We start from the raw sequence: 72,089 nt of genomic DNA, 5'->3' as shown, positions 1-72,089 counted from the left end.
CTCCCAGCCAAAGACAACAGAAGAACCGAGTGGCTCCACTTCATTTTCGATGGCCATGTCCCAACAGTCGGCAAAAATCTTGTGGTGTGTGCGAACCACTTCAAGGCAGACTGCTTTGAACTTAGGACAGTACACTGCGGGATTAGCCATCAAACTTCGTTTGACAGAGGGATCTGTACCTACTGTCCGTGGCAAGTCACAAGATGAGAGACATGTAAGTACTTTCAAATAATGACTTTTGTGTTTCTATCGCAGTTAAGCATGAACTAACGTTAGGCTGTTCGTGTTTTGCCATTTAGCACAAGCTAACGCAAACATTACGGCTAACGTTAGCCCTGCATCTGCTTGGAGTGAGCATTTTCTCCATTCCAAATTGCAAATGCAGCACAGAGCCGATCGAGTCATATTTGACAATCCCAGTCAATAATATCTGAAAGTAATGATTGTTAAAATGTTGTCTAGAGGGTAGACCTCCATTAAATATTGTCATGTAATCCACAATGGAGGCGACCGACAGCTAAAAGCCCTTAGTATAAGCTAATGTTAGCGATTGTAGCCTCACTTTATAACGTTATTCAGTGTTTGCACATTTCCCCTATAGCTCTATTTAATTTAAGATGCAGGGTTTGTCACAATTTGTAGTCGTTTTGTCCTTGATGATGAGCTAGATATGGTCATGTTATCTACAATGAAAGTGGCCAGTAAAAGCTCTTAGTCTAGGCTAATGTTTGCTGTTGTAAATAAAGAGAGATATATTACCGACATAGTGCAAGAAGTTGTAGCCTCAGTTTTTAGCTCAAAGTAAACGTGCATTTCCTGTACTCTACAATTCATGTACAAGGGTTTGTCACAATTGGTACTCATGGTGAAACAATATGACTGATGAGTGTATGCTCTGATAAGATGAAATTCAAGACCTCAAGAAGCTATACTTTTTATCAGTCTTTAGGCTTTGTATCTGCTGAATGCAAGCTTTTTGTCAGAATTTGTTGTATTGTACCCATGCAATGTATCAAAATGTTACTCATCTCTCTGCTCTCATCCCTCTTCTCTTTCCTCCTACAGGCTTGCACTTCACAGTTTCCGGCAACAAGAGAAATTGGTTGTCAAACAGATCACCCAGAGATTCTGAAATGTACTGTTGGTACACAGCTCTCTCTGCGGACTCTTCAGCCTCACTTCAGAAGTGAAGGTACAAAGTATGATCTCTCACAAATGTTTCTGATAAGGTTAAGCCTCTAGCTGTTACCTCAGTAACTTATTGTCATTTGTTTGTACCCAATAAAACATATCTGTTCAAGGTATCCAGGCTACTGTGTCTAGCAAAGACTGTGGTGTTGGCACGTCCACTGTTCCCCTCACTGCCCCGCTGCCTTTTTTAACGTCAACACCTATGAAGGGACCTCGTCTGGAGGAGGAGGGAGAACTAGATCTTGAGGGCAGCACTTCAATGGTGGCTTCTCAAGGGCTGAATGCCACTTATGATCCGGCTGACTCTGTCACCGCAGATATTTCAGATATTTCTGAAACGGATATTTCGTGAGTAACTCAGATGTCATCATGTGTGAGTTTTCATGTGTTATGTACCATCACCAATGTACCATTCATTTACAGAGATATGCCATCTACTCCAATCCATGAAGTGAGTAAATATATAGTTTACGAGACCTACATCATGGAGCTGTTCAAGGTGTGTCCTGTGTGCAAGCATCCGTGCACCATTCAAACGAGACGGCTCGGGACATTCATCTCTGTGGTGCAGCAGTGCCCCCATTGTGAGTACCGCCGAACTTGGGACAGCCAACCCCTACTCAACAACACGCCAGCTGGCAATGTTCAGCTCTGTGGCAGTCTATGTGAGTGGAGCCTCATTCTTTAAAATTCAAAGGGTAAGTGAATTTGGTCATAGTTGTTGAACAAAGCATGAAATGATAAATAATACAGAGGTAGTGCCAGCTTTAGGTGCAATTACTTGAATGTTTTCAACAACCCTTTTTTTCCAATCTCTGTTTACTATTAGGTCTTTAGGGCTATGCACCTACAAGTGTTCCTTTACGACACCTTTCGTCGGCATGCGCGCACCTATATTGAACCAAATGGAAGGCCTCTCAGGATGACATGCTGCTCCGTCTTAGTAGGGAAAATGCCATAATTGGTGGCGACATGAGGGCTGACTCTCCAGGTATTTGAATACAAGGATACAAGGATACAAGGACGTTTATTGTCACATGCATATAGTTACTGGAAGTAAGAAATGCAGTGAAATTATGTCTGGTGTCAGCCTATTTGTGCAATAATGGGGGGGGGGGGTAAAAAGTGCAGTAGAAGAGGGGTTTAGTAGATTAAGTGGCAAGGGCTGCATAAAAAAAGGTGGGGGAGGATTGGGATTGGGTGGGGGGCACCAACAAGGAGCACCCAAGAGCAACAGGGGCAAGGAAAAACTCCCTTACCAAGGAAGAAACCTTGGGCAGATCCACGGCTCAAGGGGCTAACCCAACTGCCAAGGGTCTTGGTGTGTGTGTTGGGGGGATGACAGGGGAGATGGGATAGTGTGCTGTGTATGTGGGGAGAGGGCAGTGTGCAATATGTGTGTTGGAGAAGCTTCCTCATGAGACAATGTGCTGTGTATTGGGGGGGGGGGGGCAGTGTGCTGTAAGTGTGTTAGAGAAGCTTCCTGATGAAATAATGTGCTGTGTATGTAGGGGGGGGGCAGGGACTTACTATTGCAAGCAGAGTACTGTATGTATGATGTATGTGAGTGATGACAGTGAAGATGTGTGTGTGGGCGGGAGGGGAGTGGAGCAGTGACTGTGTGTGTGTGTAGTGTGTGTGTGGGTAGGTGGGGGCAGTGTGCTGGAAGTATGTAGAGGATGTGTGTTGGAGAAGATCCTGAAGACAATGTGCTGTGTATGTAGGGGGGGGGGGCAGTGTGCAGCAAGTATGTAGAGGAGGCTTACTGTAGCAAGCAGTGTGCTGTATGTATGTGAGGTGATGACAGTGATGATGTAAGTGTGTGTGTTGGGGATGGGGGTGGGGGGGCAGAAGGCTAGGCAATCAAGGACATGGGTAGATGGAGGAGAAATCAAAAATAATAAATAAAAAGTTCTATGGAGATGTGCAAAAGTTGGAGAAAGTCAGATGTGTGTGTGTGTGTGTGTGTGTTTGTTTGTGTGTTTTGACGTGTGATGAAATAAGAAAATAAATAAAAGGTCTGTAGCATAGGGAGAGGGATGTAAAAGTGCTAAAAGTCTTGTAGGTGTGTGTGTGTGGGGGGGGGCAGTGTGCAGCAAGTATGTAGAGGAAGCTTACTGTAGCAAGCAGTGTGCTGTATGTATGTGAAGTGATGACAGTGATGATGTAAGTGTGTGTGTTGGGGATGGGGGTGGGGTGGGAGGTGGGGGGGGCAGAAGGCTAGGCAATCAAGGACATGGGTAGATGGAGGAGAAATCAAAAATAATAAATAAAAAGTTCTATGGAGATGTGCAAAAGTTGGAGAAAGTCAGATGTGTGTGTGTGTGTGTGTGTGTTTGTGTGTTTTGACGTGTGATGAGAAAATAAATAAAAGGTCTGTAGCATAGGGAGAGGGATGTAAAAGTGCTAAAAGTCTTGTAGGTGTGTGTGTGGGTGGGGGGGGGGTCATGAGTGCTGAGGAGTGAATGTGTGCAAAGTCAGTATAGTGTGAGGTCAGAGTTCGGATGGCCTGGGGATAAAAACTTCTCCTAAGTCTCTCAGTTCTGGCTTTGTGACTACATAGGCGTCTTCTTGATTTCAGTGGTAGGAATAATCCATTGTTAGGATGAGGAGTCCTTCAGAATCTTTTGGGCTCTTAGGAGTACTCTTCTGGAATAGATATCTTGTAGAGCAGGGAGTTGAGTTCTTATAGTACGTTCAGCTGAGCGCACTACTCTCTGCAGAGTACTACAATCCCTAACTGTGGAGTTCCCATACCAGGTGATGATGCTACCAGTTAGAACACTCTCAACCGCTGAAGTGTAGAAGGCCTTCATGATGGATGTAGAAACTTTGAATTTCCTTAGCTGACGAAGGAAGTAGAGTCGTTGTCTGGACTTCTTCAGAACATATTGAGTGTTAACAGTCCATGTTAAGTCTTCAGTAATGTGGACACCAAGGTATTTAAAACTTGTGACTCTCTCTACAGGTTGCCCGCTGATCATTAGTGGGGTGTAACTGCAGTTCTGCTGCTGCCTTCTGTAATCCACTACCATTTCCTTGGTTTTATTGATATTCAGTGTCAAGCTGTTAGATTGACACCACTGTGCCACCTCATCAACCTGATCCAAGTAGAGCTGTTCATTGCGGTTACTAATCAGGCCGAAGATCACTGTGTCATCTGCAAACTTGATGATGGAGGTATGACTACTGTTGGCTTTGCAGTCATGTGTGTAGATGTTGTACAGCAGTGGACTCAAAACACAGCCTTGGGGAGCACCAGTGCTGATGTTTAATGAGTCAGATGTCAGACCCCCCACTCTAACCACTTGTGAACGGTTGGTGAGGAAGTCAAATATCCAGTGACACAGGGTGGTGTTCAGTCCTAAGGCCTTCATCTTTGTGACCAAGGTGAGAGGTACTATCGTGTTCAATGCTGAACTAAAGTCAATGAACAGCATCCTCACATAATTCCCATTCCCCTCCTCCAGGTGAGTTAAGGTGGTGTGCATGAGGTTTGAGATGGCATCCTCTGTAGACCTGTTGGCTCTGTAAGCAAATTGGAGGGGGTCGAAGGAGGCAGGGAGGGATGAGCAGATAATGTTTTTCACAAGCTTCTCAAAACACTTCATCACTGTAGACGTCAGGGCTACTGGGCGGTAGTCATTCAGACATGATGGACTTTTGTTTTTCGGTACTGGAACAATAACAGACTGCTTGAGGCAAGTAGGAACTGTCTCTTGAGCCAATGATGTGTTAAAGATATAAGTGAACACAGGAGCTAACTGAGCAGCGCAGGATTTCAAAACCCTGTTAGAAATTCCATCCGGTCCAGTAGCTTTTCTATAATTTACCCTCCTAAAGGCATTGCTCACATCGACCTCAGAGACACAGAAAGGTGCATCCTCATTTGCTTCACATGCTGCAGCTAGTCCAATATAGTCTGTGTTTTTCATGTCAAAGCGAGCATAAAAAGCATTAAGTTCATCAGGGAGGGCTTTACTCACATTCATCATAGGAGGGGACTTTCTTTCAAAGCCAGTGATGGTTCGGAGTCCTTTCCACACTCGTGCTGGATCACCCTCCAAGAAATCAGCTTCAACTCTGTCTCTGTAGCGCCGTTTAGCATCTTTAATAGCTCTACGTAAACTATAAGATGCTGCTTTGTAATCCGTCATATCCCCTGAAATAAGCCCAGCATTATAAGTCATGGTGCGTGTCTTTAATGCCGTTCTCACTTCTCTATCCACCCATGGCTTCTGGTTAGGGAAGCTTCGGATCTTTACAGTTGGGATGATAGAATCAGTTAGCATATTGATGTAACTCATTGAATATGTGAAGCACAACAATTACTATGTAATGACATGCCTTGGGTTACTTTTTACTATACAAACTATATTACTTTATAAAATGTTTTCAAAGGCCACTCTGCAAAATTTGGTAGCTACACTGTGATGGACCTGAAAACCAACACCGTGATTGATGTTCAGTTGGTCCAGGTGAGTGGGAATGAATTATACTGTAAGAAGCTTTTATTTGCCCATGTGGCACCTGCTACGTATGGACACATGCATCTGATTTGTTTTCATAGAGCAACGAGGTAGGCGGTAGCTACCACATGGAGAAGGAGGGCCTGAAGAGAAGCCTTGCATTGTTGAACGAGCGCAAGGTGACCCTTGACTGTATAGTGACAGACCGACACCCGCAGATACAAAAGTTCCTGAGGGAAGCTGGCATCAACCAGTACTATGACGTCTGGCACATGGAAAAAGGTGTTTTATTATTATTATTATTATTATTTGTAATTAACATATATGAATGTGTTGGTCCCTCCATCCTCCCTGTATTCTCAGCTCATCTCTTATCTCTGGCCAAGAACCAAGTCATTTTAAACATGCAATAGTCCACCCCCTCCTAAAAAAGACAAAACTTGACAACACTGGCCTGAAAAATTGCTAAATAGCATTTTCTTTCTTGAATTATAGAAAAAGCTGCCTTTCAACTACTTTAGATATTAGACCTGCGGCATGTTATAGTTATGATCTGAAAGAGTTGAGATTCAAAAGTGAAAATGTTTTTTGAATTTCAGGAATTTCAAAACAGCTGGAGAAGATCAGCAAAAGAAAAGATTGCCAGGAGCTGAAGAAGTGGATGCGGGCCATAAGAAATCACATATACTGGACTGCGGCAACATCTGCGTCAGGATCAGAGAGGGTGGCAAAATGGACCTCCATCCTCAACCATGTCCGGGACGTCCACACCCACGAGGACTCCAATTTCCCAGCCTGTCTGCATCCAGTTTGCAAAACCCGCGACAAGAACAAATGGCTGACAACAGGTATCTTTTGTTACGTATAGGAAATAACATCAAACACATTGTACAAGTCCTTTATAGTTGACAATCAGAACTAGTGTATTGGAAGTCAGTCATATGGATTCAACTAATTTGGTTATATTGGCCCATTGCAACTGTTGGCATATCATGGTTTTGTGATAGAACAATGTTTTTTGTCTGTTGTAGGAACTCCAGCGTTCTACCAGCTGGAGAAGGTGCTGAGTGCCAAAAGAGTCCTCAAGGACATTGCTAGCCCCCACCACCAGACCTCATCATTAGAGTCATTTCACAGTGTGATCTTGAAATTTGCTCCAACAAATGTGGTGTTTCCTTTCCTTGGAATGCTTTGCAGGTAACGGGAACTTAGATTGCACAGATGGTAATGATACATATTATGTGCATTCCATTATTTTCATATTTGGTTTTCTCTTTACTGCGCAAGACTCTACCTGGCTGCTCTGCATTACAATGGAGAATGCTGCACGAGACCAGGCCACCTCATCCTCTGGGGACCCGCTCTACAGGATGCATTTCCCAAAGTACAGGAAGGGAGAGTGCAGGGTGAAACCCATCAAAACTGAGACAACATTCCGTAAGTTACATAATTTTTTATTTATCAACAATAAAAGATCTGTTCATTATGTATGCTATTGCACTATAGTGGCTTTACAATGAACAAAACAATAAATAAATGTACAATTAAATGCTTTACAAACTATGTACATAGTTACAGAAGTGTTTGTGAAATATTGCACAGGGTATGTGGAACACTTGATGGGCTTCATCATGGGCGAGGTCTTTATGGACCCAGAAGCATACAGGGAGGAACCTGACCTGTCCTCAGAGTTTGAGCACCCAGAGAAGGAGGAGGTGATCGCCAACTACGTTTCTCGCTTCAATCCAGGGGGGGCAGTTTGAAGCCCACGTATTGTCCTTGGTTGTCAGGAAACTCCCGACGAACACCCAGGACCACACATGACGGATTGACGACCCTTATTCTGCGTCCAAGGAAAACCCCAACACCAACTGACAAAAAGCTCCTGTAGGCAAGATACCTGTAACGACTAAAAAAAACATTGCATTAGTTAGCAGGTTACATAATCTGTCAGTTCTGTCAAAAATGCAAAGTGCAATTGTCATATTTCAAGGAAATATGATGTTTTATTTCTGTTTTGTATATATTTTGTAATGTCTTATGTGTGTATGTTTGATACCTGCTGAATTTGCAGACAATAGCCATACATAAAAAGAAAGAAAACAACAAATTGGGGCATGTGTTACAGGTGTGTAAGGCCATTAGTGACCTATGAACATAGACTAACATCTGCTTTTGCTGATAAAAACGGTAGCCTGTCACTTCTCATAAACACTAATAAAAAAAAAACTAATAAGTAGCTTAATAAATAACACGTACTGCTCTATTCCCCGGAGCCGTAAGGCCCCATGGTCAGCTCTGTAGATGTTCAGTGCGTTCTGAAGAGAATAAACATTCAGGCACACCGGGTATAAACCTGGATCAATTATGCATTGAGGGATCTCCTCCAGCTGCTGCAGACGTTGTGTGATCTATAATGGTAAGGTGAGTGCTATGCTAGCACAGTCGCTAGCATTATTCGTAAATGACTGAGTAATATGGGGGTTACTGGTTGCGTTCCTAGTTGCATTCCTAGAGTTTAGCGGAGTTGGTGGGATTTTTGTTCCTTTCCATTTCCCCTTCAAACGATGGAGGACCTTGACAGGCTTGAGGACAACCTCTGAAACCCTGACAATAAAAAGAAATTACACTAAGGAGACCTAGAAAATAGTTAACGTGTAAGTATCTATCTCTCCCAGGTTGACGGAAGATGGTGTTTGTCATCCCATCTTCAGTGGATTCTGATTAATGCCAACCTGGCAATCTGGAGCAGATAGCTACTGGCGCAGTCATGCAGAACAGCGAAACACTTCAGAACATAATATTCCCTCGGTTGTATTAAAACTGCTTTTAAGGTTCTGTTCAGATCAATTTCCTGTCCCAGAGTGGAGGTCATATGCTTAAAAAAAGTGTGGTGCTTGTGGCTAAAAGAGTCTTGGCAAATGACTTGGTCAAGCAGCTGAACTGATGCTGCAGAGTGGTCAAGAGGGGTCTGAAATTCTCTCGTCCCCTAGATTGTGTTCCTGATTAGCTAACTTGTGGAAGTTAATTTGTCCAGTTGTGGAAATGACGATATTGTTTGTTCTCACGCTGATTCTGTTGCTATCTCGTCCAGGCGTTGCTGTGAGAAATCTAATGGTCCAATCAACTGATGCGGAGGCAGAGAAGCACCTGCAGGATTTTTTGAGATTGGCCCTCCCTCTAATTTTTAATAAATATTTTATATGTTAAATAGCTCCCATTTGTCGTATTTCTGGTCCAGTCGACTCAATTTCTTAACTTTATATACCTGGAAAACTGCAAGGAAATCTTAAGGAAAAGTGGCCAAAATAGTGTTCAGTAATCTCAGCCAAGCAGCTGAGCGTTATCCAGTGACTTTCCAGAGAGACCAGAGGTTTTTTTTTTTTACATAGTCCGCTCCTGTGATTTTGCTTTGGTCCAGTTCTCTGCATGTTGTCAGGAGGATTGTGCTTTTTAGGGACTTCAACTCGAGCCAAAGCTGTTCTCTTTAGTGTGCAATTTCCCTGCACAAGCCTTTGTCAAGTCTGTGATAGGACTGAATTTAGACATGCCTCGATTAGGGTTTTAGTCTGTCTCATTTCAATGAGTTATATGGAGCAAAGTTTGTAAGATACAGTGTCCACAATGTCACCCACCAGATGTGAAGAGGCATGGCACCCTGGACAGCTTCAGTGCCTTTAAATATGAGAACCATTTGGGCAAGATCAAGAGGTTGATCAGGAAACCTGGCCCAAATGTTTTATTCAATGCCCATTTATTTATCTCCCGCTCTAAAAAAGTAAAAGATTCTTGAACGCTACGCGGCTGCTCTGAATTTGTCAGTATATTCTACCATTCATTATATAGTAAGTCATGGAAATTCAGGTTTTTTGTCAGGGAAAAGTAATAGAATTTTACATTTGATTTAGAGTGGGGACCCTGTAGACAGAAAGTGCTTTGTAGAAGGCTCCCAAGATACATACTTGGAATAATAATTTTATGTTATGCCCATCAGACAATGCATCTTAAATGTGGTAGTACTCTATCCACCCTTTGTAGGTACCTAGATGGTGTAGTGCCAGTCCTCTATTTGTGTTCTCTACATGTGTGGCAATCCTCAGAAACCTTATATGTGAGTTTGTGTTGCCTGGACAAACCTGAAAAGTGTCTTAGAGGCCTTAACCAGCCCTAAAAAGAGCTGTGTGTGGTAATCATCCAGGCTTAGAAAACACTGGCTAGAGAAACTGTAGATTGATTTACTGATTATGTGTTTGTTTGATACATTGATCATGTATGCCCCCCCCCCTTTACTACTGCTATGAGAATGTTCAGATGGCCATGCTGATCAAAATCATTTGTCATTTTACAAACTCGTAAGAATTTGTCCTGATTGATTGATTGATTGGTTTATTGACAACACATCAGTTTTTTCCTTTACAGGAACACTGTTCTTCCTGTGGCCAAACAAATCATATATTCTTTCTTACATTCTTTCTTTTTTCTCTTTTTACAAATCATACACACACAACAGGACAAAAACACAAGACTTACACACAAAACAAAAACAAACACAAAAGAGGAATTGAAGGCTTGTCACTCATAAAGGTTATACGTTGGTCCCATTACTGCCTTTTACCATATACCGAGGGCGAAAAAGATAAAAAGATAAACACAAATGAATAGGGCAGTAAAGTACATCCAAGAAGTAAAATAATCATGTATTTTGTATGAACAAATACAGTTTTCATTTTGTTTTAAAGCCTTTGTCACTGTTTTCCTTAGTCAAAAAACTAGGTAGAGAATTCCATGCAACCATTCCTCTATAATGCAGTGTTCTTTGTCCAGCCCCTGTTCTGTACGCAGGTAACAAAAATCTTTTCTCAACTGAGTGTCTTGTCGAGTATGTGTGTGTACTGCAGGAACAAAAGGAGAGAAGTGCCGCACACTCCCGAGTTACACATATAAGTCTTTAATGTGACTAAAGTGACAACGTTTCGGCCTGTCAGCCTTCCTCAGGTCACGTGTAAAATAACAGGTAGTACCTTGCCTTTTAAAGGGGAAGCTTAATTGCTCCCACCTGACACATAATTAGGTTACAAAACAGGTGTCAATTCAATTAGTGTTCAATTGGTTACAATGAAGGGTTGGACACAAGGTTTTCATATAACAATCAACATAAGTTTTTTCATCATAGTCCACATCCTTAGTACTACATTCTGTTATTTTAAGAGGAAAAAAAACAAAAGAAAAAGACAATATTACAGTATCAGTCCAAATGGATCATCATAAATAATATCATCCGTTAATCATAGTAAGTCTATATGTTAAGTATCAATCACAAGAAACATTTTAAATCAAAATCTACATTCAAATCGTGAGGTGCTAGAGTTCTAAGATGGTGAATCCAAAAATGTTCCCTTCTTGATAACAACAGATCTAGGTTACCACCCCTAGGAGGCAGAGTCACCTTCTCAATTCCAATGTATTTTAATGAAGAAATGGGGTGATTAAACTCCACAAAATGAGCTGCTACAGGATAATTTAAGTTCTTACATCTAATAGTACTTCTGTGCTCTGCAATCCGCGTTTTTAGAGCTCTAGATGTTTTGCCCACATATGATTTACCACAAGGGCAAGTAAGTAAATAAATTACAGATGTGGTGTTGCATGAAATTATCCCTTTAATTTGGATATCTTTTCCTGTGTGTGGATGTTTAAATTTACTGCATTTGTAGGTGTAGTTACATTGGGTACAAGATCCACATCGTCTATTCCCATCTGGGATAGGAGTTAACACCGGTTGGGAACTAGAAGTGTTAGGAGGAAGATAGGAATGCACCAACTGATCTCTTAAGTTTTTACCTCTCTTGTACACTATTAGAGGATGTTCTTGAAATGTGCTTTTGAGTTGGGTGTCTGATTTTAAAATATGCCAATGTTTATTTATGATGGTGCGTAAAGTCACTGATTGCCTATGGTATTCAGTTGAAAATATTATCCTTTTATTTGATTTAACCTTATTTTTTGTTAAAAGTAAGTTGGACCTTGGAATGGTTTCTACTTTTTCTATGCCATTGTTCAACACCGTTCTATGGTAACCCCTTCTTGAGAAGTTGGTGATCATTTCGTCGCTATTTCTCCTAAAATCTTCAGGTGTTTTACAAATACGCTTCACTCTACATAATTGACTAAATGGGAGACTGTCCTTTAGATGGTGTGGGTGTTCAGAGTCAGCCCGAAGTAGGGTATTGCGTGCCGTAGGTTTACGATATAGATCAGTATATAGGTGAGCCCCGTTACGAATGATCCATAAGTCCAGGAAACTAATTTTGTGTTTATCGTATTCCATTGTAAAAGATAAATATTCACAACATGTATTCAGATATGTGAAAAACATTTGCAACTCAACTAGCGAACCCTTAAATATACATAGCACATCATCCAAATAGCGTTTCCATAATATTAAGTTATTTTTAAAACTGTGGTTTGAATAAATATGATGTTCTTCAAACAGACCCATATATAAATTTGCAAATAAAGGCGAAAATGCACTTCCCATAGGGACTCCCTGTTTTTGTATATAAAATGTATCCTGAAATATCCAATAATTATATTCCAAAATCAGTTTGGTAAGAGTCAGAATGGACTCTTTTGAGGGACACATTGAAGGGTCATTTAAGTAATGATCTAATGCAATTAACCCGCCATCATGGGGTATAACGGTATACATGGCATTTATATCAAAAGAGGCCAGAAACACTTCTTCTTCCCCAAGAGTCACTGATTCCACAATGTTGATAACATGACCCGTATCTTTTGTGAATGAGGGTAAACCCTCAGCTAATGGCCTAATAAAATGGTCTACAAAAGTGGAAAGATTTGAGGTCACAGATCCTATATTGGCCACAATAGGTCTACCAGGTGGAGATTCCAACCTTTTATGGATTTTTGGTAGGGTATAAAATGTAGGAACAATAGGGTGTTCAATTTTTAAAAAGTTAAATTCATCTCTTGATATCTCCCCTTGATGTAGTAACTCATTTAAAGTATCTAAAATCCTGCATTTAAATACCTGTGTGGGATTATCAGGCAGTACCTCATAAAAGTTCCTATCAGACAATTGTCTTACACATTCTTCAACATAGTCAATTTTATTCATCACAATTGTTGCTCCTCCCTTGTCGGCAGGTTTTATTACAATAGAATCGTCACTCTTCAAGTCTTCTAAGGCCTTCTTCTCTTCTTTCGACAAATTGTTGTAGGCAGACCTCTGATTTTCATTTAGAAACGCATCGACTTCTTGTTCTACTAATCTGCAGTAAGTCTCTATGGAGTTATTCCGGTTTACAGGGGGCATGAAAAGACTTTTCCCCCTAAAGACTTTCCTTGATTCTTCTGTGTTACTTGCTGTCTGAGAGTTCAAATCCACAACAACAACAACGTGTTTTAATACTTCAAAATAACATTTGATAAATTAACCTTACATTTTTCAGTAGCCATAGGTGTGTAGATTTCAACTAAATCTGGTTTGGTTCTTACCGGGCCTTTTACTGCCTGAAATAGCCGATTTTGTTTACCACACTTTAGTGCTGGGCTGGTTGGTGCCTATTTCCGCCTTTTCATACGGCACATCAACAGTTAGACCGAGCTTGAGCTCCCAGTGGATTTGTACACCCAGCCTTACAACACTGTTTACAGCTCTTCTAGTCATGGTAAAATGTAAATTTTGGTACATAGCTTGCTTGTGTTTCTTTAGGAATCTGCCATCTTAGTTTGTATAGAAATGTCATGCATACACTGTACATTTTCATTAAAAATATTGTAACAAACCTTCTGGGTAGGAAAAGATCACCCTCTAGCGACCCCCTTTGTCCCTTCCCACAGGTAAACAACTCAGAGAATTGGCAGACGGCACACCACCATGAATAGTCTATTCATTTGCATAGCCAGGCGGCTCCGGACATTATTACCCAGGGGTTGGCAATCTGCAGCCCTTTGGCATAGAAAACATTATAAAATGGAAATAACTCGAAATGAATATTTATGGGATTCATTTCCCAATGATTGTTGTAGCCCAAGTCAACCATACATTATCATTTTGTGAAAATATATTGCTTGTATATAGCATGAAACATTCTTTTTCAACAAAAAATGTGCATCAGAAGACCTGGCGCCTATTTTCTTAACCTTAATGCGTGTTCCACAACTATTGCTGGTTTACCCGAATGTTTAATATGCGGCGAGAAGTTAGCGATCAACAACAGTGTACTATGAGCAGAGTTATGCTTTAAACATGATTGTACTAGAAACATTTCCACCTTCACAGCATGAACACCTCCATACAAAAACATTTTCATATCAAGAAGCATTTTTATTGTGCAAAGTAAAGTGCAAAAATAAAACCAGCAAGACATAGCAAAGCATAGCATAGCAAAAGTATTCAAGCAAGATGCACTTTTAGTCAGAGCATGAATTTTTTGATGTTTGGTTGAACTCCTCCACCATCGCTTGTTATCCTTTATTTCAAACACTTATTTATTCAATCAAAGTATGGTATACAAAACATATTTCAATACTTTTTCCAAGGCCTCCTGGAAGCGATTCCAATTCCACTTCAAAATCATTTAACAGTGAAGATTATAACACTAGCCTATCAAAATGCAAGTCAGCACTCAAATTAACTTAAGTAGCAAGAATGAGCCAATAGGGGAGGCAGTCTTTTAATTAATATGAAGCCAATCATTGAGTCACAAGAAAAATAACAACTTTTGTGATTTTTGGTTAGGCGCTTCTGACATTTGACGACATCACCAACCCAAACTACAAAGGAACGACACAAGTGCGACAGCCCAGGGGCAGTAGTTCAAACCACCAAATTGTGCATCCTTGTTTGCGATTGAGAGTTCAAACTATCCTTTCTAGAAACACCAAATCCAAGAACGATGGATCGAACTACAAAAGTTGCAACGGATGTTAGCCAACTACTTTTTCTAGAAATGCACCCCAGGTTGACGCGGTTGCTATGCTGCTTCACACCGTCACACTTTGGGCTCTGTGCCAGAAAAGGACTAATTGAAGAAGTCCCTTGCCGAATTCCTTTTGTAATATGTCTGTACTGTGGACACTCAAAGCCATCAGATGCAAATGAGTACCTCTCTAACTTTGTCACAGAGATGGGAAAGCTTGCTTCTGATGGCTTAGAGTATAAGTCCTATTTCTATAGGATTGAAATTTCAGAATTTGTGTGTGAGGCACCGGCAAGAGCTTTTCATAAAAACATAAAAGCCCTACAACAGATGTGATCGATGTGTTCAAGAGAATGCTTGGTTAAACCCATGCCTCAACTACCCATAATTCTGTACTGAGGACAGATGAGGACTTCAGAGAGCTAAAGCATACTGACCATAACAAAGAGGGTGAGAGTGCTCTGCTCCAAATTAATATAGGTATGGTCTTTCAATTTGTCCTGGATTGTATGTACCTTGTCTACCTGGGAGTGGTGAGAAAGCTCATATGGCTATGGATGAAATGCCCACTCCCAACTAGAATTGGAAACCGCTCAATAATGGTCATATCAGGTAGGCTGATAAGACTGGGGAAGAATTTGGAAAAAGCTTTCCAAATCCTGCCACCGAAGAGCTGCTGTCATCAGGGCTTGGCTCAGAGCGTCGAGGGAGTTCCCGGGTGACGACGGCACCCCGTCGGAGGTTGGCGAGGAGGTGGCTGGCCCTGAGGACGGCTTGTCAGAAGTCGACGTGGAGGAGGCCGACCCTGGAGACGGCCAGGCTGCTGCTCCGGTGCAGGGAGATCCCGGAATCCCTACACCCGCCGGGGGAGCACACGCGGCAGCTGGAAGAAAACCTCCGGGCTTCCCTGTACGGCTGGTCGGTGCAGCTGGCCGGCGCAAGAGTGGTGTGCTGGCTGACGGAGCAGTGGGGTCTGGGCGAAGGCGCGGCCAGTGCCGACCGAGACGGGGCCCCTTCGTCGCGGCGGGTCTGCAGGCGGCACGGCGGATTGGCAGCTCAGGCGGGAGGGCCTGGTTCGGCCCTCTCTAGGACCCGGAAAGATGCGGTGACTTTTGACATCGCCTAGCAACGGGGACGCAGGCTGCTCAAGCCGCTCCGTCTGACTCGCTTTTGTTCGGATTGTTTATTTGCTATTTTATTCTTCGTTATTTATCCTTAATTCTTGTACACTCATTTAGTTTAGCTGCACAGTTACCGATAGCCTTTATTTAAATTGTTTATTTTGTTTTTTTCACACTTTTACTGCGTTTTCACCTGAAGTCTGGCTCTGCGATCAGCTATTTTTTGTTTTTCTGCCAATTGCCATCAGGGAGACATCTGTTGACTGGTGTACACTGTTGACGCTAGGCTACTAGGCCTAATAGACAGTGGAAGAACTTACTGCACTGCTATTGAAGACTTGATGCCTGCTAGTGTCTCTCTCCCTTTCCATCTTGTCGGCGCTGGGTTCCTAGTCGGTTGACTGTGCAGCTGGGAGATTGAGGCTTTGTACTAGCTAGGTTATTAGGCTTGGTTGTGTTTGAACATGAAGGCCTTATGATACACTGCCGCTGAACTCTTGCAATTTTGCTCCTGTAACGCCAGCATCTGTGCAGAGGCTCGCAATGTTTGTCAAGCAGTGGGGCTTTCTTATCGGAAGCCTTTTTTACATCGCGGCTCTGATCGCATCTCCTGGAGGGCTACAGACACTAGCTCTGCCCTGCTTGCTGCCTACCAACAGCCTTCTACACAGCACCTTCCAGCAGCCTGCTCAAACATCGCTCTCAACTCCAGTAGGAGTGTTACTTGGTGTCTCCCGCTTCATCACACACCAACTCCAATCCCGACACCTTGAATTAAACTCCAAATAAAGCTTATTTAACATCTCTAATATTGTTCATCAAGAGTCAATCCAATAACATCTCACTGCATTCGGATCGCTTACATGGTTTGACCTGAACAAATTGAACCGAGATATTCTTTGAATCACATTGGATATTGACTGAGCTTTTGAACAAATCTAATTGGACAGATCCTCCGAACTGAAGTTATTATTAAAGTATTGCAACATAGTAGCCTGAAAAATCCAGACCCTGGTAATCTAGAAAGATTAAGGGTCTGGCCACGCATAATGAAAATGGCCCAACTCAAGGGGTGGCACCAAGCATACATTTGAAAATCTCACTGCACACAATTGGATCACACTACAACCAATGTTTACTGACTAATTCCGGACTTTGAAGGAATTGGATAACACTATGACCAATGTTTACTGACTGATTCGACGCTGAGATGTTGTCGAGAGACCTAAACTGTCTATATTCATTGGTTAGATGGACTACCTGATGAACTGAAATGATGCAACTCTTCAAAATGTTTAACGAAACCTAGTTGGACCTCTTGTGCAAATTGAAGTCTCTCCTCTGGCAAACATGGGGTCAGCAACTAGGAAAACAGGCCATGGGTGTAATTCCACTGAAAAACCTGGCAATGGCACTAGTAGCACTGTCGTGCAAGTTTGTTTATTTTCAATGCACCCAGAAGTCAATACTGCCAGAAATTAGCTTAGCTTAGCCTAAACTTGTCAATACACATGCCTACGAAAAATAACACGAAGTTATTATAAACGCCATCTGGCATACAATTTCTCACCAGAGGACCGTATAAATCATAAATTGCCTTAATTCTGTCGCCTTCCAGAAGTCTATGTCAAATAACTCCCGTGGTTTGTGCAAGAATTCAGTGGGAGTTCAGGACCTCAAATAACAATTTCCTTTGGGCTGGATCCGCATGAAAGCCTTTAGATCCGTCTGTAGCGGACATACAGTATCTGACTGTGGGACAGATCTACACCATGCTGTTTTTTGACCGGTTTACAGATTTGTCCCAGGTTCATTTTCCACAACTCAACCGGCAGACAGTAGATGCATTTAAAATACAAAACACCTATTTGGCCCAAACCTGTGATACGGATATGAGCCGAAGGCCCATTTTTTCACAGTAGGCCCAGGTGGTAATAATGACATTAATTAAGGTGCTGCTTCTGCTAAATTGAATTGAATTAAGGTGTTTACTAACACCTGTGCTTTCCCTAACTTACTTCATTGTCAATTGGCTGCTGTAGAAAAAAAGGTACTTCGTTTACATGCAAACAGAGAATTCGCCTCTGAAAATGATTCTTTCTAAAAACTAAAAATAGCAATCGCTTTTCGAATAAAAGCAACAATGTTGATTTGAGTGCATTATCTCTTACACTTGACTACTTTTTATTCATGGCCTTACACGAGCCGGATGATGATGCCGCCCTCTATCCTATAATGATCTCATGATCCGATTTCCTTCATTAGCCCACTTTTCGATATCCATTATTGTGAACGTTAATGGTAAAGACTCAAGTTTTTGTCTGCCACCAAACCAAATGTTCAAAATGGAGCTAACTAAGCTTTCTGTAGCAGCAGGCAGTCCAGATGGCCTTGACAAGCTGTTCTCTCATGGCTTGTCGCAGTATTTGTACACTTACTCATTTTTTTTTTTTTGCAATAAAGTCAGTTCAAAACTCGACCGTCCTCATGCATTTAACATATGCTGCAGCACTCAGTATATTGCAAACACAGGAAAAGAAACACAAATATAACCAGGTTTCTAGCACACTTTTTGGGCCAATAGGCTATTAGATGTACTCCAAATTGTGAAACTAAACTTCGGAAAAATATATATTTCGTCTTTAGCTCCAAGTAACGTGTCTATTAACTTCGTAGATAAAACTTGTTCTGTTATTAACATCTGCATATTAGGTGTAATTTAGCCAAGAAGTCCCACCTCACAAAGTCAGGCAGATCTAGAGTTGAAGCACTCATATGCACAGCCCGTCCCTGAAGGTGTAAGTAAGAAGTTATAGAACCTCGTAAGTGACATGAAGCAAGATAGGGAAGTAACACAGGCAGTTAAAAGTGATGTATGTATCATCAGATTTGAAGAACATTTATGCAACAAAATGGGCTGTGACAAAACTAAGCATGAATATATTACAACTAAAATGCGTAAGGCAATGTGCCCAGAAAACGGGAACGTTTCATGCACTGTAAAATGTAACACTTGTGTAAACTTGCATTAACCTTGTTTACTTTACTTTCAGCAACAAATGTGTGCATCTTGATGATTTGAGGTAAGTAACAGTTCCTTCCATGTTGAAAAAAGCATGTTACTTCATAATAAGACTGAGGTCAACTTGTCTTAGATAAGTAACCTCAACAGTGACAAATTTCTACCATTAGGAGGCGCCCTTGCGCGTATTTCTGCAGGGAAGAAGAAGAAGAGGTGGGAGCATGCAAGGAAGACGTTAACGTTACTGTGCTGGAGGGGTGTGATTTGAATTTTCGCCCTCTCAGTTTGCTCTTCCGAAGAATCGTTGTTGAAAGCATTCAGAAGATAAAAAAATAAACATCAGACCTTTTCCTTTCGGAAGAGTTTGTGGTAAGCTGTAAGGATATACATGTTGGTGAACTGTTTTTATTTTGCCCAGGCATGTTTTTGGTTCGAATGAGCTAACGTTAGATCGATGGCCCCCCTTCCCCCCACCACACCACAGATGTTTTGCATTAACAGTTGGATAAATGAATGTGTAACTTTAACTACTAGTAAATTACTGTCCAATTCAAAGTTGGCAGCTAATTTAGGATTTTAAAGCAGGAGGTAGTGAATACAGAATCAAAGTTAAGTTTAGCTGCGAATTTAGAAGATGGTAGTGTAAGCATGCAGTGGAAATGTACGCATTGCATTTTTTCGGCAGACAAAAGAGGTCAGTTATTTAAGTATTATCGTCTAAGACATGGCGGGTTTATTCGGCAACAACCAATACCTTGTCTTCATATGGTTATGCACTTTTCAGTCATATGGGGAGCCCTGCACTGAAGCAGATTTTTTCACACATGTGTGTAGTCATTTGAAATTAAAATTCCATGCCCATATGAAGGCTGTGATTTTCATACTAGTGTGTATTCAACATTTAAAGGAGAAGTTCGGTATGATATTGACCTAAAGTGTGTTGAAACATGATACCTTGAACTTTTGTCTCATAGCTCATCTCGGCTTGTCCCCTGCACTCCGAAATTTGGCGCTATTAGCCGATGCTACCAACAGGTTTCCGATGGGGGTGCCTCGGGCATCGGCCTAGCCATGCAAATAAATCACTGTTTTACACCATTTACGGTAAGTGGTAAGTTTCCATGGATGTAATACAATGCTGAAAATTGCTTGTATGTTTCTAAATCTTTTGTATCATTTCATGCTGATGACATCCTCAAGAGATCAACACAAAGCTTGGATTACTTGCAGCAGCATTACCGTTAATTTATTTTATATTTCAGCAAGGTACAGTTTGGACGCTAATAACTAATCAGTCATATATTTAACTGTTGTCTTTGTGTTTCTATTTGTTTTACAGGTTACTGATGGTGAGGACGTGTGGGCACAAGTCTCCTTTGGGCTGCTGACGGTCATTGATGATGACACACCGGTTGATCCAACTCTTATCCACCTGGAGCCAGTGTCTACAGCCATCATCATTGAGGGGAGGCTGGTAATGGATGGTCTCAAAAGTTTGCCTGAGGCACTCTGCTTCTTGTTTGGGTTATCATATGCCTTACACCTTGATTACCCCAAGTCAATGAAAAATACATTGGATTTCATTCAAAAGGTGATGCTTGGTTTGGGTCAGAACAAGCTACCACCAAAATGGCAAAGTCTTCTGCTGAGATGTTTTCTATTTTTTGAGCTTATATGGTTCTAAACTGAAAGGAGAATTCTGGTGTGATATTGACCTAAAGTGTGTTGAAACATGATGCCGAGTGTGAACATATGTGTCATAGCTCATCTCGGCTTGTCCCCTGCACTCCGAAATCTGGCGCTAGCTAGCCGATGCTACCAACAGCTTTTTCAATGGGGGTGCCTCGGCATCGGTCTAGCCATGCAAATAAATCACTGTTTTACACCATTTACGAGGCTCAAAGTATTTCCACACTTCATTGGTAAACTTAATTCCGTGGAAATGCATGGATTCCAGTTGCTGCTACTGGAAGCAACTGGAATACATGCATTTCCACGGAATTATTTTTGGAATCTGATCCCTTATCATACCTGTTCATTCGTACTCGTCGCTCGACTTATCGTGACTAAATTCAAGATGGCTGCGAACGGTAAACTTCCTTAAGGTACTGTCTGTATAAATCGTCTTGTAAATAAACTACCAGTGCTTTTTCCAAGTTCTCAATGTCTCGTTTTAAATGTCAGGGCCCTTGGAAGTCTACCAATGAAGTGTGGAGATATTTTGAGCCTCGTAAATGCTGTGAAACAGTGATTTATTTGCATGGCTAGGCCGATGCCGAGGCAACTCCATTGAAAAAGCTAATGGTAGCATCGGCTAACTAGTGCCAGATTTCGGAGTGCAGGGGACAAGCCGAGATGAGCTATGAGACATACGTTCACATTCTGCATCATGTTTCAACACACTTTAGGTCAATATCATACCGGAATTCCCCTTTAAGTCTGTGGTGGTAAGTCATTTAGAATTTGGCCCTATAAATTGGTGGCCCGATTAAGTTTTAAGAGATGTTTAAAGGGATATTCCACCATTTGAGGAATTACACTCCCCTTTTCCACCTCCCCTTGAGTTAAACAATTGATTTTTACCTTTCTCCAGTTCATCCAGCCGTTCTCCGAGTCTGGCGATACCAGTTTTAGCTCCATCCTAGCATAGATCATTGAATCTGACTAGACCATTAGCTTATCACGTTTAAAAGTGACTAAGATTTCCAGGAATTTTCCTATTTAAAACTTGTCTCCTTTGAAGTTAGAAAGTGTAATAAGACCAACGGAAAATTAAACATGGCGATTTTCTAGGCCTATTTGACATGGAACTATACTCTCATTCCAGCGTAAAAATCAAGGAACACCATGGGCACTAGCCTGGCGAGCCAGACCCACATTAAAATGTAGGGTCTGGGCACTCACCGTTCGCAGTGCTCAGTCCGAGGGGCAGGATAATCAGTTGTCTTTCAAATTCCCTCTGCACGCAATAGGATATTTGTTTTCAAGCAGCAGGGAATTCAAGCCAAACCGTTGCAACTCTGCCATCAATCATTATGTTAAGCCCACCAAACGACTCTATACACGATTTCAATTGCCTGATTAAGTTTCGATTTCTGGAGCTCACAAGCCAACGGAGAGTTGCTAGACTAGCCCTGGCAGCAAATGTAATTTGCTGCCGCTAGGGGCGCGTCTAGATTTCTAGGCTACATGGGCACAGCAGCACAATGATATCATGCAGCACCTGAAAATAGTCCCTGTAGGCTAACTTCCAGCAAAAAAGTTGAGCTGCAGCAGACGAATCGGTTAGTGACTGAATTATTACGCCTGAATGAGAGTATAGTTCCATGTCAAATCAGCCTAGAAAATCTCTACATTTGATTTTCCATTGGTCTTATTACACTTTCTTACTTGAAAGGAGACAAGTTTTAAATAGGAAAATTACCGGGAATCTTTTAAACGTGATGCTAGCAGGCGAGATGCTAATGGACTAATTCGATTCAATGATCTATGCTAGGCTGGAGCTAAAAGTGGTATCGCCAGTCTCAGAGAACGGCTGGATGAACTGGAGAAAGGTAAAAATCAATTGTTTAACTCAAGGAGAGGTGGAAAATGGGTGTAATTCTCCAAATGGTGGAATATCCCTTTAAGAAGACAGTATTTTTCATTTATTGTGTTAATTTACGTTAGACTACTGTGTTGATTTTTATTTGGTACAGGCTACTGAGATACTTAAAGTGTGTATATTTTAGTTTCAGGCCTTTAAAAAAGATTTTTATAAAATGTTCAAGGAGAAAAAAGGAAGATGTAGGTTGTTGCTACAGCTAAATTGTGCCATTTAAGACATTTTAAGATGTTTTTTTTAATTAAAACTGAACACAATTTTGTTGTTTTTACAAGAATAATAATAAATAATTCAAAGCCGTATTTGTACCTGATGCAGTTGTAAATGTCATTATTTTAGAATAGAGCCTATTTTTATTCAAACTTGTGTATATGAGTAATATTTACTTGCTAAATTGAAGGCAATCGGTTTCCATGGTTTCACCAATTAAGATTAACTTGCTGTTCAAGTAACTGTTACTACATATTCCAGATATGAGGAATTGGTTGATTAGTTACCTCAACTTCAGAACATGAGTTTTATGAATGAAAACTAAAGTACACTTCACTTGCAATACCTAGGTAGGTTAAAGAGGAATTTGCTGTAGTGTTAATACACTACACTAAGGAATTGCTTGTAAGCTCAGTTTTAGAATCCCAGTCCACTTTAGTCTGATTTTTCAAGGCAATCGGTTTCCATGTTTTTTTTAATTAAGGTTTACTTATTGGATTTTACAGTGTGGTATCAGACTTTTTCACGCCCTCAAACTTCTATCGTGTCATTCCGTCTGTTAAAGATACAACAGGATTCCAAGATGTTGAAGAGGTCTTCACAGTCCCCACTTTGGGATTGAAACTGGGCCACACCCTCAAGAAAATGGCTAATATTGCCAAATGTGAGGCAATGACGGCAGGAGAGGAAAACGTGAAAAATGTGAAGCCGTTCAAGGAAATGTGTCAGGATCAGCCCTGAAAACACTTAGGGAAGCAAAATGGAACAGCCCAGAACTTCTCCCTTTCACAGAGGATGTAAAAAAAATGCATATGCATCTCAACAAGAAAATTAAACGGTATCAAGAAAAAATCAAAATGGCATGTGCTCCAGCACGCACAAAACTCAGGAACGGCCTCATCGATAATGTTTGCCATAGACTTGGGAGAACTGTGGCTATCATCTTTAGATGCATGTGACATCCATTGCAAAGTGTTTAGGCTTCATTGACTGAAGACAGTGTTGCAGGTATAGGGGGGAAGCATATTTCTTCTCTATACATGTAGAGAAGGCGACCATGCCTACATTCTGCAACTTCAAGGCCCTCTTCATCTATATTAGGCTATTTTTTTGGATGTAGCCCTGGCTAAAGTCCACTGTGTGCCTCCAGCCCTCCACATATCCCTCCTCTCTGTCTGCATTTAAGTAAGGGATAATGGCCGACGAGGTGACCTGTTTGATGGAAATAATGGCGAGGTGGAGGCTTAGAACTCCGTTCTTGGCCTCCGCCGAGACATTATTTCCATCGAACAGGTCACCTGGAAGGCCATTATCCCGCTTATCTCCCGTTTGTATTTATCTCCCGTATATTTAGAATATACTTTAATCATGACTTTCTTTAAATTCAGGACAGAATATTTTTTTGTATCTGATTTTATTAAGAGGTTAGATCAGGGGTGTCAAACATACAGCCCGCGGGCCGGATGCGGCCCGCTAGATGGTTTCATCCGGCCCAGACTTGTAATACATTTCTGAGGATGTCAAAAAAAAAAGTAAATTTCTAGCCCATTCCTGTGAGGAGTTATGAATTTTCAAAGAAATAAGAGAAATGCTCAATTCAGCCGCTAGGGACAGCCAAAAAACAAAAAAAGTTCGGAGTTGAGTGGTCCTTTGCTGTCAGTTTGGCTACATGGTCGGGAGAAAACAGGCGTTGCGACAAAATTCAGAGACAAAGTGCAGCCTGCAAACGGAGGACAAGATGTTTGGGCATTTTATTGTATTTTGCACCAGGAAGTGTTGTGTTGTAAAACACTAAACTATAAGTGTGGTTGTGCAAACTGTAAATTTAATCAGGTCGCGAGGTCTGACTCACCGTCAGTTTGACTGTTTTCTCAGTGATAATGGCATTCTGTCTGGCTTACCATACCACGCTGTAGTACGGTGGTTAAGCCGAGGTGCCGTACTCGAGCGTTTCTTTGAACTACGAAAGGAAATTGGACAGTTCTTGGAGAAAAAAGGCAGACCAGTAGGAATTTAAATGCCCGGAATGGGTGCGGGATCTGGCCTTTATATTACACAGCACCGCCACCTAGCCTACAAAATTATTTGATCTGATGTAACCTAATCGTATCCGTTGATCGTATTGCTCATGCACTGCTAACTTAAGTTTGTTAAATTTATTTTTATTTTTCACACATTTGCACATTTACATTTTTAAGGCAGGATGTTTACTTTCTTCATAGCTCCCACTTGAGTTAAGTGTGGTGAGTTGGTTCAGGTGCTCAGATGTAAAAATGTAGGCCTATCCACTCAACTATAAAAAATAAACCAGTTGTTTATGAGAGTGAAATGCATTTTATTTCAATTCCATTGGCCTCTAAATGTGTAATAATCTAATATATCCCTTGTGATCAGTGATTATGTAGGCTACAAATGCAGGCTGAAGGGTAAAGCGATAGCCTACTGAAAAAAACTAAACTGGAGATTTGGAGTTGTCAAAGGATATTTTGCAATTATTTCACTGGTCCGGCCCACTTGAGATCAGATGGGCTGTATGTGGCCCCTGAACCAAAATGAGTTTGACACCCCTGGGTTAGATTATTTGAAGTTGAACTTCACGTTCCAGATGCGTGGCTATTTAAAGTTGATCTCCACGTTTCCGTTGATGGTAAAATTCGATAAAGTCATGGGGAGTCACTGCTGACAACGTGGCTTGGTTGTTCAACAAGCTGTTGCAATGCTGTTGATCAACGTTCGCTGGGACACTGCCTGCCAATTTTGTATTGCTTAATCGTCTCCTCTCCTCAAAACTCGGGGCCCAGTAATTTGAGGCTGGTCTCGCACCGATGCCCAGTCACAGACATTATCTGACGACTTTCAAGGCCAGCCTCAGAAAGGCACTGTACAGCCGTGTTCCTCAGAAGAGTGGTTGGTGTACTTGGGAAGTCCAACCAAATAAATAAACCATTTTTAAAAAATAATTTAGGGGGCTGGTAAACAGGCTTCGTTTTAATTTACCCTAATTGTGCATTGTTTTTTTTTCTTTTCTTTACCTCTTCGCAGATCCTTTATATCTTATCACCGAGGTTGCGGGCTCTCTGGAGTACTATATGTCGCTTGTGTCCAGTTTAATCTGCGGAACTTGCTTGGAGTGGAGGTAAAAGGCCTTTGCATCCGCAGGGCACTTTACTTTGCCAGGTACTTTTTGAAACTTTTCACTGGACACAGCGGATCGACAGGGATTGCATACGCAGCTGCTCCCTCTGTGGATTTGATGGATTCTTAAGGTTTTTTGAACTGTGGGTTAAAAGAAAAGCTCACAAACTCATGCCCATTTTCGTCGGTTTTGATAACCCTCCCTGCCGCGTCGTGCCATGGATAACTGGATGTCAAACCAGACTTTGTTGACAAGTCCTTTGGCAGTCTCTGGCGAGAGGGCTTCGGACCTGTACAGCACCTCAAGGTGATGATCGGGGATGTGAGGGTGATGGACACTGACATCCTTGCCCTCTTTTCTATATTTTTAAAGGTCCCATGTGTAAGAACTTCTCCTATCTAGTAGAGCCCGACCGATTTATCGGCGGGCCGATATTATCGGCCGATATTAGGCATTTCCCAAACTATCGGTATCGGCATTTATAATGGCCGATAAATGAATATTTTAAAAATAAAATAAAAACGGACGAAACACCCTTCAACCATGTCATGAGTGTTGGCGTTGTATAGTTTGTCCACCAGAGGGCACTCTACACCGTCCCTGCTGGCAACACTCGTGTATAACGCGCCACACATCCTGCAACCTGCTGATCTAGCCAGAGTGTGTGAAATCCAATGACGCCAAGTGTCTGTAAGACACTGTCGTTCAGCCACAGCATTAACGGGTTACATAATGGATTTAGATCACTAAATAGTAGGTTTTAGAAGGCAGGCAGCAACTGATGATTGAAAATGGTTTGATGTATCTTGATGGAAATAATTTTAAAAATGCAGGTAAAGGGATAAGCAAGCTGACATTGTAATTATAAGGTAGCTTATAAGGCAATAGGGACTAATTATTACACACGCACACTCAAACATTTAGGAGTGACTTTTATCTTGTACAAATGATGATAGTAATAATGTCATCATTATTTTTTGTAATTTATTTATCAGAACTTTAATATATTTCGATGTTCCTCTGTTCCACTGTGACAATATTATTTAAAAATGCATTATCATATTATTTTAGTCAATACTCATAAATAACTAATGTTAGGGAAATGTATTAATGTTTTGTTGCACGTTTCTGAAAAAAAAAAAAATATATCGGCCGATATATCGGATTTTTAAATCAACAAATATTTGTATCGGTATCGGCCTTCAAAATCCTTTATCGGTCGGGCTCTACTATCTAGTGTTTAGGGATTATATTGCAACCTAATAGAATTACGGTAGCCGTCGCACATCAAAAACATAACGTTCGTAAATTAAATGGTGCACGTCGTTGCCAGCTGTTGCAAAGCATTTAACATTTAAGCAATATAGCACGAGTGAGAGTGGGGTTGGTCATGGATATTCCCACGGGTGTTGTTCGGCCGTAGCCACGAGGCCGGAGGCCAATTAGCATCCTCGTTTATCTTACTTACATTGAGTTGACTGTGTGGCTTAATCCACAGATGTGGTGAAGCACTGTTTCGTTATGGTTTGCTAAGGAGTAACCCATTGCTTAAAATAGTGGAGGGCTGGCTTCGCATTGTATCGCGGAGTGATTTATTATTAGCTGTGCAAAGTCTGAGTTGAAATGTCCAGGGATATTCCAACTCATGGAACGTCTCTCGGCCAATCAGAAACAAATAAATAGTTCCATAGAACCCAATTGTTGTATAATAGTAAGTAAAAGAGAGTGATCCGCACACCATAGCTCCCATGGAAGGTTATTTATTATGCATGCAACGTGCCCCTGGCGACGATAGAAGGACGACGGTATCCCTTACATGATTTGATGACGAAATGCCATGATTTTACAGATGTTCTTGAAATTGCATGTGATATGGCTGAGGCTGAGCCTTTTATTGAAGCCATGTTTGGCCTCAAATCACATAGCCCAAAACTGTCTTAATGGTCCCAGTTAGTGCCCTGCACGGGCCTATTATCTGGGCCCGAGCCCGGCCCTGGCCCGAGGGGGTGGAGCGCCAGCCCGGCCCGGTCCGACAGGTTTTCAGAATTCTCAGGCCCGAACCCGTATCAAGCCCGACTTTTTTTTTTTTTTTTAACCTCCCATAACAATGTTTTAGCGTGATAGAACGCTATATTCGTAAATGTAATCTGCCGCTCTGAAAATGGGATAACGCTCTGCAGTTAGAAAAAAACAGTATTCCATTTTTTCTGTGAATAAACGAACGTTTCTGACAGATCAAAGTGGACATAAAAGAGCATGTTAAAATATGGGCTCATGTTTCGATCAGCAGCTTGATAACTAGTAGTGGAATTCTTTAAATGATTATTTCGTTTTTTTTAAATGAGCGCACAGCAAATCCAAACATAAGGTAGTTATAAGTCCAACAAAACGCTTAGACATTATTAGTGTTTATTAGTAGGCTAAACGTAGCAAAAGCATATCAATATTTTTCTTCTTAATAAAGACAACAACTCTTGCCTGGGCGTAGGCCTAGAAACAAGTCTTCACCTGAACATGGTGATACAATTCTACAACTATAGCCTTAGCCTATAAGAACAGCCTTTACGTCCAATTTAACAACAGTGAGCCGCTTAACATGGCAAATGTCCTCCGTTGTTTGAACACCACAAGAGGAACAGTCTATTTGGCATCATGCAGAAAAAGGACAGCATCCACCGTTTCAGGGGCAAGTCCAGTCCTCCTTTCCTCTATCACTCTTCCAGCTGCGCTAAAAAACGCGCTCGCTGCTGCTGCTGCTGGCCGGGACACTGAAGACCATGCGGGCCAGACGTGCCAGTAATGGCAATGTGGTCTCGTGTTGCTTCCACCAGCTCAGCAGATCCCTTCCATCAGCTCAGTAGATCCCTTCCATCAGCTTCCATGGTGGGGTTGAGGCTGAGGTAGACCTGGATTTCATCAGTATCCTCGTTCTCCAGTCTGACATTTTCCCATGCGTCCTCAAACTCCGCCAGTGCTCTCCTCTTTGGTGCGGGACCAGCAGCTGCCACTGCGCCCGACCCTGCGTAAATCATAACACAATTAGGCTATTTATAAGGCCACGGCCTATAGCTACATTAATAGGCTACGGGGAAAGTAGTTTGGTGGTTACGCCGGTGCGTAAAGTAAAAAGACAAATAGGCCAAATGTAATAGGCAATAATAGGCTAATAAAACACAAATACCTGATTGTGTAGACTGCTCCTGCCGACGTGCATCCTCTCCCTCCCTGAAGCGGTTTATCTGGATTCTGACCTGTTGCTGGATGTCGGTCCTCTCAGCGAGAGTAAACATTCGTAGTTGGTTGAACTTTGGCCATAAGAAGATGGCAATTTTATGAAGTGGCTGGATTTGGATTTTTTTCATTAACCAGTCAAGGTGTCGTTGGCGGATGACAGCCTGGGAAGGAGTATCAGCCACGTCTGGTTGGCAGTGGCTTTTCAGCTTGTTGGCCCAGAGAACGACAAGGTGCAGTGTTGGGTATTTGTCCCCTTCTAGCTCCTTTTGCGCGTCGCTAAATGGGCGCAGAAATTCCACCAGGAAGGCTAGAACATCTGGGGAGACATCGCGCAATCGCGCGCTCTCACCACGGCTCTGAAGAAGCTCCTGCAGCTCTGCATGGACTGACTGAATTGACTCCAGTGTGAGGAAGACTGTGCTATACCTGGTCTCTGCCATTTGTTTAACAGTTCTTGGCAGCTGACTGACCAGGCCAGACTGTTTTAGGTAGCGGACTAAAGCCTTGGCCGCCAACAGGGTCTCTGCTACTTCTGGGACTACTTCAGCCAGCTCATCTGTGTTTAAGGCATGTCGGAGGACTGTGTTATACAGGTGATCAAGACAAGCCAGGTGCCTGAATGGACGGAGAGCGGCCACCACGTTTGCCCCCTGGTCGGTTACCCAGACAACATTGTTCATAACTGATGCATCAAAGCCGAGGACTGTGACTAACTGCTGTTGAAGCTCTTTTCGGATATTATCTCCTGTTTTAGCATGGTTTGGGAAGCATGTTGTGGTGAGTAGCTTGCTCTTTAGTTCAAATGTTGGTGTTACATACCCAGATAGCAAGCATACGTTGGCACAACGGCATATCATCCGTTGGCATGACGTTGTTTACTGACGTTGTGCCAACTTCATTTTGTCCGGTGGGGTAACGTTGTTTTGACGTTGGCACGGAGAAAATCGTCGTGCGTCACAATAGGCCTACAAAAATCCGTTTATTGCAAAACGTTGGCTTATAACCAATTGCCAACATTTTGTTTTTATTTTCCATTGCTAGTCCATACCGTGAAAATGAATGAACATTATACTTTTATTATCATGAGCAATGACTTGTTCTCCAGTAGCCTACAAGCCTATATGGAAATGATTGCTTCCGCAATTGCGCATCATGCCTAACAGCTGTTCTAAAACCAGTGGCCTCTCGGGGCTTGTTGCTTAATTCAAGACAGGCAGGCAATATGTTATAAATGTTAATATTATTTATAATATTTATTGACAATAACAAAAATAACAAAGAAATAAATTAATAAAAAATGTTTAAAAAAAACACCAACAAGGAATTGGGGGGTGGGCTGCTCCGGTTCCTCCAGATCATGGAACTATTCTGGAAAAACAAAAGAGTTTGCTCATCGATCCATTTATCAAAACAATGCAAAGTATGTGGGGTTTGCCATATGTGCTACTTACTCGGAGTCAGAATCGCTGGAATCCGAATCACTGAATTCCAATTGACGCAGACGCTGGCGCTGAGTAGCTGTGGAGAAAAGGAGACAACCATCAGTGACAGATTGCCCATTTAGGAGGTTATCACTGAAACTAGGCCTAGGAGGTAAGAATGTTTTTTTTTAATTATTTTTTAAAAAATGTTTACTGTCCCCATCTATTATATGAAAATGCGCTTAACGTTGTAACGATCTGAATTGCGTTGTATTGAGGCATGCTAGGCTATATTTTTAGTTGAAAATGCATCTCCATTTGCAAATAGCATTTTCATATTGCAATCAATCGTGAAATGCACAGCATGCACAGGCCTACTAAAGCCACGCGACAAAATGTTACCTGAGAATGAATGCACGTGATGTTTGCATGAACCACGCGACATTAGGTCAGTTTGGCCTAGGATTAGCCATAGCTAGGGCACTGGACACTTGGTGACTGTTTGACATGTGATAAGGTAAGATTTTTAATTATTGTCTTAAAATAAGGTTAGAAGACTAAGCTAAACTTGGTTACTTTTGTGTGAAGAAATGAAGAGTTTGGTTCCAAAACGCTATCTCCTTTTTTTAAAACATTCAGGTTATTTAATGTGTATTGTGTTGTTTTGATTGAGTAAAGATATATAAAATAACAACACCCAGTTACAGTTCAACTGAAATTATTTGGAAAACAAAATGTAAAAAAAAATATTTATGAAAATTCATTAAAATGGTGGCGTTTTGAAACTCTTCAAATGTAGCACATAGCTCGACATATTTTGTAGCCTATGCTACTTTGGAATAATTAAAATACATAGATATTTATGTTTTTGGTATAATACAGAAATATAAGCAACTGTTGTTGAAAGTCCCGAGTACCGCCATGTATAGGCTAATAGAAAATCGGAGAGATTTCTATTTTGGGTAGGACTTTTTGCCTCAGTATTTTCTGTCAGTCTAAAGCACAACTGATATTGCCATCTATGTACTGTAGGTAGCCTGCTTTGTTTAAAGATCGTTGTCTTTCAAAGAAATGTAGCTGGGCTTTGGATGATATAAAATCACGGTGTCTCTGCAACAAATGCGCATTAAGATTAAACGAGGTTGCATTTTTTGGTAATTGGTGGAGTAGCCTAGGCTAGGAACACGAAAATCAGTGGGGCTGTTAAAGCGTAACTGGCCAGAATGCATCCTAGGGTGTTTTTGTGAATGTACCCTAGTCAAACTTTAGTTTAAAAGCATAATTATAGCCTACGTCCGAAGCGCCACTTTTAGCTTGTCGTCGTTTTCGGGTCAAATGGCTTTTTTAATGGAAATCGTAGGGGCACTACTATTTTGATACATGATGGCATCAAAATAGCTATTTTTAAAACACCAAGAAGGCTCGACACAACATGAAACTTTGATCGAAGTCATCTGTGTCTCTACACATGAACTTGAGCATTGTTTGTGTACACAGAGTTTACTAAAAGAAAGGTTTTTAAAAACTTAGTTTTTCTGCTCGCCGCCATCATGCCAGCCAAGGAGTGAGTTGTCCAAAACCTTTCTTTTTAGTAAACTGTGTACACGAACAATGTTCTCAATGCTTCAGTTCATGTGTAGAGACACTGATGATTCTAAATAGCTATTTTGACGCCATCATATATCGAAATAGTAGTGCCCATGAATAATACTTATCATAAATGCTCAAACATTGCTTCCTAGATAATGTGAATTCCAAGCTACAAAACTGAAGTAATTCTAAGGACTGACAATTATATGAATGTGATAAAGACAGGATTTGAACAGAAATATTTTACAGGCTTTTGGTTTTGGGACCCATTCTTGATTAAGACAATGTTTTAACAAAATATGAGATGGTGCAGCAAGAACCTTAGATGATTTAACCTGGAATGACCCATTGCATATACTTAAATGTCTGCCACTATGTCTTTGGATTTCCCTCTTCTTATTCAGGTCTGTAACATACCGATTACAGGGCTCTGCGGTTCTTCAGCTCTCCTCTTCCTTCCTCCACTGCGGTCACTGCTATACTTAAGCCAGTTCTTAATGTGGCTGTCGCACTCGCTGGCAGTGATATTTTGCGCTGCCGCAGCACCTGAACAGGTAACAGTTCTTGATCATTGAAAATACAATGCACTATTTCCAGGAGAATCAAAAAGTGTCTATTAAGCACACTGTATTTAATTTTTCTTTTACAATGACAGCAATGCAGTGGCATTCAGACACCTCTTATAGCTGCAGTGATTTTTAAAGCTGCAAAAGCCTTCTTTTGGCCTCCTCGGCCAAGCCAATTGTATTGGGTTGCCAGTGTGTCTGTGATGAGGTGACGCATTATTCTCCTGACCGCGTCCCCAGCATTCATCCCACCAAGTGCTGTAAGGTGTGTTGTCTACAGATAAGAACAGAAATGTACAGATGTATATAGATTTTATACAGTTAAGAACAAAATTATTCATACCCCTGGCAAATATTAATTTAATGTTGATTTTCTCTCGACCAATATGTTTGTTCTGACTGAAAATGAAACTGCCACATGTCAAAAGGTTGCTTGACAATGTGGTAGAAACATGGAAATAGAAGCATTTTCATCTTTTTTTTTACATATGTATGAATTTTGTGTCCAAAATTATTCATACCTTTTTTTTTTTTTTTTTTTTTTTTTAAATATTTTTTTGGGCTTTTTTATGCCTTTAATTGGATAGGACAGTGGAGATTGACAGGAAGTGAGTGGGAGAGAGAGTCAGGGTGGGATCCGGAAAGGACCACGGGGCGGGAATCGAACCCGGGTCGCCGGCGTACGGTGCAGGTGCCCCAGCCAGTTGCGCCACGGCTGGGGCCTTCATACCTTTTTTTAGATAATGACTGGAAAGCCTTGTTTGGCTGTATGTTTTGGATCATTGTGTGGTTTAATGGCCCGATGCCGCCTATTGGGACGGGTTTCTCGGCAGACTGCCTGATTTTTTTTCCTCCAAAAATCTTACTGTAGCCCCTTGTTTTAGTGTTACCATTTACTTTGAGAAGGTCACCAGGTCCCATTGTCTGGAAAAAAAACACCCCAAGCTAATACATTTCTATAATAGCTATTCTGCACTGTGGATATGGTGTTTTGATGGTTGACATTTGCAGCACATCCCAAAATGGACCACTTGGTCATCATGGATGCTGATCATGGATCACTCTTCTTAAAATGCACAACTCTGCTTAACCTTTTATAAGGACACACCTGAACAAAGAATATAGCTTTTGCTTGATTTTTAAATGGTTATGAACTAGGTTTCCAGACTAGATCTCCCTGAAATAAGATCGATCTAGGTGGGCGGGGCTAGGCTAGCTGTCTAGAATCATTGTGAAGACATTGAGAGGCTTGGTATGTATTATGAGAACCATTTTGAGAGCTGTGATGACAAATAAACATGCTTCCAGTGATTATTTAAAAAGGGTATGAATAATTTTGGACATGCCATTTTTCATAAAAATGTTCAAAAAATATGAAAACTGATTCTACCACATTATCTTACAACATTTAGCCATGTAGAAGTGTCATTTTCAAACATATTGGTCAAGAGAAAATTAACATTAAATCAATATTTGCCAGGGGTATGAATACTTTTGTTCTTAACTGTATAGAATGTGTACTGTTGACAAAACATAATGCAGTTGGTTCCAAAGTATTCAACCAACGTGAAATTTTTCACCATGTTGTGGTCATCAATGTAGTCAAATACATACCATAGCTTTCTCCTGTGCTTTCTCTAATAACACATTCTCCACTCTCCTCAGATGTTCTTGTGTCTGAATTGGGAATGTGAATTCCTCTGGTAGAGAGGGCGCTGCTTGTGCTGGCTGCTTCTTAGCCAGGGCCTGGAGAAGGAGGGTGTTCTGGCGCACTTGCGCCTTTATCTCCTCCAAGGCCCTGAAAATTAGCTGGTCACGCTCTATAGGTAAGAAAGGTTTAATAGAAAAACAGAAACATTTCACATTGCTTTAGAAAGTGTTGTGACTTAAATGATTATGTTACACAAATGATATCATCAGTCATGTTGCAGACCAGCAAAATGTTTTGTACCGAATGTGTTTGTCACAGGCTGTGAGTAGGAGGTAGTGGGAGCACTCAAGACCGATGAAAACACCGGTGGTGGCTGGAGTACAGGCTGGAGTACAGGTAGCTGTTTGGAGGAGCCTGGTTTCGCAGGTGGTTTCACTGGTTGTTTCGCTGGTTGTTTTGCTGGTTGCTGGTTGGCGATGGAATGGCGTGGCTGAGGTAGAGCTTCAAACTGCTCCACCACTTTGGCAGAGGGCCTGCAGTATGACAACAGGACAACACCACAGGTATTAAAACATCAGTGAATCTTAGACTTTTGTTAATTTGTGTACTGTACGGTTCTTACATTCTAGGCCTTCTGAAACTTTCATCCTCAGAAGTGAGGGAGTCTTTCTTGGTGGCCCTCACCAGTTTCTTCCTGGCCGCTTCATAAGAATCTGTATTTGAGGGAAACATTTGTTAAACAAGGAACCATATTGCAGCATGTATAGAAATGAAATGAAGTTGCATTATGATGAATCATGTTATCTCTCTCTCTCTCTCTCTCTCTTTCTTTCTCTCTGTGTTTGTTTACAGGAGGGTCTCACCATATTTCTTCAGTACCCTGACAAAGAACTCCCCCCATGTCTCATCAGGATCCTCCTGATTCTGGACAGCCACCTTACCCCGTTGCATACTTTTGTATGGTGGCCAGAACGACACTTTTTGGTCGACACTCAGCCAGCTTGTGGGCACCACTTCAACCTCATTCTTTTCCGTAAATAGTACAATTGCGAACATGATCTGTAAACTGAAATGATGAACAGATGAACTTAGCTTTAACTAACTAACTTAACTTATTTATTTATTTATTACTAACTAACTAACTTATTTATTCATTTATTTATTTATTACTAACTAAATTATTTATTTATTTATTTATTTATTTATTTATTACTAACTAACTCATTTATTTATTTATTTATTTATTTATTATGTATGGTTCAGTCGGTATATTGCAAAGCCATGTTTGACAGGCATTGCAACCATTTTGGCATCAATGGTTTTCTCTGACAAAGCCACCACCTCTACAGACAGTCCTTGAACAAAAGCAATATTCAAATTGAGGGAGTCAACTGGGGATGTGAAAAACGACTGTCTGTTTAAAAATTTCCGTCCCAAAAACTGTGTGCAGCCATCAGCATTGAACATTTTTTCAATTCTGAATATGCTGTGCCCACTCAAAACTATGTTGTTAGGCGCATGGACTGATAAAAAGAATTTGGGACAGGTGTAGTGAGAGAGTAGACTGTGCAACACTGGACTGACATTGACTGACTGACTGACACTGCTGTTTAGTTTTTGTTCAGCGATGCGTTTTACAATTTGCTGCAAAGGTTGGTTTGGCTTTCTGATCTTTCTTTTCAGTTGATGCAGAAAGTTTTCGAAAGGAAAGGCAGAAATTCTCTGCAAGGGGCCAAATTTTCTGACATCGTCTGCCAGGTGGATTAAGCTATGGACATTGTACACAATGAAATCGCCATAAATCACAGAGAAGTTTTGGACAAAGACTCTGATCACCTTCTCGGCGTAATCACAGTATGTTTTTGACAGCTGTGGGCTGCATAGAATGGTTATGCCCACATGCAGAAGGAGGAAGTGATCGTACATAACATCAGGCAGTTCGTTTTTGAGAGCAATGGGACCCGTATACAAAAGAAATGTCCGAAATTCAGTTGCTTTCCAACGGTCCACCTCTGTTAGGGATCTCCCTCTTCTATTGAACTCTTTTGGCAAGCTTTTTCCAAGTTCCACTATTTTTTGTGATATTGATGTTATTGTTCGGTTGCCAATTCTTGTGGGTAGTGGGCCTCGCATCCACAACCAAATGAGCTTTCTCACTACTCCCAAACACACTAAGTGCATGTAATCGAGCACAAATTGGGAGACCATGCCAATGTTGATGTCAGTGAGGGGACTTTCACCATCCTTGTGGTGATCACTTTGTAATTTGGCCTTAAAGCTCTCGTCTGTACGTGGTGCCGCCATTGTCTCAGGGAAGTTTAATCTGTTATTGCACCAAACACCCTCCTGAACACACCTCTCGCAGCCGTAATACGAATTATGATATTTTATGTTTTTGAGGAATGCTCTTGCTGGTGCATCGCATACAAAGGCCGAAATGATTATTTTGTGATTTTGTTGGTACATAACACCACTTGAGGAGATGACTGACATCTCCTCCACAAAATCGGAGAGATACTCTGCCAAATTTGATGGTTTTTTAAACCCAGAGTATAATGCCACAACGAAGGGAATTTGGTCTGGGTCTTCTTCAATTAATGCCAATATTGGCCAGAATTGGTTATTGCTACTTTTAAAAAGTGGCATGCCATCAATATTGATTTGCAGGTGGAGTGTTTGAGCGATTGTTAGGGTGGGACTGTCCTGCATCCTCACCAATACACCTTTAGCTAATCCAAAATAGTGCATGGAGCCCCCTGCTTTTTCTTCCACCTCTATGCTTTTAGGAGTTGACAAAAGTGTCCGACCATCTTTTGGGAGATCTGCATCGGGCAGGTGTTTGTTAAGGACAGCAAGAAGACTTGAAAGATGGCTGATTGGTGTGTTTGTTTCCACTGCCCACGCCTTTAAATCGTCACGTAATTTAATGTTGTCATATTCCTCATCAGGACTGTCAATGTCAATGTCAAAGTCCTCGTCTTGCATACAGTAATCGATATTTTGGATTTCCTCCAGACCACAGGTGGCGCTTATGTCCTCTAAACTAGAGCTAGTACTAACGTTACACCAGTCTCCTCCATCACAGCTGTCTAACGTTTCCGTCCCTGACATGTAGGAGTCGGAGCCATGGTCGGAGCAGTCGGAGTCGTGAGTAACGCTAACTTTTTCCACATTAAGTGATTGTAGCATAGAGACAATGGCCTCTGTATTTTTTTTTGTATGCCGTCTTAAAGACCTTTTTGATAGCAATTTGTTGCTCTCTGCCATTATTGTGACAGACAATAGCGTAAAGTTTACTAGATAACTGTTAGCATCATGCAAGCTATAGCAGCTAGCGATATAGCTAACGTTAACGTAACCGTTTTCAGCTAACTTTAGCGAGCGAATCCGACTAACGCTAATTTACACAGTTATCGTTCTTGGTTTATGGTGTTGCGGTCTTGAAAGTGACCTTATAACCACTACTTTACCTGAATGTTGACCAAAACACCACAGTGTCTAATGTTAGACCAAAGTCTGTCGTTGGCGATCCCAGGTGAATTGAAAATCAGTTGATTTCAGTTAACTTTTATTCATACGCGCGCAGGTGTGTGTGTTACATCATAAGCACGAGAGCAACCTATATGTTCTATATTGTTGATGAACACAGTGGACCTTTTAACCTGTAATGTGTAGTGTAGCCTACAGTTTTTTTCTCCTACTCTCTCTGTGTGTGTGTGTGTGTGTGTGTGCTTTCAGACTCTGGAAAAATGTACTTATGAGGGCTTTATTTCCTTGAAGGTAACTATATTACACCCCCAGACACACACACATCAGTAGTCCTATGAGCTATGAGATGTCAGATTGTGTGTGTTGACACTGGAGGCACACTCACCTGTCTTATGTTCTTCAATGGAGGCTGAGGATGATGAAGACACTGTCTGTATGCTTGGAGTTGTGAGGGGAATTCTTGTAAACATGCACTACCAAAGTTTTAGCCTGATGAGCCAGACCTCACATCTTGATGTAGGACCATTCGCAGTGCTCAGTCCAAGGGGCGGGATAAACGGTTGTCTTTCAAATTCCCTCTGCACGCAATAGGATAGTGCTACAACCATGCATTTTCCCACCAGCGGAGCTAGTTGTTCAAACTTTTGCCAATTTAAACAAAGCTTAACTCGTGTCACGCTGTTCGCCAGCAGCAGCATCCATCTTCTTTGTTTTCAAGTAGCAGGGAATTCACGCAGAACAGTCGCAACTATGCCATCATTATGTTAAGTCCGCTTACTGATTCTATACACGATGTGATTGGCCTGACTGAAGTTGAATTTTTCCAACTCGCAAGCCAACGGAGAGTTGCTAGACTACCCTGGCAGCAAATTACATCACCTTGGCCGCTAGGGTGCGTCTAGATTTCTAGGCTACCAAAGTTTGGGATCACTTAGAAATTTCCATTCCACTCCATTATAGACAAAATACCAGCTGAGATCAATTACATTGTTTTTTTGTTTTTTTAATCAGTGCAACAGTTTTCAGGTTACACAGTATGCGCTTACATAATTGCAAAAGTGTTCTCTACTATTGTAGAAAGAAATGTCTTATCTCTAATGCAATATTTACATTGCCCATTATCAGCAACCATTCATCCAATGTTCCAAAGGCACATTCTGTTTACTAATATATAATTTCTCTGTTTCAGTAGCATCTGTTTCCTGTTACCAGCGTAACACAACACAGACTGTTTTTCTGCCGTGTATTCAGGGCACAGGCAGCTAGCGGATAGTGAGGCGATGTTTTAGCTTAGAAACTGCGTGACATGTCAACAACGTTTGTATTTACTTGTCACAGCCTGGCATACTGTGTTCATTATTCCATACATCTGATGTGTAGGCTAACTGCTGAACTATGAGGTCCGACAAGGGACCAGGGCTATAGGCTACAGTCAGGGCTACCCTGCTGAAAAAAAACAGCCTGACCAGCTTAAGGTGGTTTGCTGGTTGACCAGCTTGTTTGACCACCCTATGATGGTTGACCTGCTAGACCAGCAAAACTCATGCGACAACATAGCTTCGGCTGGTTTACCCAGCTTGCGATGGTAATTCAGCTGGTTTTGCTTGTCGTATCATCTCAAGTCATTTTAGCTGGTGTTGCCGGTCTACATTGCTGATTTATCTGGCCATGCCAGGTTATGTTGGTCATTCTAGTAAACCAGTATGACCGCCTTACACACACAGTATGCACTTACATAATTGCAAAACTGTTCTCTACTGTTGTAGAAAGAAATGGCTTATTTTTAATGCAATATCTACATTGCCCATTATCAGCAACCATTTATCCAATGTTCTAAAAGCACACTCTGTTTACTAATCTAATATCATTTCTCTGTTTCAGAAGCATCCATTTCCTGTTGTTACCAGCACCATGCCATGTATGTCGCTCTGCATTATCCACATGTACACTGACCAATCACTGACTTGTTTCTTGCTGGGCATTTTTTATAACAGTGATAAACATTAAAAACATGAAAAGCATGAATATTTCTTTCAAACAACACAACTTGTGGTGAAGTCAGAGTATGCTTCCAATCAATCATTACACAACAGTGAAAAAAGTTCAAAATATAGTTTTCAATATAGATCGACAGATAGATACTTTATTGATCCCCAAGGGGAAATTCAATTCAATAAGAACCTAGACAAGATAAATTCATATATTGAAATTGGTCAATTGTTATTTCCATTGAATATTTTTATTTAAGTACACCAAGTAAGTACAGAAACCACTGTAAATGTGCCTTTGGCCTATTTGATCCATGCTTGCAAATACACACACCTTCAGCTGTGTTGCTGTGTGTGTGTGTTAGAGGGTGATTGACTAAATAGCACCACTGTACATTGTAAAATGAGTGTGACAAACATGTAATGCAACTTTTTTGTTTGTTTTTAAAATCCATGCTATCTATTTCTCTGTCTAATGTATATTTTTTTGTTTCTATCTGGTCCATTCAGGTGCTCTCTGCAGCTCAGAATGAGATTGGCTGGGACTTAATGGCACGCTACTGGGAAAGTGATTACTCACTCATGAGTGAAATAGTGATCTCGTATACTGTGAAATGCCAGTATTAAATAAATGATGGGCTTGTAAACATTGGGTTTGTGTCATGGTTTTCAGCAACAAACATACTTTACATGAAACTGTAAGATGACATTCACTTAAATTGTGAGTTATTAGGGGGAAGGCTGAAGTCATTTGACAAATTAACTTTGTCTAATACAAAGATTTACTTGTTTGTATTAGGTGTAATTGCAGTGGCACATTATGATACACATTTAAATAATGCCCAGTCAGACATAAGGAATTTTCTATCAGAAAAACTTTATTGGACCATGGCAGTCATATTTTATGGTGAGGTCACGGGCAACTCCAACTGAAATATCTGATGTTACATGATTAGTGCTTGGATCTCATCTAGCCTATAACCAGAAAGTTGGACATCAGTTCCACCATGAATAGCCTAACTGCTTAACAGTTATACCCATTAGAGTGGAACTTCTAATGGGTGAGCTATAGTATACTTTTTGTTGGAGTTGCGATAGCTTGACCTATTTGGGAAATGCACTCTTTTTCAGTGACTTCTGTGGGTATACTTAGTTACTTATTGGTCATAGGAATAAGTTGGCTACTGCTTTTCTTGATTGCATGTGGGAAAACAAATATCCTAGTCTTACAAACAGAAGCAGGTATGTATAATCTACACACCTATGGCTGAAAAAGTTAAGGTTCATTTAGCAAATGTTATTTTGTAGTATTAAAAAAGATTGTTTTATAATTTATCACGTAATTAGCACGTTTAAGATAATCACTGCAGTTGCAAACAGCCGGTCGGTGGACTGCCGTTGGCGTGACTGTGTTTCAACGTTGTAAATCCTCTTGTTTTAAGAGGCCTTTAAGAGGTCTTACAAACTTCTAAAATTATCTCACAAATGCAATAAATAATAATAATAAATAATAAAACCCGAAATCTTGCGTTGTTGACATTCGCTGCAGTTGCAGCCAGTCGGTGGACTGCCGTTGGCGTGACTGTGTTTCAACGTTGTAGATCCTCTAAATATTTTTGTTTGACGCAGCTTGTCGCAGAACAATCCAACATTCTATAAACCAACATTCTATATACAATTGCTTGAGGCGCTGCGGTTGTTGTGACATTGTTTCAACGTTGAAATTCCACCTCCGACACTGCCAACCAATGGCAACGTTGTGACAACGTGTGCTTGCTATCTGGGTAGTGACATGTGATAGCCATGTAGCTCATCTTACGGAAATCATCCGTCCACATATCTGTACTCATGCCAATATTTATGAGTGACATCACCTCCTTTATCTCCTCAACTGTCCCTCCTCTCCTTTCACTCGCCATCATTTTGCACCTTCGGGAGATTGTAGTGGGGTCGGGAAGAACTTCATTGGCTGAAATGCGGCCATATGTTGCACCGACATTTATTAATTCTTGTGCTAACTCTCTGAAACCGACTCCCGCAATCGTTTCAAACGGCCGAATGTCCATGCAACAGAAGTTCACACATTTTTTTTCACCCTTTCTGGTGGTGGTTTTGCGAAACTGTAATAATCGCCCACACTCAGTTGTTTGTGACCGCTGCTGGATCCGCCACATGACCGTTCAAAATGTCTCTGGAGATGTGATGAACCTGTTTTTTTGCTGTCATATGACAGAACAGCTTTGCAAACAAGACACTGAACAAACCCGGTTGGCTCATCTTGAAGGGTTGTAATAAGATGAAACTTCCCTTGGTGTTGTTCACTCTCTACAATTCGCCATTTTCAATCTTTTTCTTTATGTCGTTCTCCATGTTTGTGGTGGGAGTCGGGAAGTCGCGCGAATCGGATGTGTAAGTGTAGGCCTACAGAAGGGAGGTGCGAGGCAGAGCAGCTGCTGCTTTCAAGTGTTTCCATTTAAACACAAAATAGTTCTTTAATTAGCAGTTTTTAAAAAAAAAAAGAAATGAATTCAATTGAAAAATAAAAGTGCCCGAGCCCGGCCCGTGTCCGAAGTAATTATACGGTCATCGGCCCGAAGCCCGGTCCTCGGGCTGTCGGGCCCCTCGGGCCTAGGGCTCTAGTCCCAGTTGTTTAATGACCCTAGAGTAATGAAGCATAAAATTATGCCATGGCTTCAAGTGTAGATGTGGGGAAAGCTCCAGACTGTGGTGCTCCTGTAAAAATTGTTCAAGGAAGAGTGTCCCTGCTAGAGTACTTGATGGAGAGAAAATATACTCTAATGTAAAGTGGTAACCACCAGGTTTGTGCTGCTGTCACATTGCTCCATCTACATTTTTGAGATCATTCTTGCTTATCAGGGATGGCTTGTTCACTCTGCCTGAGAACCTGTAGTGGAAGCTGGTAATTCTATAATTTAGCTTGTCTAAACTCAGGTGTTTTTTGGTCAATCATGGCATTCAAGAAGAGCTTGACCCTTATACGGACCTACGCCCTCCAGAATCTCATGCATAATGTCAGGTGCCACATTGTCGATGATGTGATAATATGACAAAGAGTTAAGAGCCCTATCCCTTTTACACCCTTAAAATTGTCGGTGTCCAGGAAAATGCCTTCTTTTTCTAGGCCTTTTAATTCCTTAAAAATTGGGTGCAACACTGCGTCAATCCCAAAGGTTTTGGATCATCTGACTTGTAAACAGCCAATAGAAATGATGACCGAAGGTTAGACAGCAGGCCAGATAGTAGACTTTTCATTGTGCAAAACCGAATTTGTGTACCCCTGTTTTTGAACCTAATGGGTTGACTGTCTCGTAGTCATTCGCATACAGAATTAAGGGGATGGACAACTCCTTTGAGAGAAGAGGGTGAGTTTTACAGAACTGTCCATCATATATGTCCTGAAAGACATCACCCTTTGTGATGCGAACTTCAGCGTGCAGAAGCAGCTGTTCGTGTACGGACCCCATCTCTTGGCAGAGGACCCCAAACAAGTGAGTTTAGCGGCCGTGATTTGATGAGATTTAGAATTTTCATGGATTGGTTCAGCAAGGAGTCAAAGAGAACCGCCATTTTTTTAGCAGCTGGTGCTTCGCGATGGACCATGCAATGTGTCCATTTTACAAGTGGAGCTACTTGCTGAACGCGAGCAGCTAGGCCACGCAACTAAAGGGGGCATGGAGGAGGAAAAGGCGTGCTAGCTACTTCATAAAATATAGTTAACGTTATGTTGAACCATTCCTAGTTGTAAATTAACAATGTGGTGATATATTTCTGGAGTGGCACCTCCGTCAAAAACACAAAGATTATCCGATGAAACATCTGAAAAGCCTGTTGCCTCATCTGTGAGGAAATTCAGTGCCAAGTAGTATAGATTGCGGGGAGCCAAGGCAATTGTTGAAATACATGGACACTGAACTGTACTAACGTTATGTATTGCGAAGTCTGCTGAGCTGTCGCAACGGACAAGAGGCGGTATAACTCGTTTAGTGGGGACATCCATCATGAAACTTAAGGCAATCAAAACCCCACGATTTCGGGGTTGTGGAAATTATCTAGAAATGATCCCCAAACCTTATATAATTTTTCCTAAGATCCATGCAATGAATGGTGAAAATTCAAAAAAATCATGTAAGTCTTGAGTGTTAATTGTGACAGACATGCATGAAGTTCTAGCTTCGGTAACATTAATTTCACCGACTAAGTGACATTTGATTTCCTGTGATGATGCACGCTGTCAATATGACAAATAAAATGCATTATAAATTCTTACAAGCTTATTTCAAATGGGCTAGTCATAGATGAATATTTTGTCAACTCTGGTTAATCAAAGGTAAATTCATTATATCCCAACCATAGCTTGGATGAGAAGAAAGGAGTGCTAACAACCCTCCCACATCTAGTTCTTACCGCAAGTATTCTATCACTGCTAGCGGTGTTGAGTGTTCTACTGTAGATCTGACTATGGAACTTACAACTGAAGACTAATTCAGGTATTGGGACTGAAGTAAGGGGTCTCAAGTCTGGTCTACAGGTGTAACGGTTAGCTGGGGATAGCTGGACCGAGGCGCAGGGCAAGTTGAGGCAAGGCAAGTTTGAAGCAAACCGGAATCTTTAATACCACTTAACCATAATGACACAGACAACCACGTACAACAACATCAATGACCCGACAAAGACGAGGGGAGACAGAGGGTTTAAATACACAGGGGTTAACAGGGCACAGGTGATCAAGAGACAGGTGGAAACCATAATTACACTAACAGACTAACTAGGAGCAGGTGAGGGGCGGAGACATAGGCACATGGAACAGAAACACAAACAAAGGAGCACATAGCACAAGACACAGGAAGTAAACAAAGCAAACAGAAAGACACAAGAGGAGCAGACATGATGGGAAAACACTAGACAAGGAAAACAAGACAGGAATAGACCCTTACAGCAGGACAGTCAATACCAAGAAGTAAGTCAAGTAAAACTGTGGTCTGGTGCATCAACAGATAAGTCACAGGCAGCGGTATGGTCTGATCTGTCGACAGTCTCTTCCAGGTCAAGAAGTAAGTCACAGGAAAGAGTCTGGCATTGTCCATCAGCAAGTGAAGTGGTCAGATATTATTTCCAATTGACCTGTCGCTAAGCGCCACCCTTAGAACGCTGATGAGCCAATGACAGTCCAGCCTCAACGGGACTCGGACATCAGCTCGGACAACTCCATAGGAAACAACAGGGGGCAGGCATAAAATGACAAATTAATGGTTATTTATGGAGTTTATTAACTCAAAAAACCCAGACGGATAACCATGGTCAAACGTTTTGCATTGGGGACGTGTAATACTGATAGCCGGTACCCCGAGAGGCTAGAAAACAGGGTATATTTTCATCAAAAGTAGCCTACAGGACGTCTCTCGCGTTTGCAACAGCTCGACGTAATGTAGGCAACTAAGCCAACAACGTGGGCACAGGTTCCCTGTTAAATCCCAAGATGAAAATGCTCATTAACCAACTGCTATATTCTTACTACATCAAATATTAACGTAACCTAACATATCTTAGTATCAATCTTCCACTAGCCAGCTAGCTAGCATTAACGTCAGTGGGATTTGCACGGCTACTCGCCACAACTGCTTGTTACCTTCAGAGGCGGACAGAGTACACAGCTTCATTACTTGAGTAAAAGTACAGATACCCTTTGCTAAATTTTACTCAAGTACAAGTAAAAGTACAACAGTCAGATGTCTACTTAAGTAAAAGTACTGAAGTACTTGTTTTTAAAAGTACTTGAGTATCAAGAGTACAAGAGTAGCCTACATTTTCTAAATATTGCATTACTACTGCCACAGTGCTTACATTTATGTACAGAAACGTCCTACATGGAGTTATGAAAATTTTTAATGTTAATACCTTGCTTGGAGAATGTAAAATGAATTGGAAGTAAAATCAAGTAATTTTCTTTAAAGTCTTTTTAGTAAAAATATTTTTACCATGTTGCCAGGGATGGGCAGTATTTCTAATACATGTATTTAAAATACGTATTTCAAATACAAAATACTATTTTGTAATTGAAACACTTGAAGCGAAAACTATCATTAACTTGTTCAGAAAATTTAAATAGTCTGGTGAGGTGGGGCCACAGGTTGGCACATTCCCGGGATGGACCTGCTGTGTCTTCATCCATTGTTTCGTCCATGATTTCGTCTCTTATCTAAATCTGACCAGGGAGTTGACTTTGGCGGAAAGCTGAAGGTGATTGCTGATAGGCTGTCCCAATCAGTGGCGCCTGCATAATCCAATCACGTTTGAGAGGGAAACAACAAATTGAGGGTTTCCGAGATTTTTCTTTTTTTCCTTTTTTTTAGAAGAAGTAACGGCTACTCACGGTTATGGATAGAAATGTAGTGGAGTAAAGAGTACAATATTTGCCTCTCAAATGTACTTGAGTAAAGTCATGAGTACTCCCCAAAAATGATACTCGAGTAAAGTACAGATCCCTCAAAATTGTACTCAAGTAAATGTACTCCGTTACTGTCCGGCTCTGGTCACCTTGTATGTATTCTAAAGTTTTGAATACACCCCTCCATAGCATAATTAAGTCCCTTTTGATAGCTTCTGGAGGAAAGTAAATCCTTTTATCGACCAAAACATCCTCAAAGCCTGCTTTCATATACTGTCAGCTGCCATTGTCCTCAATGTATTTCTAATCAAGTCTGGTTTGTTTGTCCGAGTTTTCACAAGGTAACAATGGGGGGCGGGGCTTAGCGACAGGTCAATTGAAGCTGGGAGTTGAGAGACCCACGAGACAGCAGTCCTGTCCTCTGGTTCACAGTCAGGCAACGCAACAGGCTTCATATCATCCTCCAGCAGGGAGTCATTATCCTCCAGAGTGGTAAAATCACTGACATGAGAACTGCCATCATCAGACTCAGTAGGTATAGGCATGAAGATAACAGGCATTATTAAATTCCTGTGGATCACTTTCTCTTGCACAGATTCTGATCTTCATACTGTATCAATCAACACTGGCAATAAAATATTGATTTAACAATAATTTTAATGATTCAAAGTTGATTGCAGCTTCCACGCAAGAAGAATAAAAAAGGCTAAATATGCCTTTTATTCTGTTAGAATGACAACGTTTTAAAGAACACCCAGTTTATTCATTATTGAAGTTAAACTGGGACAATGAGAATGGGATTTCCTTGGGGATGTTGATGTTTCTTTCTTCATCTGATGTTTCTTGGCAGGGCGCTTCCATTGACACACCTGAGAAAACAACACCTGTTAGCCTGTGGGGTATTCCAGAAAGCAGGTTTACTGGCTTAACTGGGTATGTTAACCCAGAGTTTGCGGTAAACCTGGGATTTCAGTTCCAGAACGCTCAAATATGATCAGGCTATGTAAGTAACTATGGTAACATAGGCTCTGAAGTTAACTGGGTATGTAAACCCAGAGTAAACGGTAAACCTGGGATTTCAGTTCCAGAAAGCTCAAAAATGATCAGGCAATGTAAGTAACTATGGTAACATAGGCTCTGAACTTAACCTGGTAGGGGGTAGGTTTTGTTCAGGTTATGTTCAATTATGTTCGGTTATTTCAGTGCATGTTCAACCAGGCCGCTATTTTTACACTTGTCACACAATGACGTTTCATTTTGAAGAAGGTCCGATTGACAAAGAAGCACAAAATCATGTAATATTTATCCATGGAATTAGCCTTGAGAGGGCGATAAGACCACGACATCACATGATAGCCCATCCTTTCTTTTCCAAACGAGTTTTTCAAGAGCGTTATAGTTTTCCCGCTGAATCCTAAATTTGGCTACTTGAAAAGCATTCTCGACTCCATCCCTACATTAGGCTACGCATAGAATAGAATAAATAAATAGCCTATTAGCTAGCCAACACCATATAGTGGACATTTGCCTTGGCTCACCAGACATCGGATGGACAAAAAACATCTCAGACACACTGAAGATATAATTACATAGAAAATGAATGAATAAGTTTAAGACTAGGCCTACATAACAGCTCATGCGTGTGGTCACTATTTGGTTAAGAATTGGGATAAAGTTGTTTTTCAATAGGCTACACTTTTTGCCTCTCCAAATTATGTGCATCGATGATCGCTCACCGACTGTGAGTTTTTGTAACGTGGAGACGCAGAGCATATCGGCAAGCTGTCGGTCGGTGCGTAAAGTTTGCCTTGCGCTAAAGCAGTTCCTGCGCAACTTCATTCGTTTTCGTGGAGACAAATCCACGAGGATCATTAAAGTGTAGTTTCACCAACTGGCAGGTCAGCATCAGTTATTCAATTTTCCAAATGTGCACCGAAATGTGTCCAATAGGCTACCCATGCCTTCCGACATTCACCCTTCCGATGATGGAGCGCAAAAGTTTAACTTGGCCCACAGCTGCAGAACCCGCGTTAAAATAGAAAATTACATTTGGGATTCTCAAAGAATTCTATGGCCCACTCAATCTGTGACAAGGTAGGCTAGTTTAAGAAAGCATCATTCAAAGCAGTCAATACAATACGTGATGTCCAGTGAATTATTTAATTGTGCTTTTGACATTAAATAGGCTATCGTAAACGTACACATTTACACGGTCAGTTAGGCTATTCTCTGCCAAGCAAGGTCTCTGACGCAGGCGCTTTTTTTGCTCTTTTTTTTGTTATTACAGTTCTCTCCTACTCGTAAGCCTCGACTACTCCGCCTCTGAAAAATACGGTGCTCTTCGTTTCGCCGGTTTCACTCATGGTTTCGACTCTCAATAGATGATGCCTTTATAAGTTCGCCGTGAACGCGCACAACTCTAGGTTATCTAACACAGGTTTGATTGAACTAACTGGTAACCGGTGTTTTGGAACCGACAGCTCGGGTTTAGTCGCCACAGGTTCAGACAACCCAGAGGTTAAGTTTTATCTCAGTGTTTGTTAAACCTCCTTTCTGGAATACCCCTCTGTTGTTTAACATGTCAACTCGCTTATGTTAGTATGTTAGGCTATGTAGCTAGAGCTCACCTAATTTGCTGCCATTGCCGGGATGGGAGGGGAGGACTTTGCTCCACTTTTCTGTCTGTCCGTGATGCAGGGTTCCTACACATTTTCCATTTCAAAATTCCATACTTTTTCCATACTCAAATTTCCAAACTTCTCGGTAGATTTTTCTGACCATATTCTCGACATTGCGGCCACATCTGGTTTGGGATAACTCGGTGAAAACAAAGGTATGGACAACTGAAGTGAATTAAAAAATGACACTTAATATTCGTCCATTTAACTGGGTCATTTTTAGTTGTATCTTAGTTGTATCTTGACGATGGGGACTGACAGTTAAGCTACACAACAGTAGGAATGGTTCATTATGACCTGAGTGAAGTGATTAGTACTGCACATGCAATAGTCTGGAAACACAAATATTACTCCATGCCCTTGTTTCTTTTTTACATACATATCCAGACCTGGAAATTACTAAAATCAAATTCCATACTTTTCCAGGTTTTCCATACTGCGTAGGAACCCTGATGATGGAGTCCAGTAGCTCCTCAGACTCCCCTCACACCTGTGCCCAGTCACAGACATCTCCAGACCAGCCTGAGACAGGAGTTGGATAGCTGTGCTGAGCAAACTATGGTTTGTGTATTTCCTGGGAAGACCCTCTGCCGGGCCGATTTGGGGTAACATTTGCCCAAGGAAATTATGGCCCATGTGTTCCCAAGAGTACCATACAGCTTGTTGGTTCAGTATCAGCTGGTCTTTTTTGAGAGGGTACAGGTAGAAGGTGTAGCGTCAGGGGGGGCCAAGGGAGAGATACGTTTTAAACCTGGCAAAGGGGCAGTTTTGGTAGTCAGGCTCAGCGAAGATGTAGCCCTAGTAATTTGCCTTGCCATTCTTTCTTTAGAACGAAACGTCTTTCTTTAAAACAAAAGGGTCTATAGTTAGGTCCCGATTGCCCTCTCCGCCTTGTCTTGCCAGATGCAGCTGCACATCAAACCACACCTTCTTGACGAGTCCACGTTCTGTATTGGGAAACAGCACATCTGGGTTACTGAGCAGCAGTTGTAGGTGTTTCTCTGAGATGGGGGGGGGGGGGGGGGTGGTGCTGGCTGACGTCTTTGCCTTTTTTCCGTAGGTCTTTAGTTACAGATTTAAACACATTGTTGCTTGACTTCTCTCCTCTCTCCTTCCTAATTATATAGACCTCTGAGGCTAAGAACTCAATCTTATTATGCTGTGAGTTGTGTTTGTGGCGTGGTGGTTGTTCAGGACTTCAATGAACTCTAAAAATTCAGCCTCTGAGTGACTCCACAGACCAAAAATGTCTTCCAGATATCTGACATACAAAGATGGCAATTTATTGCACTTCGGGAAGACAGTCCGCTCCCAATCCGCCATATAAATATTGGCGTAGGCCGGAGCGAACTTCTTCCCCATGGCAGTTCCGTGAATCTGGAGGTACATGTATGCTTTGGAGTCAAACTCAAAGTCGTTTTTTGTAAGGCTGAGTTCTAATAACTCGAGGAGGCCCTTATCCGGTCGTGTGGGATCATGGAACCTCTGGAAGATCTCCCACACTGCTTTGAGACCTAATCTTGTCTCAATATTAGTGTAGAGAGCATTGACAGTAAAGAGCATTGTGCCAGGCTGCACTACCAGTTGTTTTAATTTTGTGACAAACTCGTAAGTATCTGATGAAACTATCAAGTTTTTGTGACAAAGGGTTGATATAATAGTCAATAATTCCGCTATACTGTATGACTCACCATCGCAGTAGGAAAGTCCAAGGGACTACCAAGGGTTCAGTACATGAGCATTTATTCATTTTTGAGTTCTGAGACTTCCACTCCCCCTAATTCAGAGAAAGACAGACCGTTACAGAACATGAAGCATGTGGCAAGAATTACACATTTTTTGAGTGTTCTGGGAGTGATATAAAATCATTCCAACTGGTTTTCACTACTCCGATCAAATTTGACCAGGTTTGTGCTGATTTTTTTTTTTTTATTGTTATTTAGTTGAACATTAGAAAATATAGTCTATTGTGGAACAGAATTAATTTGTGTTACAGAGGATACAGCATTGTTCACTTTCCCTTTTGCCACTTACAAATATCTCTGAACAGATTGATTAATATCAATTCCTAGTTATGGATGTAACTGTATTTAAATAAATACATTAATAAATGTTAATAAATTATAGACTTTTAACACTACCTAATTGTTAAATGTCCCTCAAGACTCCCACTGGACACTTTTGTCATGGTAAATGGCCTGCTGCAGTTGCTGCCAGAATTACCTGGTAGTTGTGTCTGTGGGAGAGGACAAAAAGGCCAACCTTTTTACCTCCACCGCAATCTTTGCTGCGCAAGGTATGTAAATGTAGTCTTGAAAATATTACCTTCAAACCCTATAAAGAAAGATACCTGATAAAAACAATTACTGACTATTTACTTCATTTTTTCAGCATAGAAATATGTATGTGAGGACACCAACTGCACTCACACAGTGCAATTTGATGGCGGTGTGAAACATATTTTAAATGTGGGTGCATTTTTAATGCACCATGAAGTCCTTCGGGACTACATATTTAATTTTTTATATTCAGGGTGGGTGAGTTATGTTTATGGAATTTTGATAAGCCTGATAATTATTATATATATATATATATATATATATATATATATATATATATATATCAGAGTTTCCTCTAGAAAAAAATGGTCGTTTTCCGGACATTTTGATGATATGCCGGTCAAATATCCTAGTATCCCTTCTTAATTAGTCAAACTGAGGAAAACTAGAGACAGGCTATGTATCTTAAAGAATTACATAATCTGTATAGAATGCAACATGTTCATTAGACTAACTTAAACATGCCTAACAAGATCTAGCCAGTATCTTTTCATGGACAGCAAGAGTCCGCTTCGTTCGATGTTTTAAATAGGCTACATTGTTTGTTGCTGCTACCCACGTTATCTCAGTGGTGACTGTTTAACTTGCACAGATGTGCACAAGAATGAGCGCTCACACCGCTACCCCCTAATGCTATGCCTCTTTATGTTATAACAATACATTAAGAAATGTTTCCTATTCTGGGAAATGTTTAGTTTCTTTTTCTTTCGGCCGCGGTTCAATGATACCGTTTAATTGTGCCAGAAATTATCCGCGGACCAGTAATCGCCTCGTCGAGGAGGCCCTAACCCTGCAGATCATAGACAGAGAACGCATAAACCTACTGTATGCTTTGGGTAAAGAACACTTGTTCGGACAATGACAGTGTCTTGGAGCGGCCGCATCCCCCGCAACTCCACTTCCAATGTCACTGATTCCGACAGATACGCCCGACACTTCTGCTTTTTATCTAGTGGTGGTGGAGTTGACCGGACATCTGAGGCTTCAGACGTTACCAATTTATCATCATCCATCGCGTCTGGCCTCTGAAAAAACGTTTAAGGCTAGTCTGCCTGGGCCTGGCCATGTTTGAACCGCCTCTCATTTGTTCGTTGTTTAACATGGACGTTTTAAGCGTGCGCTTCCTATTTGAAATGCAGCATAGGTTATGCGTGTTGTTTAATAACGTTCAAACAGAGCCTGTTCATTTAAAAACATTTAAAAGCCAGAGGACGTATAATAAAGGTTTAGGCCTACATATTAAGGCTTATTCTCAAATTCAGATTGCGTTAGGGGACGGGATTATTAGCCAATTTCAATCGGTCAATTTGACCGGAGAGATTTAATTTTGTCGGACATTTCATTTTTTTTCCGGCCAATGTCCGGTAACGGAAACCCTGATATATATATATATATATATATATATATATATATATATATATATATATATATATATATATATATATATATATATATATATTATTTATTTATTTATTTATTTTTTAATTGCAAGTCATGCATGCTCTTAACCTCTGTTCTCTGTCAAAACAGTTCAAGCAAGTACAGTTACTTGAGGATGTGGGACCAAAGGGCAGCTGATCATGGGGACATCTATTAAATTCAGACATGCCTGGCCTACTTGGGGCTTTTACAGTTCCTGACAGAGGAAGGATTCCGCTGCTCCATATGTGGGAGCGAGCCCCAGTATGATTTACTTAATACTTATTTGGTTATTATTGGTGTTTTTAGCTTGACCTATAGTACATGTTTAACTCTTCAATTCACAAGCAGGTTGTCATGGATGGCACTACCCTAGGGTACCACCAAAGGTATGCTAGGCCTAGGTGACCATCTCCCCAAACGGATAAAAAAATCTGCACTAGTATAACAGTTTTTCTCAGTCGCTTTGATGCGTTTGTCGAATCATAATGCACATTTGCACAACAATTTGTACAAAACAATTATTGTAAACTGCACCACATAGTACATACCTCGTCATTCATTGTTATCTCCTTTTTATTGGCTGAAAATTGTCATGCCGGATTCCTATGTCTTTGAATGTAAACTTGTCCCGAATCCCAGTCTAATCTCCTAAATTCTACCACTGTAAATATATATATATATATATATATATATATACAGGCTCTAGGCCCAACAGCAAGACATAGAACAACAACAAAAAAGGAATAGATACATAAACACATACAGTAACTGTTATCATTAACATGAACTTAATTTTAAGGAATGCAGTGGAATTTTGACCTTTTTGGAATTAGAAATCATTATATTCTTTACACTTATTTAAAGTGTACCTTGTAAAAAACATTGTGCAACTTGCGAAGGTATGACTTGTTGTCATTGTTTATTATTGTTTGAATATACAGCATCCTCCCTATTTCTTGGCACCCCTGTTGAAGTAAAACCAGGAATATTTTTTTTAATAAAAGATTTATCTCAGTCTTACAAAACAATGAAGAAAAGAAATGCACCATAAATATATTAGCCTGGGAGAACGCAGACAACCCTGTTAGCAAATTTAATTTGCCAAGCTATGTGTTTTGGTGTCAACCAGGCTAAATGTTTTTTTTTTTTTTTCATTCAACTTTGAGTTAACCAGGGTGTTTATGAGCTTTAAAGCAGAGTTCCATATTTCTCTTGCCCCCCATGTGCGGAGGATGGTAAAAGACAAGGAAAGAAAATTCAAAAGGATCACTGTTGGTGAATTACAGAAAGAATTACATTGTGGGATCACAAAGCATCAAAACAAATTTTTAGAACCTTGGCCAAGAGGGCATTTCATGAAGAAGCCTTCTTGTCATTAAAGGAACCATATGTAAGATTGTGGCCAAAACTGGTACTGCATTCACTTTCAAATCACTGTAGAGCGGTGTATCACCAACCCCTCCCCCCTGACTCGAGGTTGCCAACCCGGATGCCAAAAACACTACTGACTTTGTGATTAGTACATAGGTGGAGGGTGGCGCATCAGGCCAAAACACAACATGACATGACAAAACACAACATCAACATCAGTTGAGGGCTGCAACTTCCCTTTTTAAAATTACAATATCCTGGCCGGACTGCTGTTGTCAGTGATATAAGTATTTGAAATGAACATGATTTTTTAATGTCTAGTGACATACCAGGGCCATTTCATGATTAATTGAAATACATTTCTTACATACGGTTCCTTTAATTATGGCCACCACAGCTCTAGCACAGTTCACGAGTGACTGGAACCTTAGGACTACATAAAGTGAAATCTATGTGTGGTGCCCACTGAGGTCAAGATAACCTGCGCTGTCTGAGAAGTACGAGGGGGAAACTACAGAAATATAAACTAGATGTACCGCATAGCGGTACAAAATATGACCGCCGCTCAGTCCTGTACATCCGTTCCACAAAAATAAATCACACTTCAATTTGTCTCCATATTTTACTCCATCCCCCACTCTTGAAACTTTTGTGTATGCTTGTTTGGCATGCCTGAGTGTGTGTGTGCGGCTGCACAGAGAGTAGCCTACTGGTGCTGAAAAGGTGAATAGATTGTAGAATAGCCAAAGAAGATGTAGCATTGTTATAAAACCTTTAACATCTCTAAACAATCACAAGTAGGGCAGTTCATCACAGTTCATCCATTGCAACTGGATTGATGAAAGGTCACTTACACCTGTAGGCTACATTGTATTTGGGAAAAGCAAAAGGTATCAGCATGTTATTTATTTATTTATTTATAAACAAAAACATCTCTGTCAGTTCCATGCCGTTTTCAACAGCTATCAAAAACAAAGGTAATTTTTGGATGGATGGATTTTTTGTGAATGTTTCTTCTTTTACATAAGATTTTAGTCATCTTTAGTTCATGTAATACTTTATTGTCAATGCACAAATTAAGCAACAGTAGTCTGAAACGTTATTGTTAATGCACAAATTAAGTAACAGCAGTCTGAAACGAAATGCTGTTTTATATCTAGTGGTGCAAATAACTGACATGTCCGAATGGGCCTTGATGAAATGCGTCGCTAGACTGTTCATACACATTTTAACGGGCCAAAGTTGAATAGCTGTTGTCCGTTATTGTTCGTGCAAATATAGGCTGATTCGTGTTCCCTTGCATTGTGTAAATGAGGTCCATGGCTAGTCTGGCTTTCACCAGACCAACCTCAATCTTTTAATAAATCAAAAATCATAAATTGTCAATAGGCTATGCTGGCGACACAAATAAAATCTCCTTTGGAAACCAATGGCTTACGCCTTACAGTATCAAGCAGACTTAAACTGCCATATCGTGGCGAAAAGTTGTAATAAAATTCACGCAGCTCCATGAATCAAGGAAAGCGCGAATGAAGTAGCCACTTCTAAATGGGACCCACTACACGGTAGCTTAAGGTGTGTTGCTAAAGCAGCCATAATGAAATGAAAGTGTCATTGTTTGGATACTTCACACACACATGCTTTTTAATTTCACTTTTCACTTTAATTTAACTACCAAGCTGAAATCAAAGCACATCGATTCCCCTCTCACACCCTGCACGCACTTAAAACAAAATAAACAGGCGTCTCAGTCTCACGCATGTATAGGCAAAACTGTATCAGACCGGTGTAACGTTGGTAAATCTTCCATTGCACAGAATGATTTTTGTAGGACATGCAACAAATGACAGTCGAAAGATACAATTACAGTGCTGCTATCAATTTGCTTGGTATAACTGCATTTATAGTTTTCTACAAATGCAATCAATGAAATTGTCCTCCATCACTCAACCAACCAACTAACGGTAACATTACCTAGGTCCTTATTGATATTATAAGATTAACGTACCTGCAGTAAAAACCAAGCATGTCCGATAAACATCCCCAGATTTATTTCGGCTTCAAGAAGAAATGGGAATTACATCTCATGTGAACATCATCCTATCCTTATTAGACGTTCTCTGCGGTAAACTATAGTCCTTGTAGGAAGCGTCCATTGTTATTCCAACCCACGTTTAACTTCCAACAAAATTACGTCTCACTGCAACGATGCGCCATCTAGTGGACAAACGACTACTTAACGCCAATACTGGAAATGCAGCCATGATGATGATGATGAATATATATTTTGGCTTTCTTTTAATCCTACTGAATTTGTAATTATGTATCGGCCGTTCTAATACTGATAGTATGTGGGTGCCTGTGTGTGTGTGCATGTGTATATGTGTGCACCGCCATCTACAGCACCGCCATCTGTGAAGTGACTATTATAGTAACTCAGCTACTTTGGCAGTCTGATGGACTGATTATACAATTCTTTCTTAACTACCTACAATATAGAAACTAACTGTTGTATAGTACTAATAGATAACTATTAGATTAGAATCTAAGTCAATTTCTATTCACTAATGTGAAAGTAACAGTCTCTTTTCTGACCACTGAAAAAAATAATGAATTGAATTTGTTGGTTCACTCTTCATTGGTTGTACATGAAGAACATGGGTTAAATTCACATAAGTTAAATCAATATTCATCTTTCACTTACATGTAAATATATGTTGTCCATAACATAAATTCAACATGACTAAATAATGTTAATTAAATAACAAATAAAAATAACTTGTAGATAAAAAAGTGTACATAATGCATATTTACTGTCTCTCTCTCTCTCTCTCTCTCTTACACACACACACACACACGCACACACGCACACACACATTCTTGTTTTCACACATTCACACATTCTTCTCACTCTTCCTATTTGCTTTCTCTCAATATGGTCACAGTAATAAGACTTGTACTGTTAAAGGTCATGACAATACAGATGTCTGGAAGTGCGTCCATGTTAATTCATACTGATACTATCTGCATTGTAGGAGCAGGTTAGCTGGAGGTCATGGAGTGGAGTCTGGCCTTACTGCTGTTCTCAGGTCAGTGTCAGTTTAAAGTGATTAAAGCTTAATGTTAGGTCATACCTGCCAACAGCTTCCGACAAACGGGAGATTTTCTTAATTGGGGGTTGAGAGTCAATGTTGGCACATGTCAATGTTTGCATGTTACATACTGTAGCAACACTGCATTTCAGCCATTGCTTTTACCGAAAGAGATACATTGCATGCCAGTTATGTATCCACCGACTGCCTAGCGTACCTCAAAAACTTGAGTTACTGTCAGACTATGTTACGAGGGCACAAGTTGCCTATTGTGTATCAACACTCAATAATAGTTTATATGATGCATTAATCACTATATTTCTTCCAGAACAATTTGGCAACTGCTAGTTCTGGAGTACATGTACTGTACTGTAGCTGTGGGCGGTGGAAGTGTAGTGGCTAAGGAGCTGGGCTAGTGCAGTAGTCTGAAAGTCATGGGTTCAATTCCTGGCTTCCACCATTGTGCCCTTGAGCAAGGCACTTAACCTCAAGTTGCTCTGTGGACAATGTTATCCCTACAGTTGACATATATCAGTCACTTTGGACAACAGTGTCTGATGAATGAATGATGAATGGTGAAGCATTCAACTATCCAGCTTGCTAGTGAGACTGTGGCTGTGCAGAGTGCACACATTCGATTTGGGTTTTGTTTGATGAATGAAGTAAGTGATTTGTGTGTGTAGGGCAATTATATTATATTATAACAAAGTTTGATGGTCATGCAAATTACTGGAGTTTTCCGGGAGAAGTAACAAAACGGGAGGGCACCTGAATTACGGGAGAAACCTGGGGAAAAAAAACAGGAGTTTGGGCAGGTAGCCTATGTGTTACGTGTGTTAAGAGTGTTAGAGGCTCTATCAGGAGAAAAGGTTCTTCCAGTTTTACATGTCTATGTGTGAGAGTGAGTGAGGGTTGGGGTTAGGGGTGGCGTGAGTGTGCTGAGCTTGAGCAGTTGTAAGTCCACCCCTTGTTATTACATCTGTCTGTATCAACAGTAGCCTAGTGTCATGTTGAAGGTCAGAATGTCAATGTTAAGTTATTTATAGAACACTTTTAAGAACAACGGCAGTTGACCAAAGAGCTGTAGATTAAAATCCTGTTGAAGGTGTGTGGGCCACATTCCAAACACCAAAGGATTTGCAGCATCAATCTGGGTGCTGTGTGTGAGTGCAGGTCTGCCGCTTCATTTATTTAAACCCCTTTACATGATTTCTAATTCTTCTTCTTTTCCCTCATCACTTCATCTTCATGAACATGAATAAGACCTGGACTGAGGCGCAGCATTACTGCAGGGAGCAGTACACTGACCTGGCCACCACAGAAAACATGGAGGACATACAGATGATGATGGACACCGCTAAAGGTTATGATGGGAAAGCCTGGATTGGGCTGCATCAGACTGCTAACCACAGCTGGAAGTGGTCCCTGGCAGATGAAGGTTTCTATGGTCCTGGAGAAGCTCACTTCACTAACTGGAGGGAAGGAGAGCCTAATGGTGGGGATAAGGAGGAATGTGCAGCACTGATCCCTGGGGGATTGTGGAATGATATAACTTGTAATGATAAACAAGAATGGTTTGTGTGCTATGATGGTGAGAACATTTATTCATATGCTGGTTTCCTTCAGTATTTATTCTTATGTTGAAACTCTGAGAACATCAGTCATCTAATTGTAATTTTAACAATACACCATTCCATACTAATCAAGTAATTTCACTTACTGTTACTTCTATAGCACTTGCTGATATGGCTAACTAAGTAGGATCATTTTTGTTAAACATAACAAACGTATTGACTTCCAGAGACCCACAGTGATAGTGAGCAGTATGTCCTTATTGATAAGAAAAAGTCCTGGAGAGAAGCTCAGAAGCACTGCAGAGAACACCACACAGATCTGGTGAGTGTGAGAGATGAGCAGGATAATAAGCTGATTAATGAGACAGCGGGAATTCGCTGGATCTGGATCGGCCTGTTCAGAGACAACTGGACGTGGTCTGACCAGAGGACTTCATCCTTCAGACACTGGAGACCAGACGCCCCTGATAACCAGGGGAAGGACAACTGTGCTGTAACATGGCTAACTCAAGGACACAAGGGGGAATGGATAAACCGTAACTGTGATGACAGACATCCTTTCTTCTGCCGCTTGGGTAAGTTTTCTATCTCCAGTGATGAACTATTTCAATATTGCTACTACCAGCCACTAGACCTCATCCTTCAGATACTGAGAGATGCCCCTGGTAACCAGGGAACTGACAACTGTGTTGTTGTGACATGAATAAACCAAGCGGGCATATGGGGAGATGTCAAATGTAATAAATCTCTTTTTTGATCCATACTCTAGAGCGGTAACATCTCAACAGAAAGTCAAGAGTTACTCTGTAATCACACATTTTGTTTGTAAAGAGGGAAAAAGAGCACAGACGCTCTCCTCAGGGAGGAAGAGTTGCGTTGGCCACTCACAGGTTTGCACGTGTATGAACAATGAGATAGACCGGTGAAGCAATGGTAATTACGAGAAACCACGATTAATCTGACTCCATAAAATTAAGAACTGATCTTGAATAATTACCAAAGAGGTTATCAATTATAGCTGGATATTGGCATGGCATACGAGAAGAGAGATATGTAATTGGGTGAATTAACAATTTATTTAAACAGTAAAACCAAAAGGTCAATGTGACCAATATCACTTAAGTTGAATGCAAAGTCAAATGTAGGTAAACATATACAAAGGAAAAAAGTAAGCTTAACCAAACAATAAACGTAAACTTAACAAGTTAGAATGTTAAATACACAAGATAAAACAATTCATCAAACAAGAAAATAACAAACCACAGAGAAAGGAGAGAGAGAGAAGCAGGAAGAGAGAGAGAAGAAGAGAGAGGCCAAAGACAACAAGGCCTATTCTAGAAGAAGTGAGCAGGCAGGGCAGAGCCTAGCCAGAGAAGTGAAGAGGCAGAATAGAAGAGCCAGGAAGCATCTGTGTTCTTCCCCTAATATAAATCTAAAACAACTTAGCATAATTAACATATAGATGGTATTCATCCAGAAACCCCTGAATCATTAGAGCATCTCTGTTATTCTGAGAGCAGGGGGTGTGGGCGCATCCCATCAGAGAATGCATCAAATATCCCAGGTGACTGGTATACTACATGTATCACATGTAGACTGTAAATGATATCAAGCATTAGCCTGGCTAACGTCAGTTTACGAATGCCCAGAGCTGATTATTGGCCGCTACGAGTGTCTATCAAATGCATCTGTACGTAGCTCATAACGGCTTTGGTGTGTCGTCATCGTCTTGCTTCCCTCCCTCCGTTCTGTGATTGGTTCCTTCGTTGAGGTGAAAACGAAGTCCATAGAATCCAGGCTGCCTAGCAGCGTGAATAAAATGGCAGCATGGGAAAACCCAGGCTAATCAAGCACAAGCAAGTTTATAAATTCTCCTTTGACAAATATACTTAAGAGTTCAGGTATTTTCCTGTGGTCCAAGACAGGCCTGGGACTGAGTGACACCCTCAGCAGGGTGACAAGACCAAATGGCAGCTGAAACAAGAGACTCTCTAGTCCACTGTATGTATAAACGGGGGTGCTGTTGATTACAATGACTTTTGTCAACATGAGGCCTCCACTGTTTTAGATATTCACATTTCTGGCCTTGCATGTTCTTTACGTAAACAGCTGCGGTTTGTAAGAAATGTTCTATGTAAATAAATATTTTTTTCTCCATCTGCACATGTTTCTGTCAGATAAACTTCAGCTGGTGAAAGAGAATCTGAGCTGGACAGAGGCCCACATGTACTGCAGACAGCGCAACATGGACCTGGTCTCCGTCTTCACAGAGGAGATCCAGTGCTGGGTGATGGAGAAAGCTAAACGGGCCTCCACTGACCAGGTGTGGCTGGGCCTGCGCTACCTGTGCCCACTGGACATCTGGTTCTGGGTCAGTGGAGAGACCGTCTGCTGGGACCGCTGGGCCGAGGAGAGAGGGAAAGAGGACGGCAGGGAGGGATGCGGTGAAGATCAGAGAGCAGGAGCGCTGCAGCGTGGAGGGAAGTGGGTCAGCCTGCCTGAGAGCACCAGACTCAACTTCATCTGCACTATGGGTGAGAGAGAAGACATGAGTGTGTGTATGTGTGTGTTAGAGAGAGAGAGCACTTGTGGGATTTATTGTGTGGTGAACAGGATGGATGACTGATTAATTGATTGATTGATAGCTTATAATTCACTTTTTCACAGGAGAGATGGCCAACATGGAGGTCCAGGGTGCAGACTGCCAATGTTAATCATATTTAGTAAGAATTTTAATCCCTTTATTTAACATGGATGGGTCACTAATTAATCAAGCTTATGGGTGATCTAGTAACGCAGACTGCTTTTACTATACTCTTTTTAAAAAGTCTTGCTAAATATGTCATACTGTTTTGAATATCATGGAAATGTCCATTGCCTGCCCAGACCGAGAGATTAAAGGCTGAGGAAGCCATTGGTGGTGTTTTGACTTAATTAGCTGATTAGATCTTATCTCAAGTCAAAATTTCTGTATTATAAATTCTTTTTTTTAATATTTTGAGATTCTGGATTTTTTTTATCTCCATTAGCTGTCAACCTTCTGATCAAGATTAGAATAGTCAAAATTAAAACAAAAGAAGGCTTGAAATATTTTACTTTATTTGTAATGAACCTACGTTATATGGACGTTTTGCTTTTTGAAATAAATTACAGAAAAAAATAACTTTTTCATGATATTCTAATTTTTGAGACACCTTCATTTAACCACTAATTCATTATATTTATGTGTGATCTAGCTTAATAATGATAGACTGCTTTTATTTTACTCTATTTAAAAAGTCTTGTTAAATATATCATATATTATCTATTTTTTTATTTTGAATGTGTAGCTTTGAATTCTAGTAACATACACATGTGCCTGTGTTGAACTTCATCTTTATGTGTTTCAAAGCAGTTACTTTGATATGTTAAACTTTTTCTGAGGCTTCAAAATGTGTACTAAAATATAAAATGGCTCTTGACACTAACAAATATTTCTTGCATGTGTTTACTTTACATTACGGTGTGCCTTGTCTGGCCTTATATCTAAGTCTAAGAAAATGGGCCACAACATGTCAGAAAGTGTCTCTTAAGTGGTTCTTAAACTTTTTGTTTGGCGACCCCACAAGAAAGTATGGCGAGGTCTGGCGACCCCACTTTCCCCAAACATCCTAAGTCCTTACTTAAATACCCCCCTCAAACGTTAACAACTAAATCAAGCAAAAACTAGAAAGCAAAGTCATTTGTTTTATTTACTCCATATGAACAAGAACCGAGAAAACCAAACAATCACGATTAAACAAGTGTAGATTGCCGCCATATCAGATCAGAGCGCTATGTGCATACACAAGCACGCACTAAGCACGCATTAACGTTACATTAATTATATTTATGGCGATAACAATAACAATATTTTTTTTATTTCCCTTTTCTGGTATACTATCTTTAACAATTTCAATGGGAAGGGTGGGCATGCTTCCGTGAACATAGCAAGTTAATTCTAGGAGGAATGCTGCATACGGCAACAAGGAGATTTTCCTCCACGGTGCTGAGCCGACATGTATTTTGAGATGTCGTTTCATTTTGACAGGTTTTAAGCTCTCATTCGCCAGAACACCGCCGCAAATCACACATTGTGGGTGGTCGAGGTTATCTTTAACTTGGCAAGTGAATGCATATTTCAGAAATTCTTTCTGATAAAGCCGACGCGCTGTTTGTTCTTTTTTATTCTCACCGGCCTGTAGACTTGTCCCATCTGAGGATCACGGAGGAGTAGACGCACTGGTAGATGGCACTTCCGAGCTTTTGTTCAATTTTTTAAGCAGCCACCTGTCCGTTTTGGCTAGTAGGCTACCTATGTCTTTTGTTTTGTTTTACTTAAAATAGCGGGAACAAGTTGAGTTTGCATAGTGGGAGCAGATAGTTACATTGTTTCTATCAGCGGACCAGTAGCCCATAGACTGAACCAGATCTCGTTGAAAGACGAAAACATTTCTCTCTCTTCTCTTAACTGCGTGTAAATAAGAAAAAGGCAGAAAAGGCCAATATTATTTTCCTTTGTTTCACCTAATAAACTAAACCTAAACCCCACGGAAGTTTTTGGCGACCCCATTTGGGGTCACGACCCCTAGTTTAAGAATCACTGTCTTAATGAACATAACAAGACACAGGTGAGGCAGTGACAAGGCTAGTAAACAGAAACAGGTGGGGGGTTGGGACAGAGATACTATTAAATGAAACACATGGCTATAAAAACAAAACATCACATGGTATAAGTAAACAAATGTCCGCAGGAACCTTGGAAAAAGACTATCACCCATAGGCATATAAGCCATGTTTGATGCCTTCATTAATATAGTTTGAGTAAAGCTACCAACTCAATATTTTGTACATGTGCTAATAGAAACACATTCTTTTCAATGGTATGATTGTCTGTAAGGTAGACATTGTCATACATGGGAAAAATACACGTAAAACATCAATGTGAAATTATTTTTGTCATTTTGAATGTGTCTTAAATCATGATTATTGACTGATATTATTCAATGTTTTTTAAAAAGAACTTCTTATGAACTTATTTCAAGGAATGCAGTGGAATCTTGATCTTTTTAGAATTATAAATCATTTTATTTTTACACTTATTTACGATGTACCTTGTAGAAAACATTGTTTAATCTTCTTTTTCCAAAAATAAAGTTTGAAAAATATATCTCTTTTTGTCATTGTTTATTGTCTGAATGTACAGTGCCCTCCATATTTATTGCAACCCCTGGTCAAGTAAAACAAGGAATAAAAAAATGTAACTAAATGTTTTTTTTTTTTCATTTCCATTCAACTTTGAGTTAACTAGCTTTTTAACTAGCTAAGCTAACTTTGACCATTGAGGTAGAGTTCCATGACTTAAAGTTCAAGTGAGACACTAAGGTATAAAATAACGTGACACATAGATTAAATGTCCAAGTTAATCTTCAATATGGGAAACTTATAAAAGAATATTGTCCATATTTTAAGCTAAAATAATAATTAAGGGGTTCTAATCAATTGGAAATGTTTCAAACCTGCCCGGGCAAGGAACTATGTTTCTCTTGCCCCCAGATGTGAGGAGGATGGTAGAGAAGAGATGAGGCAATGAGGATCAGTGTTGGTAAGTTACAGAAAGAAGTAGCATCTTGGGGAGACCCCACAAATTCTTCAGAAGTGACCTCATTTAGAGGGCATGCCAGTAAAAAGCCTTTCCTGTCATTTGATTATGACTGTTGCAGCACTAGTGTAACCTGAATTGTGTTGAACCACAGCTCAGCCCTCCACTCACCCGGACTGGACCCGCAAAGAGCAGTAGATCGGAAGTCGAACATTCTAGCAATCGTTTTAAAAGCCCATGCTGCTAGCTCTCTAACTAGCATGACTCTTAAAGCTGCCAGATTTTTTTGATCATATTCACTAAAACCGACACTATGCTCCGATAGAACAACATAAATCAGCCGGTTTAAAAAAAAACCCGCACTTCTACCTCCACCTAGAGCCTGTTATTTGTTTTGCAAAATTCCACAGCTCCCGGTTCTTCTGGTCCAATCAGAGTAGGGCTGTGTAAGATCTGACTGTCAATCACTGTCTGGTGCGCACTGACGAGCACAAACTCGATGAGAGGGTATGAGAGTTGTAACCATTCAAAATGTTGGCTAAGTCCCCTCAATCTGTCAGACTTGCCAACTGCAGCCTTAAGGGGTTGGGTGGGAGGTTTACACAACGTACATACCGCTCAGGTACTTATCAGCTGGCTACCGTTACACTAGTACATACTATACAGTCCACAAGTCGCCCGGACTGGACCCGCAACGCGCAGCAGATTGGAAGTCGAACATTCTAGCAATCGAGCTAAAAGCCCAGGCTGCTAGCTCTCTCACTAGCACGTCTCTTAAGGCATCGTGAGGGAGGTTTACACAACATACTGCACAGCTATGTACCAGCTGGCTACCATTACCCTAGCGCAGTCTACGAGTAACTAACCCTTTAAATCCAGACAGGAATATCTGTACACCATGTTAGAGTGGCAATACGTTCACATCCCAGGACTACAGCCAGAAACCAGCAAAGTCAAGCATTCTGATGGGCAAGCAGGTGACTGGGCTTATGGTGGAATCTGTGTGGTGCCTCCTGAGGTTAAGATAACATGCGCTGTCAGAGAAGGAGACGAGTAGGAAACTACAGAAATAGAGAGAAGAGAATAAACACAGATACCATCATGGGCTCATTTGGGTGAATTCAGTTCCGCTTGTACGAATGAACATAGATGTTCCAGGAAAAAAAAAAAAAAAACATTTCAGTCCTGCACGTTCTCTCCACAAAAATAAACCCCACTGGTCAATTTGTCTCCATCTTCCCCTTCTCTTACAACTCATTTGTATGTAAATGAGTGTGTGCATGAGTGTGCGTGCGTCTGTGTGTATATGTGTCTTATGTGTGCGATCCTGTGTGTGTGTATTTATGTGTGAGTGTGTGTGTGTGTGTGTGTGTGTGTCTAGTGGAGATAATTATTCCACTTGCCATTAGAAGTTAACTTTTTATTACTTTTTTCTTTTCTTGTTTTTATTGGTAAAAGTATCCCTTATTTGCTTATTTGGCTATTAGTTTCCCTGTGGGACAGGCATAATTTACATAGCATGAGCATCATCTACTGCAAGCTTTAGGGGAATTTCCCACATAGTTATTATCGTTCTGCAGTAGCTTTGCTAAGTCACGTGTAATGAGCTCCAAAAAAATAGTTAAATAAATGTGTCCATTGTGATGACATGTTTGTATGCATGTATCTGGTTATAGACTAGCTCAGGGATGGGCAACTTTTATGATAGAGAGGGCCGCACATATTGTTGCTGTCAGAGGGCCAGATGTGACCGTGCACTTCTACTGGGGATATATATATATATATATATATATATATGCTTGTATGTTAGAAAATGAACAAACACAGATGTTCCAGGAAAAAAACATTTAAATATCAATCATTTGCATGTTGTTTTGGAACCTGGCAGAGAGCACAAACTTGATCCCCCTACACAACGTGCATCTGTCAGTCTGAGAAGAGCAGCATCAAACATTTGATTATCAATCATTTGCATGTTATTCTGGAACCTGGCAGACAGCACAAACTTGATCAAATTTTGATTTCTTCCAGACATATTTCTACTTGTTTATAATGCACTACAATATGTGTTTTGTAGAAATGTAAAATACCTGATGTGGTTCGGCTTTAAGATATAGTGGTCAAAAGTTACTATTTTTTATATTCAGCAAGCCAAATATTCATCTTTGGGCCAAATAACTTTGCATTCCAAAACATCTATAGTTGTGCAATATCCTCTGAAAATTTCAAGCATCTAGCATTAATTGTTCAAAAGCAATGACCCAAGGAACTTTTAAAAAACTGCATTTTATCAGACTAATGACCCTGTTTTTTAAGCCTCCATATCTCAGAAAATAAAGTAATACAAGCTTAATTTTTTGCACAGTAGTGGTTTGTTATTATAGCATTATTGACATAAAGTATGAAGCAAATCCAAGATGGTCAGGCGGGAGGCATCTGTTGATTTGGCACGGAATGACCCTATATATAGTATGTATTCAGTCACCTTACATGAATTTATGATTATGACTTAATTGTTGTAACCTGCCCATCCTGCAATGAACTCTCATCAGTGTTGTCTTTCTGTTCCAATGTATCAAATCTTCATGGGATTTTATTTAGTCATTACATACACTTGTTCAATTGGTGAAAGCTACGGAGACAAAAAAATAGTTTAAATCAATATCACTGGAGACTTACAACAAAGTGTAGAGGCTAAAACAAATGACTCTGAATAGGACCAGAATATGATTTTAGTGAGTAGGTATTTTATTTAATTTTTCAAACAATTACAATTACATGTTTCTCGAAAACCATAGTCCTAATTCAGTATTAGCAAAGTAATCAACAGCCAAGAAGACAGATGACAAGTAAACAAAAGAAACATAAAAATCATAGAACACATACCAAAGATAAATCTATCTGTGAAAAGTATATTATTCCTTATTCAAATGGATGTGTTTATAACTAGTAGAGTTGAAGTGATTCTGTGGGGGTCATTATGGTGGACACAAAGGAAATTAAACAAAACAGAAAATTATTGACCAGGATGTTACCAGGTGAGACTTTTTGTCTTTGAAAGTACAAACTAGACGTGCTGAACACTGACTTTACTGCCCTGTGTGTGCCGTCAGTGTGTAGATCTCCCAGTTTACACACTTCATACATCACATGAACAACAGCAGTGTTTAGAGCTCAGTTCTCTTCCTCCTCTTCCTCCCCTCTTCTTTCTTCTCTGTGAAGATCTGTCCATCCGGTTGCCTCCTCCAGGTCAGTTTGGCGTCTGCTGGCATCCCACTCTCCCTCAGCCTCTGCTGAATCTGAAGAACAGAACCCAAGTCATTCAGAACCACCGCTCACCATGGACGCATGACACGTTCCCAGCACAGACACACTTGAAGGGGTCTGGACTCACCTGCTGTAGGAAGGCCTGCTGCAAGGCAGGGTCATTGATGTTCACATTAGAGTCTACCTGAAGCTCCATTCTCACAATTTGGCTCTTCACCTCTTTGGGGTCTGCACAGACATGCACAGATTATTTGGATGAACTAGGAAGACACTAAGGGGTAGATGTACAATCGCTTTTGCGCCCACTTACATACACATACACAGCGTGGTATGTACTAACAGGCCACACTTAGAAAAAAACGCAGACTGCCTGTCGCAGGAGTGAGAATGGCAATTTGTGCTTGCATATGCATTCATACAGTAGAAGGGTCAGGGAAAAGAGTTTTGTGTAAAAAGATGGGAGAAGCGCAAAATACGCCTAATTAGGTATTCCCCTGTGTCTACGAAAACAGCCCATGAAACCGTACGTCTGTTTCGTGGTGAAATATTTCCGCCTTGTAAAAGCAGGTGTTAATCCAAATATCGGTTAAATGCGTCAGTGAGAAGCATTCAAAGACAACACACATCAACTTAAACTTTCCTACCTGCTAGATATTATCTACACTAAGCCTACGTGCACAAGTAGGTTGAGTGTTTTCTTAAGTGGAGTAGAATACTGCTCTGCATTATCTCTCTGCTTGTTGACATCCTATTATGACCACCGCGCAGCGAAGTGGCGGTCATATAGGTTTAGTCAGATTTTTTTTTTCTTTTTTTTTCGCATGCCCAAATTTCCGTCAAGGATTCCCAGGACACTGAAAGACCGGGGTACACGAAACTTGGTGGGCATGTAACCCCACATGGATAGCATGGAACCATCGTTTTTCGTTTTGATCTGTAGCCCCCCCCCCCGCTGGACTGGACCCCCCGAAAGGAGGGTAGGTCAGACACAGTTTTCTGTGAATATCTCAAGAACCGTAGGGTTTAGGAGGACCATTTTTTTTTTGTATGTTGATCTGAAGGGGCCATGTCAACCCATTCCATAACCACTCATTTCATGTATAGCGCCACCTAGTTAAACACAAAAAAGTAAAAATTAGGTGTTGTAATCGAAGGTATCTGTGACCTAACATAGTCAAAACTGCACGAAATTGGAAGTGTAGGATCATTATGACACCCTCCGAATGCATGCCAAGTTTTGTGTACTTTTGTTCATGGGGGGCCTTACAATAAAATAATTTATGTGTACATTTAGTGACATTTAGTGACCCCACATGGATAGCATGGAACCGCCATTTTTCGTTTTCATCTGTAGCCCCCCCGCTGGACTGGACCCCCGAAAGGAGGGTAGGGCAGACACAGTTCTCTGTGAATATCTTGAGAACTGTAGGGCCTAGGATGACCATTTGTTTCCGTATGTTTGCCTCCAGGAGTCATGTTAACCCATTTCATGTGCACACATGTGCACAAACAGATACACACACACACACATACATTCACAGTAATCATACGTATGACACATACTCACACAGTAGACATATGTACGCTTGGATGCACAGGCACATACACAGGCACACACACAAGCACGCACACACACACACACACACACACACACACACACACACACACACACATAACATAAACATAACACAAACAATCAAGAATTTCTCCGAATTATGAACAGGCAAGATGGAGGTGGGGTTGTATAAAATGAATTTTACATGTGAAATCTATGAACTAATCATGTTTTGGTACTTGTTGTCTAGCAGATACCAGTGAGAATTGAGTGTGGATAATGCAATTTAGTGAGACAGTTAGAATCATATAGGCCTTTCAGCGTGGTTTCTTTTTGTGGAAAAACCTGACCCTCGCCAGATGAATTTCGTTCCGCTTAGCTCCGCCTAGCTTCACTCACATCCATCTGGGACCTCTTCCATTGAGAGTGATTTCTGCAACCGACTTTATGGTTCAGCCAATCAGGACGCAGGGCGGGAGTTTCATAGATGTGACGTAGTGGAGAAGCGACCGTGAGACTGTTATCAGCGTCACGGGTTGGCTTCGATGTGAGTGGTTGAAGTAGCACGTCAATAGATGACGGACAAGTGGCTTATTCAATCATATGCAAGCATTTTTTGATAAGGCCCAGCCTTCTGAAACGCCACTCCAATGGATCGGTTCCAGATGGATGAGTGGAGCTAGGCGGAGCGAAATTCATCTGGCGAGGGTCAGGTTAATGATAAGTAGCACATAAAATGAAGATGCACAGTGTGCGCTTTCTGTGGGTTGGCCATGGCGCTGATAACGCTGCTTTCGCAAATGTACGTATATCTGCCCCTAACAGTGTTGGGAGTAACGCGTTATTGTAATTCTACTACTTTTAGCGGTAACGAGCATGTAAAAAAGTAGTTACAATTACTGACATTTTAATGTGTTCGTTACTCTCGGATCAACTGTAGCGAAATTTCACTTAAACTACTCAACTTCAAATTCAAGCCTGGTTTGCCCTCTAGTGTTCGAAACAAGCTAATGTATTTCCTTAAGACGCTCTCACCCAAAACAATGCCTCTGGAGTTCAAGAAATAGCATGTACTGTAGGTGTTTTCATGACTTGGAGTTAACAAATGAATGCAATATCAAACGGATTGCCTTAAGGTGACATCTGATTATTATTGGACAGTGTTTATGCTGACACATCAAAGGCAATTACACACTGATGTGGAGTTCTTGCATAGACCAGATCTGCGAAACCTTGGCAGAGGTCTCGACTCTGAGTGTTCTTCTAGCTTGTGACTGAATTCCCATCAAGCAGAAAAAAGGGACAGTGACTCACCTTCATAGCAGATGAAGGGAATATAAAAGTGACAGCCTACATCATTCCACAGACCATTGGCAAGAATTTGAGTGCACACCACACCCGGACTATTGGGTTCTGTAAGAGGACATGAACACACACACACACACACACAATTAGACTGAAGTTAAAGCAACGCAATGTAATACACCTACTTCCTCGACTGAAGGTTCTTTTTCAGTCCAGAATTAGGCTTAATCCATGTACTGAGGAAGCCAATTTGTGTACCCATCCCCCCACACCCCCCTCCTACACACACACACACACACATACACTCATCATGTCTATATTGAGCAGAGACGGACTCACCCTCATCATAAGTGGGTTCTCCAGTGTCCCAGTGGCGGAATGCGGAGTTGCTTCCATCTGACCACCCCCAGGCATCTCTGAACAGGCCGATCCAGACATATGTATCTCCTCTAAGTGTGTCTATCTGGTTGTTCTCTGCCTGATTCCTCACACTGGCCAGGTCTGTGTGTTTCTCTCTGCAGTATCTCTGAGCATCTGGCCAGTTCTTCAGCTCAGTAACCAGCACATATGGATGTATGAAGTTTCCCCCTGTGGCAATGCATGGGTCATAGTTAACTGAAAATCAGCACAGATTTAGTCTGGACTAATGTGAGTGAGACAAACTGTTTAGTTGTACAGATTGGCTGCCTGCATTCATGAGTGAATTTTAACTAATTTTAGTAAACATTAGATCATTACACACTGATTTGTAGATCTGCACAATTTGGATGCATGTGTCGCTGAGAGAATGAATGACCTTGTTCTGAATGAAAGAAGTTGGATTCTCACCATCATAGCAGATGAAGGAAAATCTTTGACTACACGTTTCATCATACCAATTTCCACCTTTTGTCGTGGCCAACACACACTCTTCACCATCTTCATCGGGTTGTGTTGGAGCCCAGATCCTGAACTCTGCTTCATTCTCTCTGTAGAAATCCCTGTCAGCCAGAGACCACTGCCACTTAGGACTGCTTCCATGCTTCAGCCCAATCCAAGCTTTTCCAACACCTGCTTCATGGATCATGCTCTTCACCTTCTCCATCTCTGTCATGTCGTCTATGGTGGCGAGGTCAGTGAACTTCTCTCTGCAGTACTGCTGAGCTTCTGTCCAGGTCTTCTTTTCCTTCACCACATGGAACTGCCGTGGCACAGAGGAGAGACTGCCCAGACCTGAGAGGAGAGAGGAGTACAAACACACACACAAACAAACACACACAGCCACACACAGAAACCTCCCCCCCCACACACACACCACACATACAGACACACACACAACCCCCTCCCCCACACACACACACCACACACACACACACACATACAAACCCACAGACACCCCCACCTCCACACACACACACACACACACACACACACACATAATGGTGTCAGGGCATACGGAATGCGATTCATGATGAATGCATTTGAACATAATGGTGTCAGGGCATACGGAATGCGATTCATGATGAATGCATTTGAAATGTAAATTCTAAAGAGTTCTGTTCTCTTAACTCAAACACACACACACACACACACACACACACACAGACTGACCTGAGAACAGCAGTGTAGCGATGAGAAGCAGAGTCATCCTTTCTGAATGCCTCAAATCGTTAAGTGTACAAATGGTATAACAGGTACTTGCAAAACATAAAAACCCCAGAATATTACACACCACACTGCACAACACATTGTATAGACTAAATAACAGTTAATACTAAAGCAATGTATGTATGTTGTATGTTCTACAACAATGAAAACATCAGCAGTAGCAACAACAACAATAA

At 41.0% G+C, this 72,089-nt stretch overlaps 1 protein-coding gene across 1 annotated transcript; it reads left to right on the top strand.

Moving 5' to 3' along the window:
* The first annotated feature begins 58,199 nt into the window (after window positions 1-58,199).
* LOC143127857 (C-type mannose receptor 2-like) lies at window positions 58,200-64,337 on the top strand. Its single transcript, XM_076289573.1, has 4 exons — window positions 58,200-58,536; window positions 58,747-59,094; window positions 60,697-61,053; window positions 64,294-64,337. The coding sequence occupies exons 1-4, from the start codon at window positions 58,200-58,202 to the stop codon at window positions 64,335-64,337; spliced, it is 1,086 nt and encodes a 361-aa protein (XP_076145688.1).
* The last annotated feature ends 7,752 nt before the right edge of the window (window positions 64,338-72,089 follow it).

The sequence above is a fragment of the Alosa pseudoharengus genome, unplaced genomic scaffold (assembly GCF_046254945.1).
Source record: "Alosa pseudoharengus isolate Yale_2024_CS ecotype anadromous, Long Island Sound unplaced genomic scaffold, YU_APseudo_1.1 YU_APseudo_1.1_scf_17, whole genome shotgun sequence".
Taxonomy (NCBI): domain Eukaryota; kingdom Metazoa; phylum Chordata; class Actinopteri; order Clupeiformes; family Clupeidae; genus Alosa; species Alosa pseudoharengus.
Note: the sequence above shows the minus strand (reverse complement) of the source record. Positions and strands in the feature narration are given on the sequence as shown.

What these genes read in the sequence shown, in the direction of transcription:
- LOC143127857 (XM_076289573.1), top strand. Translation starts at nt 58,200, where the DNA reads ATGAATAAGACCTGGACTGAGGCGCAGCATTACTGCAGGGAGCAGTAC. An exon ending in ATGGTTTGTGTGCTATGATG is followed by an intron (nt 58,537 to 58,746) that starts GTGAGAACATTT and finishes ATTGACTTCCAG; the next exon opens with AGACCCACAGTGATAGTGAG. An exon ending in CAACTTCATCTGCACTATGG is followed by an intron (nt 61,054 to 64,293) that starts GTGAGAGAGAAG and finishes GTTGAACCACAG; the next exon opens with CTCAGCCCTCCACTCACCCG.